The 53,188-nt window shown below is 38.3% G+C and overlaps 3 protein-coding genes across 14 annotated transcripts in view; all 3 read left to right on the top strand.

The window, feature by feature from the left end:
- ankrd12.S (ankyrin repeat domain 12 S homeolog) overlaps positions 1 to 10,844 on the top strand; it is a 57,721-nt gene extending 46,877 nt beyond the window's left edge. For 8 of the 10 annotated variants that reach the window (XM_018268760.2, XM_018268757.2, XM_018268758.2 and 5 more), the window contains 5 exons: positions 1 to 3,556; positions 5,447 to 5,545; positions 6,588 to 6,731; positions 7,314 to 7,409; positions 9,436 to 10,844. The exon at positions 1 to 3,556 is cut by the window's left edge and continues 1,000 nt beyond it. In XM_018268760.2, the coding sequence (XP_018124249.1) occupies positions 1 to 3,556; positions 5,447 to 5,545; positions 6,588 to 6,731; positions 7,314 to 7,409; positions 9,436 to 9,621 (4,081 nt within the window). In that variant the 3' untranslated portion in view covers positions 9,622 to 10,844. Of the gene's footprint in view, positions 3,622 to 3,684; positions 4,011 to 5,446; positions 5,546 to 6,587; positions 6,732 to 7,313; positions 7,410 to 9,435 lie in introns of those variants that run through there. The other 2 variants (XM_018268764.2, XR_005962288.1) reach the window with 2 other exon arrangements.
- Positions 10,845 to 15,809: 4,965 nt separating this feature from the next.
- Positions 15,810 to 36,824, top strand: twsg1.S (twisted gastrulation BMP signaling modulator 1 S homeolog). 3 transcript variants are annotated; one of them, XM_018268651.2, is made up of 6 exons: positions 15,810 to 15,987; positions 19,920 to 20,075; positions 22,290 to 22,447; positions 26,736 to 26,835; positions 30,793 to 31,038; positions 35,628 to 36,824. In XM_018268651.2, the coding sequence occupies exons 3-6, from the start codon at positions 22,325 to 22,327 to the stop codon at positions 35,807 to 35,809; spliced, it is 651 nt and encodes a 216-aa protein (XP_018124140.1). In that variant the 5' UTR covers positions 15,810 to 15,987; positions 19,920 to 20,075; positions 22,290 to 22,324; the 3' UTR covers positions 35,810 to 36,824.
- Positions 36,825 to 41,283: 4,459 nt separating this feature from the next.
- On the top strand, positions 41,284 to 52,692 carry ralbp1.S (ralA binding protein 1 S homeolog; the record flags this gene model as incomplete). Its single annotated transcript, NM_001096744.1, is given in 4 exon segments — positions 41,284 to 41,304; positions 48,959 to 49,260; positions 49,642 to 50,085; positions 51,452 to 52,692. Coding segments are annotated over 3 exon segments (1,086 nt in total). The 3' UTR covers positions 51,850 to 52,692.
- Between the last annotated feature and the right edge of the window lie 496 nt (positions 52,693 to 53,188).

Genomic DNA, 53,188 nt, shown 5'->3' with positions numbered 1-53,188 from the left:
AATAGTAAAAAAACACAAAATTAAACATAAAGAAAAGGAAAAAGAAAAGTCCAGAAAAGATCCAGATGAAAATGACAGAACCAAGCATACAGGAAACAATAGAAACATTCAAAGACAAATAGAATTTGACAGAGAATTCTGGAAAGAAAACTTTTTTAAAAGTGATGAAAATGATGAGGAGTTTTTAATTATGGATTCAAAGAACACCTTATCTGAGAAAAAAGTGAAACTGGAAAAATCACCAGCAAAGGAAGACCATTTAGACAGAGAGAATCACATCTTGCTAGAAAATGTTAAGGATGGAGAAGAGGAGCCATCAAAATTGGATCAAGAAAACACTCAAAAAGAAGAAAAGGGAAAAGATTGTAATAGTGATGCAAACGGTCTTCATTTGGTAAAAGAAAAAGAGACTAAATTTGTCCCATTAAATATATCTGTAAAAGAAGAGTCATTACAAATTGATAAAGAGACAGATGCAGAAAAAGCATTTAAGGAAGGGAAAGAAAAAAGTGAAAAACGATCTGCGCTAAAGGAGAGGGACTTAGAAAAGAAAAGCACTGATAAAGAGAAGAAGGCAAAATCAGATCACAAATCTGAAAGAGAAAAAGTAGAAATGCCAGAAAATACAGACAAATCTAAATCACACCTGCAATCCCCAGATAAGCTTCAAAAGGAAAGCGATAAAATTAGGACTTCAGCTGTCGGCAAAAAAAACGATGACAAATCCAAAGACAGAAAAGACCGGAATGAAAAGGACAAGCATCTTGGAGAGCACAAACTTTGCACAGATAGAAAACCCAAGCATGCTGAAAAAGATTCAGAATCAAGCAGAGCAGATAAAACTAAACGTAGAGAGAAGGAATTCAGAAAGAAATCAAGGGAAGTAGACTATTATGCTGGTGCAAGCGACAAGCATGTTCAAGAAGAGCGCAAACAAAGTGGTAACACTGATGGCAGTAAAATACTTCATGAAAAGCCTGCTGTAGTAAAGGAAAAGCTAAAAGAGGAGCAGCAAAAGGTTCCCGAACATAAAGAAAAGGACAGGAAAGACAAGGAAAAAGACATTGATCGATATAAAGAAAGGGACAAGCATAAAGACAAAACACAGACAAATATTCCAAAGTTGAAACCTAAAGATTCTGAAGCAGAAAAATGCAAATCTAAATTGCAGTCCTCAAAAGACACCAGGCCAAAAGAAAAAAGGCTGGTCAATGATGATCTCATGAAAACTAGTTTTGAAAGGATGCTAAGCCTCAAAGACCTTGAAATAGAACAGTGGCACAAGAAGCATAAAGAAAAAATAAAACAAAAGGAAAGACTAAGGCACCGGAATAGTGTAGAACTTACTAAAATAAAAGAAAAAATAAAACATTCACCAACTCCATCCAAAAATAAAGAGCTAACAAGATCAAAAAGTTCTGAACTATCCGATGTATACACAAAAGAGAAATCACTGAAAGAGGCCACAAGTTGCAGATCCAATTCAGTTGATGCAAAGAACTTGACCGCTTCAGGGAAGACCCTTTTAATTTTAGAAAATAGTAATATAACAAGGTCGCCTAGATCAGAGAGTGAAAAAACAGGCCTATGCTCGCGGTCTGTATCTATGATTTCTGTTGCTAGCTCGGAGGAATCTTGTCATGCATCTGTGACTACACCAAGGCCTACAACAGAATATGACTCGGACTTTGCTTTAGAAGGATCTGACTCCCAAATGGCCTTTTCACAGTCTCCATTTTTACCTACTGCCAAGTCACCAGCCACACATGACAGAGATTTAGACAGCATTGCAGAGTTGCCTGATCGAGTTAAACCACTTGTGACAAATAGACTTCTACCAGGTTATTTCAGGTCAGCGTCTGTAGAGGATGTAAAATTGGCGATCGGTGAATGCAGGCCAGTTGTAGAAGTACGGAGGTGCAGTATGCCCGCTGCCTTGGTTGATCAAGTAAAGCCCACACAAATGTTGGAAAATAATATACCAGAAGTGCCATCCTCTGTAAAAATGACACCAAATAGGTGTGTTTCTCCAAAACCAGAAGTATTGCCTGCATCGGAGAAGGACACACATAATAGCACTTATCTACCTGTAAGTTGTAAAAAATCTTTATCGTTTAGCAAACATGCTTTGGATGAAAGTTTCATTAGTCCATCAACACAGGCTTCTGAGGGAAGTTGTCTTCAAAGTGGGACTGAGTCACCTGTAACACAGATTGCCACCCCTGTTGCTTTTGAATGTGAACATGCAAAGTTGTCTTGCAGTGAAAATGATGCTCCAGTCCTTTCAGAAAACCAACCATGTCAAGAAATGTTAAGTTCCAGAGAAGAAAACACACCTCCTGTAATTCAGCAATGCCCTGTTTTGCCTCCACAAACACAAAGTAATTTTGTTGTAAATACCACAGTGTCAGACCCACTCTGCTTCTCAAACACCGACCCACCAATCCATTATAAACAAGTACACGCTAATGTAAAGGAAGAGCAAAGTCATTGTGCCAACTCTAGCTTTGTCAAGGCAGGTGAGACTGTATCTGAAGTTAAACTCATTCAAACAGAAGACAGATCTTTGTGTTCTTCAGAATCCAATGTAAATTCTCCGACAATTGAAAGCATAAAAATTGTACTGACGGATGCAAACGTAGGAGGCATACCAAGTGAGGGTGATGAGGCCATGCAGGTTAGCACAGAAATAAATACAGATATTTCTTTAAGTAACCCAGATTTTGAGGAGAGAACTGTACAGGATAATATAGCTGACAGTGAGTCCACACCAAAACAAGACAAATTCATTATAGAAAGTGCTCCTTCCTCCACATTAATTGATGTTAAAAGTGATGCTGATGTGGTTAAAGGTTGTGAAACTACAGAAATAACTAAAGATAGTCCAGACCAACAAGTCATTCCTCAAGAATGTTCTGTCCACACAAATGAATCTCCTAAAACTGAGCAACCACATTGTCTTTTGTCCATTATGGATAGTTTGCTCCCTCAGCAAGGTCAAGATGTGCAAAATTTTAGCCAGTCTGCCAAGATGGAGGCAGAGGAGAATGCTGAGGAAAAGGCAGAGCAGCAAGAAATTCCACAAAGAATTACAAGAAATCGAGCCAACATGTTGGCTAACCAGAATAAGCAGGTCCAGACAAATTATTTTCATTCCTCTGATAAGGAGACCGTTGAGTCTATGTCTTTGAGAGGGAGGATACGCCTGACAGAAGATGATGATGATGTGCAAGTGCATCATCCACGCAAAAGAAAGATGGCTCGTGCTTCTCAACCTGGACTTGCCAATTCCTCTGTAATGCAAGCAAAGGAAAAAACGCAGCAATCTCTGGCAGCTGTTGTTGACTCATTAAAACTGGATGACATTCAACCATACCAAACAGAAAGGGCAAATCCATATTTTGAGTATCTACATATAAGAAGGAAAGTAGAGGAAAGACGTAAAATGCTGTGTAGTGTTATTCCACAAGCACCGCAATTCTATGATGAATATGTGACCTTCAATGGGTCATACCTTTTGGATGGAAATCCTTTCAGCAAACTCTGTATTCCAACTGTAAGTTAAAATACTTTTTTTTAAAAATGTATTTCTGCTTTGACATTGTATTTCTTTGCCAAATAGCAGAACCCGAGGATTTATGTATATTTGTTCTTGAAATGGGTTCCCTATGGCATGTGTACTAGCCTAATTCTTTGAGATGGATGTGTATGTATATTTTTATTTATGTACACAGCTCTGTACAGCAGAACAATACATTAATAGAACAACCCGGTCATTACAATAATAAATACAAACTACAGTTAAATTAAATGTTAAGATGCAGGAGATCCCTGCCCCATAGAGCCAACACTCTAATTAAGAACTTTAATAGCTACAATACAACTGCTCTCCAATTTCCCATTTTTTCAGCCATTTTTCTGTATATTATGCATCAAAAAGCATCAGTCCCCTCTTCATTCCATGTGAAAAGCTCAATCTTCTAAATAAAACAGCAATGTTATCCCTTTAAAGGGGTTGTTCACCTTTAAATTAACCTTAAGTATGATGTAGATATTGATAGTCTGAGACAATTTGCAAATAGTTTCCATTTTTTATGTGTTTTTTGAGTTATTTCCCCTTTTTATTCAGCAGCTCTCCAGTTTGACATTTTAGCAGCTATCTGCTTGCTAGGGTCCAAATTACCCTAGCAACTTTGCCTTGATTTGAATAATAGACTGGAATATGAACAGAAGAGGGTCTGAATATAAAAAAATTGTTTTTTAGATGGGGTCAGTGACCCTCATTTGAAAAAAAAAACAGACCAATTGAAAAGTTGCTTGGAATTAGTAATTCTATAACATAGTGCAAGTTAACTATATATATATATATATATATATATATATATATATATATATATATATATATATATATATATATATATATATATATATATATATATATATATATATATATATAATATATATATATATATATTATATATATATATTATATATTATATATATATATTATATATATATATAATATATAGTATTGAGAACAGAGCTGACAATTGCATGTAATTGTAACCGTAATAACAGTATACTCAATCAAGTGATTCTTTATTTGGTAGCACTACATGTTTCGGATCTATCTGATCCTTCCTGAGGAAGGATCAGATAGATCCGAAACATGTAGTGCTACCAAATAAAGAATCACTTGATTGAGTATACTGGTTCTCCAGAGTGGTGATTTTGATTTATGAAGATAAGGAGAAGTGGCGGCTCCTATACTCTGTTGGAGGAACCAAACACAATAAGGATAAAAAGAGGACCTTTACCTACACCTGATTTAACAGTAATAACAGCTCTGGGGGTAACCAGCATCATTTATATTCACCAAAGACAGTTACCTCCTTTTGTGCTTCTGCAAGTGTTCCAATCACTGCATAGTTCCTGCTCTGCCCTTTTTCACTCAAAATATCTGTAGGTATTTTACGAGGTAGATTAGATTACAACTATACAGCTTCCTCTACTCACCCTTTGTTGTGACGGTTGTATCTATTTTTTGTTGCTTCTTGAGCTAAACCGGGAAACTAAAGCTACTCCATGTTTGGTCCTTGCAAGGTAGATTAGATTACAAGCATATATCTTCAGTCATTCGCCATTTGTTGTGACTGTTTTGTTAGCTGGAGTCCTTTATGCAAGGGGATTATCCATAAGGCCTTGTACATATCTGTGATTTTATTTGATAGTTGCTATGGCAGCATTCACATAAATTTGGATTCTATTGATCACAGGAGCACAAAGCACTTGAATCCCTAGACTTCAACTGAAATGGTGCAGAGCATTCCTTTGTTGAGGAAAGCAACTTTAGAATGCAGTTACAATACTCTGTGTGATTTTTATTAGCAACACTACTAATTTGGCTAGTTTAGTAATGATATGAATAAATTATGTTGGCTTTCAGATTACACCTCCTCCATCTCTCGCAGAACCACTGAAGGAGCTCTTTCGCCAGCAAGAGGTTGTTCGAATGAAACTTCGGTTACAGCACAGCATTGAAAGGGTAACAGCTGTGCACACTGCATCTTCTTTCATTCTATCAAAGTTGTAGTCCTTGTACTAACCAGTGGGATCCACTTGTTAACTGCAGACAGGCAGACGAGGAGAGAGATTGGGTTGATGTTAAATCTAAATGCTAATTAGGCATGCAGGCTGTGGATTCCATATGTGTTCAGTTTTAAATGGGTGAGGTGGCAACCCTATACTGGCCTTTAACTTACTGTAATGTCTCAAAGCACTGGGACAATAAAAGATAAAAATGATTTTGTGTGCGTGAATGAAAAAGTTGTGCAATTTAAATTCAGACATACCAGTCCTTCAGATGCAGATATTTCACCCTTCTAGAAAGAAACCTGATCGTTTGATGTTGTTGCATTAATCCTATATTAGGATAAAGTTCAGTTTACTTAAAGGGATATTGTCATGGGAAATGTATCAGATAATAGTGCTGCTCCAGCAGAATTCTGCACTAAAATTAGTTTCTCAAAAGAGCATTTTTTTTATATTTAATTTTGAAATCTGACATGGGGCTAGACATGTTGTCTGTTTCCCAGCTGCACCCAGTCTAGTAACTTGTACTTGGATAAACAGTCACTCTTTACTACAAGTTGGAGTGATATCACCCCTCCCCCCCACAGCAGCCTAACAACAGAACAATGGGAAGGTAACCAGATAGCAGCTCCCTAACACAAGATAACAGCTGCCTGGTAGATCTAAGAACAGCACTCAATAGTAAAATCCAGGTCCCACTGCAACGCATTCAGTTACATTGAGTTGGAGAAACAGCCTGCCAGAAAGCAATACCACCCTAAAGTGCTGACTCTTTCTGAAAGCACATGACCAGGCACAATTATCTGAGATAGCTGCCTACACACCAATGTTACAAGTAAAAAGAAAATACACTTGTTTGTTCAGGAATAAAATGGTATATTGTAGAGTGAATTATTTGCAGTGTAATTTAGAAATAAAACAACATCATAAAAATCATGACAGAATCCCTTTAACAACTTTTAACCATATGCTTTTTTTTGAACTTGTGCGATCAGGAGAAGCTCATTGTGTCTAACGAGCAAGAAGTTTTGCGTGTCCATTACAGAGCAGCAAGAACCCTGGCCAACCAGTCCCTTCCATTCAGTGCATGCACGGTGTTGCTGGATGCAGAGGTGTATAACGTTCCACAAGAGTCTCAGGTAAACCGGCTAAAGCTGCTAAAGAGACATGTTCTGAAATATTATATGGAATGTTTAAAGGCCATGTATAGAACATTACACTTTTTTTGTCCTTGTCGGCCATAACTTCCTGTAATTCTTTTGTGCACAGCCTCTAGGGCTAAACCCATATGAAAAGTTCCATGCGCTGCAAAATGTGTTTTTCAACTCACTCCCTTTGCTCCAAGGCAAATGGGGTGTTCTGGTCTACACAGTCATCGAGCAGAAAAAACGCTATAGTCCAAGCACCCCTGTTTGTCTCACTGTCACACGTATTTAAGGCAGTGCATTCCTCATTCATAAATATGGTGACGAATTCTGCCATTGGCTTTAGCATAAAGCTTCTGTTGTTGATTTCTGTTTTGTAGTAAGGCTTGAGCTTTCTTTTTCACAAAGCTTTTAAATATAAAATCATTTTATGGAGGCAAGTCAAAACACCCATTGACAAGTGATTTTTAATGATCAATGTTATTTTTGTCATTTTACCACTGGCCGCATTCTTTTATCTACTGCTCACTCGCATGTGTTGTTTCTAATATACTGGTTTTGTTTCTTTCCTTAAAGACAGAGGATGGTAAAGCATCCGTGCGAGATCGTTTTAACGCGAGGCAGTTCATGTCTTGGCTGCAAGATGTTGATGATAAATTTGATAAACTAAAAGTAAGTTTTTTTTGTGTGTGTGTGCTTTGTACCCTTGATATTTAAATTGTGTTTGTAATTCTAGTTCTAAATGTCAAAATGACATATTTCATCAGTGTTTTTTGTTTTTTAAAAAACATTCAATTGTTAAATATACATAATTGACAACTGAATCTCTGTAGGAAATTGCAAAATCAATTTATTAATAGTAGTACCCTTGATTAATTATAATTTAAAGTGCCAGGAGCAACACACTGTGCTGTGTTAATTTTTTTTAAAACTTGGTTAGAATAATGACTCTTCAGGTAGGTTACACCAAGGGTACTGCGCCATAGTATCCATTTTGCATTTGTCTACAGAGATTTGTTTTATATTGGAGAGTCCAGCAGAGTGAATCAGTGAAGGGCAGCTGCAATCAAGAACAACTAATACCAACTCAAGACTTCAGAGTATAAGCGCTGAATGTTTAATGTGGGTACATTTGGGGGAACATGCCAATCCACTGCCATTCGGCATCCACGCTGGAGGAGATCTAGTGTGGGTGATATTACTTTGCCCTTAGGGAGCTAGCACACGGGGAGATTTAGTCACCTGGCGACTAATCGCCTCTTCTGCGGGGCGACAATCTCCCCGAACTGCCTTCTGCCTGCTATAATGAGGAAACGCCAGCGCCAATGAACTCGAGGCACTTCGATTTAGAAAGTTGCCTCACGAGGAAACTTCAGGCGATTTCGGAAATCGAAGAGCTGCGAGTGCATTGGCGCTGGCATTTTCTCATTATAGCAGGGTGAAGGCAGTTGGGGGAGCTTGTCGCCCCGCAGAAGAGGCGATTAGTCGTCAGGCGACTAAATCTGCCTGTATGTTAGCTCCCTTAAAGGAACTATATACTCCCCCCCCATCCCTTTAAAACATAGGGCTTGTGCTGAACATATTTTTAACTCAGGATGCACCGAATATACTATTTTGGATTCACCCGAAACCCCCAAATCCTTTGCGAGAGGTTCAGCCTTATACTGTACGAATCTGAATCCTAATTTGCATATGCAAATTAGGGGTGAGAAGGGGAAACTATTTTTACTTCCTTGTTTTGTAACAAAAAGTCACACGATTTCCCTTCCCACCCCTAATTTACATATGCAAATTAGGATTTGGTTCTGCCCGGCAGAAGGATTCAGCCGAATCCTGCTGAAAATGGCAGAATCACGAACCTAATCCTGGATTCGGTGCATCCCTACTTTTAACCTTTATATAACGAAGAACCATCTATGGTGTTTGTGTTTGCACTAAACAAGGAAATAAAAACAGTTCAGCACTGTCTGTCTCTTCTGCCAAGTTAAGCTGGCCCCACACACTGGGCCAAATCAGGCTGATCTGGAGGAATCTAAACAGCCGCCCCAATCACTTTGAACAGTTTTACATTTATTCGCTCTTATTTTGGTTACATTTATATATGTCTCATGTATCTGATTTTTTGAGCACTAAGGTAGATGTTTGAGTGGGCCCTTGTGGGGAGGTTTTGTTTGTCTTATTTGGCCTCTTTACAGTAGTGAATTTTATTGCCTGTAAGATTTTTTTGGTATTAAATTAAGCTTTAGGAAAGTATTACGCTATAAAAGGGCACCATTTATTCTCTTTGTTTTTTATTTGTTCTTTTAATGGATAGTACTTCTGTGTAACTGGTGACGGATACGATTCTAATACAGGTATGGGATCCGGAAACCAGTTATCCAGGAAGGTCATCTCCCATAGACTCCATTTTATCCAAATAATCCAAATTTTTAAAAATGATTTCCTTTTTCTCTGTAGGAATAATAAGACAGTACCTTGTACTTAATCCAAACTAAAATGTATTTAATCCTTATTCTTTACATGATTTTCTATTTTCATATGAGGTATGACAATCCAAATTACAGAAAGATACGTTATCCGAATAACCCCAGGTCCCAAGCATTCTGGATAACAGCTCCCATACCAGTATGAAATAATAAAAAAAAAAAAGCATTCAGTACTTTTCCTGCCTTACTTACAAGTGCCATTGTTTTTGCAGACATGCCTTCTCATGAGACAGCAACACGAGGCGGCAGCACTAAACGCAGTTCAGAGATTGGAATGGCAACTCAAACTCCAGGAACTTGATCCCGCTGCATACAAATCTGTCAGCATATATGAAATCCAAGAATTTTATGTCCCTTTAGTGGAAGTCAATGATGATTTTGAATTGACACCTATATGACAATGTCACATTCTGCAGCTATTTAAAAGACTTCCTCAGTAAGCAAGGCTGCAGAAATTGGATCATGTACCGCAATTTAAGGCCATGCCTCTTCTAACATAAGAAATGTTTCTCTAAGGATGTCGGAAGGTCAAGAGCACACAGCCTTCAGCTCTTATGAAGCCAAACCCATGCATGTGCAAATGCGGGAATTTCTGGCATTTAAATAAGGCCATTTTTTAAACAAGGACAAAAATTGTGCTGGTAAGTTGCCCGGTCACCTTACATTGCACTTCTAGCTACTGTTGGTGGAAAGGGGATAATCTGCAGCGCAGGAATCTGCACCAGAAAAGCAGCCATGCTACAAATAGAATTAACTTTAAGATGCACAACACCGTTGCACTTCTCCCCCTGCTATTAGTGGTGCATGAAGTGCTTTGCACGCCAGTGTATGGCAGTTCAGTGCCACAGGAATCGGCAGAAGCGCAATGGATATTCTATCCCCGCTCTCCAACAAGGGTTACATGTTACATGATACTAGTGCTCTGAAAACTTTAAGTGCTCTAAATCCTTTGCAATGTAGGAAGATTCCGCGTGTAATTTGAACAGATGTAATATTGTCTTATTTTAAATAACTTATTTTATATATAAAATGTGCATTTGTAAATAGTATTGTAATTAAATGTTGAAATTGTACAAACCCTAGATATTTTATGTGTAAGCTGTTTTACGTCGGATGTTTTTTTTTTTTTTTTTGGACCAAAGTTGTCTTTTGTTTTTATTTGTAAAGTGATGTATGTGTCAATGTTGCAAGTAGAAGCATGATCAGGGCCTGAGACAGCCTGACTACAAGGTATTGCATGCTCCACTCTTTTACTACAGTGACTCTATTTACATTTGCTTTCATTAACCAGCTGAGTGCCACTAAGAGCATGCATCATGCTACAATGTCCAATGGCACCAGGAGGGTTAAAAACCCCAAAACAAATTTAATTTTAGCCTGCTGTCGATAAACTTTCATGCAGATAATGTTTTTTGTTTAAACCTTAGGGGAAAAAAACTTTAAAAAAAAAAATAAGGAAAGCTACTTGTCAAGACATTGGACTCAAGTTGGCCTATTTTTAAAAAGCCGCCTTTGAATGAAATTCTAAAATTGTAAATGTTCTATTTTAATATTTACTTAAAGTTTGTATATATTTCTGTAAATATGTTGTTTTAATAAATTTTATTGGTCCTGTTCAGAATGTATATGTGTTTTTGTTGTTTTCTTCTTGGCAAGCTTGATGTTGAATTTGCTGTCTTTCCCATCCGCTGCCTCAGTTTGAGGTTTGTATTTTACCATGTACAGAGAATGTTTACATTGAACAAACTGGGGACCATGATGATTTCTTCTTGTAGATACAGTCATTGTCACCATATGGTTTGCTGCTGCAGTCATGTCTCATTCACTAATGCAGGGTTATGTACATGACTGCAGCACTGGAGGTGAATCTTTTGCATCTGCCCAATCACCATGAAGTGCATCTGTGCAAAGAAGCAAGCACTTTGCATGCGACACATTTATTTTGTGCAAGTGCCAGAAATTTGACAATTTAATTCTGCAGCCACACAACAAGCTACAACAGTGCGCCCCATTTAAAATGATCCTCTGTTGCATTAAAAGCCAAGACGCTTTTTAATTATAAAAAAATCTGGATATAAAAACTGAAAAGCACAACTGCTCTGTGGAGGGTTAACGGAAAAAGTATGAGGAGTGAAACAAGGGCAATGACAAAAAACAGAGCAGGGGAAGAGAACGGTATAACCGCAGAGAATGGGAAAGAAGAGAGAACTGTGAAGGTGGCTGAGGAGAAAGCTGAAGGATAGAAAAGGGAGGAGGAGGGAGTAGAGAATCGAAAAGAAGGGATGAGCAGAAGGAATAGAGAGGGACATGGAACAGATGGAGAAATAGGTTATAAGGGGTTTAAGTTAGATGCAAAGGGAATAGGATAGTTGGGGTCACCAATTTTTTTTGTCCTGTGAGCTAAATTTAGATATCAAAGGAGTTGGGGAGCAATGCATGCATGCAAATTATCCTGGAGTGCTTAATAAGGGCTGCGATTGGCCATTTGGTAGCCCCTATGTGGCCTATCAATTTACAGGAGGCTCTGTTTGGCAGTACACCTGATTTCATGCAACAAAATCTTGCCTTCAAGCCAGGAATTCAAAAATAAGCTCCTGCTTTGAGGCCACTGGGAGCAACATCCAAGGGGTTGGAGAGCAACATGCTCCTCGCAAGCCACTGGTCGGGGGTCACTGGGCTAGAGAATTGTTCAGCGGAGTAGAGAAATGGGAAGGATCTGAGAGAAGGACAGTAGACTATAAAGGAGACCAAATGAAGTGGGTGCAACAGAAGATTATATTGCAGGTTGAGGGAGTAGGGTAAAAATTAAGGAAAAAACAGAAGGGGGAAAACAACAGAGAAATGGTTGGGTAAAGGATGTAAAGTGTCTGTTTATAGACTGGAAATTTGGTAAAAAAAAAAAAAAAGGGGGGGGGAGGAAAGGGGTAAAATATAAAGAGCAAAGATCTCTAATTGGGACTTAAAGGAATAGTTCAGTGTGAAAATAAAAACTAGGTAAATAGGCTGTGCAAAATAAAAAATGTTTCTAATATAGTTAGTTAGCCAAAAATGTAATGTATAAAGGCTGGAGTGAACAGATGTCTAATAAAACAGCCAGAATCCAACTTCCTGCTTTTCAGCTCTATAACTCTGAGTTAGTCAGCGACTTGAAGGGGGGCCACATGGTACATTTCTGTTCAGTGAGTTTGTAATTGATCCTCAGCATTCAGCTCAGATTCAAAAGCAACAGATATGACCCATGTGGCCCCCCCTCAAGTCTCTGATTGGTTACTGCCTGGTAACCAGGGTAACCAGTCAGTGTAAACCAAGAGAGCTGAAAAGCAGGTTCTGACTGACTTGTTATACATCAAATCACTCCAGCCTTTATACATTGCATTTTTGGCTAACTAACTATATTAGAAACATTTTTTATTATGCACAGGCTATCTATTTAGCCAGTTTTTATTTTTACACGGAACAATTCCTTTAACGTATGGTATATTATCATTCCTTCATTTCTCTAGAGCTCAGTCTTTCCCTTGCTGAGCCAACTTCATAACAATGCTCTAGATCACCTCACACTAAATGTTGTCAGTGCTCATCAGTACAGCAAACCTTTTCTTCTAGCTTCCTTCTCACTCACTATTACAAATGAAAGAAAGGAGTCGTTAACCTTTGTGTCCATCTTGCAGACAAGTGAACTATCCGGGATGCCCTAGAGCTTTGCTAATCACATGTTTGCCTAAATGAGCTCCTCCCAGTTGCCTGTTTTCTTGACCTTTAACCTCAGTTCTTCATTTGCACTTGAACGAACTTGGCCCTTCAAACTTGAGTGTTTTTTGTGAAACAGAGCAGCTAGGGGAATTCTGCAGCTGAATTTAATTGTACACGCATGTAATATACTATATAAGCAAAGGTTTTCTGCACATGGACCATATCTCCTAATATCCATGTTTATTCAGGGCAGCACGATGGATGGGACATGTAAGACTGCAAGCAAATCTACCCTCCGGCTGTCAGATTGTGAAGAATAATGGCAGAATGACTTGTCAATGCCTCTGGTCACCCCAGTCTGGCTGCAGTTTGTAATAAAGATACAGGGAATTGTAAAGAACTTTTTATTATCATTATTATTATTGTTATTATTAATAATCAAATGCATTTACAGTATATAGCAGCATATATTTGTCTTTACTTTAAAGGAGTGGTTCACTTGTAAGTATGTTATTGAAAGGTCAATTCTAAGCAACTTTTCAACTGGTCATCATTAATTTTTTTTTTATAGTTTTTTTCAATTATTTGCTTTTTCTTTCTGACTCTTTCCAGCTTTCAAATGGTTATCGCTGACCCCATCTAGAAACAAATACTCTGTAAGGCTACAAATATATTATTATTTCATATTATGCATCTTTGTATTCATATATTCGTATTCCAATCTCGTATTCAAATTAATGCATGGTTGCTAGGGGAATATGGGCCCTAGCAACGAGATTGCTGAAACTGCAAACTGGAGAGCTGCTGAATAAAAAGCGAAATAGTGTGGTCTTTCCTAGGCAGGTGTGCATTGGTTTGTAATGGGATTCTATTACTATATAGGGACCAAACAATTATTTGCCCAATTTAGCCTACTAGCTACTGCTGGTAAATAAACCTCTACCCATATTGTACAACTGACTGGTAAAGCAATACTATATTATTATCTGTAAATGTATTACAAGTGTAGGAGGGGTGTAATGACTAAATGTTGCCAGTGTAAGGGCTCTTACAGACGATCGTTTTTACCTGCGCTCCGTTTTTCTGCGTTAAGCCGCAGGAATAGACGCATTACATTTTTTTCAATGGGGCTGTACTCACACAGGCGCGTGTAGGCGCCGAACGCAGGAAAAATGCAGCATGTTGCGTCTCAACCTGCGTTCGGCGCCTACACGCGCCTGTGTGAGTACAGCCCCATTGGAAAAAATGTAATGCGTCTATTCCTGCGCTCCCCTGCGGTTGAACGCAGAAAAACGGAACGCAGGGGAGCGCAGGTAAAAACGCTCGTCTGTAAGAGCCCTAAAGAAGTAAAGCAGGCAATACACCCGCGATATAAACTACTGGCTTGGCCCCTCCACATTATTGGCCTGTGTATGAAGCCAGATCTCTAACTGGCAGATAAGAAGGACTGTATCGACCGATTGATTTCGTCCTCCTCTCACTATGGGGCAAATTTACTAAAGGGCGAAGTGACTAACGCTGGAGAAAATTTGCCAGCGTGATGTCATTTCGGGACTTCACCGATTTACTAATGGGCGCTGGCGTATCGCTACTTCGCACTTGTAATGCCATTTGAATTTTCTCTCTGGCGAATGGACATAACTACGCAAATTCACTAAGATGCAGATTTATCTGAACGTTACCTCTTGCGCCAGACTTGCCTTTGCCACCTCAGACCAGGTGAAGTGCAATAGAATAGATAGGACTTCCTCAAAAAAAATTTGAAGATTTTTCTAAGTTCCAAAAAAGCTGGCGACTTTTCAGTTTTTCAGGGTGATAGGCTGCAAACATTTTTTAGGGTACCTGGCTTCCCCCCTACATTTCCTAACATATGGCACATAAACTATACAGTGGGCTCATGTCTAGGGCAATATAACAACTTTATTTTATTTTATTAAGGTTCCCTGGGCTTGTGTAGTGTAAAGTATTGGCTGCAACATGTACGTCCATTGAAATTTAACTTCCCGCCGCATGCAAATTAGCCAACGCTAGCGCAACTTCGCTTTGCTTGCTGAATTAACACTAGCGAAACTTCGCCATTGTTCGGCGCCCTGGACAGTGGCGTAACTAGTTGTTACTGGGCCCCATAGCAAATTCAATTTAGGGCCCCAAAATATTTATAAGTTGGCCTATTTTACCAAGATATATTAAAATTGCTAATTAATTAGGGTCTCACTGGGCCCCCTACACTCCTGGGCCCCCCTGCAACCGCAGGGTCTGCTTCCTCTATAGTTACGCCCCTGGCCCTGGACGCAACTTCACATTCTAGTGAATTAGCGTTGTCCTGGCAAATTTTCAGTCTGGTGATGTGAGTGAAGCCGTCGCTGGCGCAATTTTGGAGGTAAGTTTGCCCCAATGAGTCTGCCCAGGCCACTATTATCATCTGATCGCTCACCCGCCAGATCATCACAATTTGTCCATCCACATGAGAAGCTAACTTGGCCAAAGATCTGCTCACTTGGGAACCTCACCTTTGAGTAGGGTTGCCACCTTTTCTGAAAAAAAATACTAGCCCTCCGATATTCTTGCCGTTTTTTCCTATTATTAACATTGGCATCAAGCATAATTTTTATTGGCCAGGTCGGTAAAATACCAGCCAGGTGGCAACCCTACCAATCCAAGCTTAAAGCACGGCAGTAGATGGGTAGAGTACACAGATATATTGATATTAAATATTGTACATGTGCAGTTTATCAGCAGTTTTTAACACTGTTTGTTAGGGACACAGCTAGGTGTATAGGGGAAGAGAAAAAAAACAGTTCTGATTCTCCAGGAGAATGGAAAAGAGAAGGGAGGGGCTGTGGAAACTGGCTGGAAGTTTTGTGTGAGAGCATATTGGGGGCTGGGATATCCCTGCTCCTCCTTCTCCTTCTCTTCCACACGCCATCAAGCTCTGGGAGTGATCACTGGGCTGTATAGCTGGGCTCCTGCTCTCAGGGAAGGACGTGTGGGACTCACAGAATAACAACAGCAGCAGCAGCAGCAGCAGCAGCAGCAGCAGCAGCAGCAGCAGCAGCTCTTTCCATTCACAGGTAAGCGCCAGACAGGGGATACCTCCAGGAGAGGGGGACCATCTCTACATTGGGCTTTTTAATGTCTTTTAGCTTTTTAGTTTGAGGGGAGCACAGACCATCATCATCATCTGATGCCTGTATAGTACCCTCCAGCTTATGTGCTATAAAGTCACCATTCACCAAAAAGTCATCCAAGCTTTGTGCTTTTAACCCACTCCATGCCATTGTATCTGCAACATGTTGCACCTTGTGCTCTCTCCCATTGGGATTTATGTGTGCAGCACAGGGATCTTTGGCACAAGATTTTTTACTTCTCTCCTCTGCTTAATACTCTGGATTAACCATGTTATGGTCACTGAAACCTTTTAACGCCTTTAGATTATGTTGTAATCAATCATATGCAATTTAGGGATGCACCAAATCCAGGATTGGGTTCGGGATTTGGGCAGGATTCCTTCTGCCCGGCCGAACCGAATCCTAATTTGCAGTGACTTTTTGTCACAAAACAAGGAAGTAAAAAATGCTTTCCCCTTCCCACCTATAATTTGCATATGCAAATTAAGATTTGTTTCGGTATTCGGTCTAACCTTTTGCTAAGGATTTGGGGTTCGGCCGAATCCAAAGTAGTGGATTCGGTGCGTCCCTAATGCAATCCCACCATTCTCATCCAGTACTTTATTAGCAAGAGGCCTTGGCTCCCCTTCTGCTTTGCTAAAGCTACAGTTTATTTTGGGACATTATAGTGACCAGTTACCAATTCTGAAAACAAATGTTGCAATGCTGCTCCTGTGCAAGGCAGACTTTCTCTCATGCCTCCATTATTCAAAGGCATTAATTAGAGACTTTACAGGTAACCCACAGTATGGGACTTGTAGGGACTGTGGAGATATTGGATTATTTGCTGATATGTTTCAAAGAGCATCTATGGGAAGTGATCCCTATTACAGTCAGGACATCTTCTCCTATTAGCAGTTAATATCTTGTCATCCACAGTCTTAAGCCTTCATTGCACTGATGTGTTTAGTGAGTTTAGGATCTATGTTTCATAGGTTACGGATATCCATTAAATCTACAAAAGGTTAGTAATGTCATACCCTGAAAATGTGTTTTTATTCATTATGTATAGCACTTTTTTTCAGTGGAAGAGGGGTGGCTTCAAAAAGACGTGACTACCAGATGGATAGAAATAGTGCAATGCTCATTCTTCTTTAAAGGAGGTTTTCACCTTTGAGTTCAGTTTTAGTATGTTGCAGGGGGTGATATTCTGAGACAATTTGCAATTGGTTTTCATTTTTTATAATTTGCGGGTTTTGAGTTATTTAGCTTATTTGGCAGCTCTCCATTTAGCAAATTCAGCTGGTTGCTAGGGTGCAAATTATGTTAGCAATCATGCAGTGATTTGTATAAGAGGCTGGGATAGAAATGGAAGAGGGTCTGAATAAAAAGTAACAATAAATTTGTAGCATTTGTTTTTAGATGGGGTCAGTGACCCCCATTTGAAAGCTGTAAAGAGTCAGGGGAAAAAGGCATATAATAAAAAAAAATATATAAATAATAAAGACCAATTAATGATTTACTCATAATTGGCCATTCTATAACGTACTAAAAGTTATAAAGGTGAACAACCCCTTTAAGTCCGACCCTAAAAAGGTTTTTAGCGCCATCAAAGAAAGTCTAATTCTAAGCATTCTTTTCTAATAAACATTAAGTGCATTGGCCATTAAAAGCTGTATATGTCTGGCTGCTCACATGTCCGATCTTTGGTTCTGACTATTAAAACATTGTAGGAAATGTTGGCTGAATTACAGTCCCGGGGGGGAGAACTGACTATTGCTATGAGAGTTAGAAAGGCACAGAGAGGAATAAACAAATAATAGCAATTAAAAACAACTAGAAATTATGTTACTGATTAATACTCCATATAGGAGCGTAGCTTAGAACGACATTATTTTTCACGATGCAAAAAACCTGTTATTTGTTGGAATTCCCATTCAAAACACTTACTGGCACCTCATGCTCTCCTTCCATTTTGTGATTAGCTGGCCCCAGGGCTGAATATTCAGACTGGCCAGCTTTGTATATGTCACCTTTATTGTTTCTGTACTATAGATTTGTACAGCTGGCTCACTAAATACAGGGAGTTACAAACACCTGACTTACATACAACTCACACTTACAGAGGCTATTACAGTAATTTACTGTGGTTTGCTTGGCCTTTATTAGCATTTAGCTTTAATAAACCACCTGCCCCTATCCCCTCTGGTGTGTGTAGTCTACTGCGGAGAACAGAAAGGTAAAAATAAATACTATGTTAAGACCCTAAGGAACAGACCCCATCTCATACGTACGTAACCAGGGACTGCCTGTATAACAAAATGACAGATTGCTACACTTCAGCCAGAACCCTACAAGTGCATGGTAGGGGATATAGTTCAACATACCAGGCTGCTTGATACTTTTGTGAACTCCCTAATGCCCCCCCCCAGGCTGCACATCTTTATTTCTATGCTAAATGGGCTTACCGCAGACAAGCAAATAAAGCCGAACTCGTTACCTTTTATTGACTAGTGTTGCCTTTAAAGAAAGTAAAAACAATCCTACTCCACCCAGTATGTTAAAGAGGTGGCTGTCGGGTTGAATATTCCATTTACTTATCTCATTGGTATTATTAGGGACTAAACCTGCCATAAATTGAGATTTGCTAAAATCTCCACGGGATAATGCTGGTTAATGAGATCCTTTCTTGCTGTAGAGGAGCCAAGTGACTGCACTCAGGCTGAAAGAGAGTGTCACCCCCAGCATGGCTGCTATATGTGCTACAGCTACAGGGCAGTGGGGTTAACATGCTTATGTTCAGCTTTTGAAGTTCATGCAGCGCATATTTATTTGCAAATGGTTGCCCATGCTTTTTCCTAAAAGCTAATAAATTGCAGTTCTCTGCCCGTTTTTATGTTTATTGTAAATTAATTTTCGCAAATGAGACTGGTGTTTCCGTGAGTACGCCCACTGTGCAAGGTTGTTGTTGATAGTACTTAACTTAAATTCGCCATTTGCAAATTGTTTCTCCGCCACCAAAGTTGTGGCGTAATTCAAAAAGCCGCCTCTTGTAACTTTAAGAGCCGAACTTCCGGGTTTTAACCCGGAAATTCGGCTTCGCTAGTGCAGAGAGCGCTATTACGCTTAATGCACTAGTGATCCTGCCCACTTAAACTCGCTCCGACGCAAATTTTTAAGCGTGGAGCGGGAGAGGAGGGGGCGGCATCTGGGCTGCTGCATCAGGCGGCAGCAGCCCCAGTATCGGTGCTATGTGCACATAAATGTTCGCAATTTGCGATTTTTGACATCTGAAAGGCTCTGATAGACATTTGAATTGCGAAAAAAATTAGCAATACTGTTTGCGCGCACTTATTCAGCTTTATAAATGTAACTATGCTCAGGGCAAATATATTCACTGTGCGAACCAATCTGCCCTGCACAAAGTTTATAAATGAGCCCCAGTGAGAAACCGCAATTGGTTAAAACGTATTTTTCCCTTTTAGGTTTTAGAGAAACATTAACATTTTAAGACACTGATATTTTATAAACCTAATAATGGTAGGCAGTGACTTTCTTTTCAGTGGCAGAAAAAAGGGTCATGTTGTCTTTATATGTAAATGCAGCAAAAGTAGGTTTGGGGTTCAAAATAGATGTCTTAATTGCGCTCTCTAAATATCTTGGCTGAGGTCAAACAAAATAGAAGCTTTCATATAACTTTTTGTTTATTTGTTTATGTTTGCTTTCTGTCTACAGTCGGATTGATGAACTGCTGAGTGAAATATAAAAATTAGGGCTATTGGTACCTGTATCGCCATGGTCAAAGACAAAAAGACACTTCCAATTTACCTTGCTGGCCAGAGAGCGGAATGGGGTATTGACTCCTCTTCACTTTTTTTGTGGTTCCATTTGTTTAGGTTGTTCTGCCAATGAAGGACAAAATAATGTAGCCATATGCTACAGAATATGGAGAAGACACATACTTGACCAGGGAGCCCCTATAATGTAAACTGGGTACAGAGCTAATGTGAAGGACAGGACCAGAGTTCCAGGAGAAGGAAGACCCAAGCAAGGTTGGGGGTTGGGACCCAAACTTACAGGGAAGAAAAATCTAGATATGGGATAACTCATCCATGATAACCTTCAGAAGTTGTAATTTAACCATGGATATCCATGATATAAAAGTCAACGGTATCAAATAATTGTTACATAATGGAATAATAGGGAAAGTGTGCTTTAACCAATAACATTTTCTAGGCAAGAGGAACTCAATCTCAATTAATGGATCACAATAGGGTTTATCAAAACCCATTGGATGAAAGGCAACTGCAACCATAGCCCAATGGAGTCCTTTCCTGACCAGATATTCACATCTGTCCTATGGCTATTGGTTGAGCAGGCATAAAGTATGTCCCATATAGACAGGCCAACATGCTACCAATTTGTTTTGTAGTGTTGGAGACAGCAGCTAATGTGGCTGGTTTGACAGGTATCTGTTGGTCTGTATTTTGGGTTAAAATGAAAATCTGGACACACCAGAATTTACATTCTGTCCCCAGCACAACCTGGAATAATGTTGTGGCTTTACTTACTCTGCAAAGTATAAACATTTCCTGATTATTTTCTAACCTTCTATTCTGCAAAAGCAAACGGATTAGCAAAGGAAAGTTATAGACTAAGTGCCACAATGGCCAAGCCTAGATGTTGTAACCTGTGGCTGCCAGATATGTGTCCCTGTAAGTCTGGGTTGTTCACCTTTAACCTTTAGTGAAATGTAGAGAATGATAAATTGGTTTTCATTTCTTATTATTTTTGTTTTTTGAATTATTTAGATATTTATTCAGCAGTTCTCTAGATTGCAAATTCAGCAATCTGGCTAGGGTCCAAATCACCCTAGCAACAACACATTGCTTTGAATAAGAGACTGGAATATGAATAAAGGAGGGTCTGAATAGAAAGATAAGTAATAAAAAATAACAATAAATTGGTAGCCTTACAGAGCCCCAGTTTATGACTCCCATTTGAAAGCTGGAAAGTATCGGAAGAAAAAGGCAAATAATTCAAAAACTATTAAAAAAAAAAAAAGGCCAATTGAAAAGTTGCTTAGAATGAATCATTCTGTACTATACTACAAGTTAACTTAAAGGTGAACCACCCCTATAAAATAAGAAGTTGTTACATATTGTTGTTCTGGGACTAGCACTGATACATTTGCACAGTAGTAGAATCTGTAGACTTGCCAGGGCATGAAGAGGTTGGTTGTTAAGTAAATGACAGATTTATGGACATGTAGAGAATATGAACATGCTGCCAGTGGAATTTAAAGGTGGAATCCTTCTGGTGGAAATCCTGTGTTTGCCTATGGAGATGAATAAACTTGTAATGTGATACATAACTGTGAGATTTCATATGGCAGAATAATGCCCTGTGTACTTCTGAAAAGTATAATTATGTTTAGCTCATTGTTTTATGTGCACTATACACAGGACTGTCTTCACTCGTGAAGGGGTCTGGGGTTACTGTATTTATATAAATCAGGAATGTCCAGCCTATGCTGCTTTGGCTGACAATGATATAAAAGGACCATTGCCACCCCTATGTCCTATTATTAGATATAAATGGAGCACTTATGCCTCAAACCAGGACTGGGACCAATAGCACAATGATAACACCAGGGCTACCTCCAGCTCAGAATATAAGGGAGTCCTACAGAACTAAAGCATAAGACACACGTGCTTCTTGCTGCTCTCATTTGCAGCACCATACCTGTTAGGAAAGGTTACTACCGTATATTATTAATTTTTATTTTATATTATTAATTTTTTATTATTATTATTTTTAAATTTACATTTTTGTGGGACACTTTGAAAACCACAAACTATATTTTCTTACTAGCTGACTTTGCCCTGCAGGTTGCAACCAAAGGTGCAATTTGTTTGCACAACAACAAAGCTTAGAAGGAACACTGGGTGCAGCTCTTTGCATTCCTTAAAGTTGAGATGTCAAATAACCAGGATTAGTACAGGTATTGGATCCAGAAAGCTCTGAATTATGGAAAGGCTGTCTCCTGTAGGTCTTATACCTGTACAATAGCTCTCTGGTTTACATTCCTCTTCTCTCTGACTGCAGCTTAATAACTGAGAGAGGATAAACTGCTGTGTACTTGATTAATACCTGGGACGAAAATGTTCTGGGTGCAAATTTGGTAATAATTCAGACCTCTAGGTTGTAATTGGATCCAGACATCTAGGTTGCACTCACTGACCTTTATTTCTTTTTAATTCTAGTGTTGCTGGGACAAATCACTGTTTAGTGGCCAAGTATGAAGCCCTCTTTCCTACATATTCCAGCAGCTGCACTGCTCCTTTGCTCTTTATGGATTTTGCCCATTTATTGCTGCAATAAGGCTCTCTGTGCTAGTGATGTCAGCAAATGCCTAATACAGGTAAGGTTTACACCACATATAGGGTGCCATTAAGAAGTGTAATATATAAAAATGTATTTTAAAGGGACCAGTTTTCACATGTCATTGTATAAGATATAGGGGAAATTTACTAAAGGGCGAAGTGACATTACACTGGCAAAAATTCGCCAGCGTGACATCATTTTGGTACTTTTCTGATTTACTAATGGGCGCAGGCGTGACTTGGCTAGCGAAGGAGATAGACACTACTGCAACTTTGCACTCTAATGCCAGGTGAATTCTAGATGTGGATTTTACTGAACGTTACCGCTTGCGCCAGACTTGCCTTACGTCAGCTCAGACCCGGCGAAGTGCAATGGAGTGTATAGGACTTCCTCAATTTTTTTGTTGAAAAAATAACATATGGAACATAAACTATACACTGGGTTCATGTATAGAGCATTATAACAACTTTATTTTATTTTATTAAGGTTCCCTGGGCTTGTGTAATGTATTTGCTGCAACATATACGTCCATTCAATTTTAACTTCCCGGCGTATGCAACTTCACTTTGATTGTAACGTTAGTGAAAATTTGCCAGCATTCGGCGCCCTGGACGCAACTTTGCATTTTAGTAAATTAGCATTGTCTGAGCAAATTTTCGCCTGGTGAGGTGTAGTGATGGGTGTGAAGCCGTCGCTGGTGAATTTTCGCTGCTTAGTAAATTTACCCCCCTGGTTTGTTAGTGAGCTGGACCGTTGCTCTCCAATAATCAACCATATGCATGAGGGCTATATTAAAATATGATTTTAGTATATTGTACAAAGAAGACTGGGGCCATAAAGAAGGACTTTAAAAAATAAATAAATGAACAATGACTTTAAGCTCTGCATCCATTATTACAGCCCAAGAGCTAGAATTTCACATTTCATACAAGATAATGGGCCAACTTAGACTTTAGACTCTGCAATATATGTAATATGTAACTAAAGAGCAGCAAGAACGAACACTTTGTTTGTTATAGTAGCAAGGCTACAGCAACGGAAGGGAAGGGGTTGTTTATGCAGAGGAATTTTAAGTGTGAACCAAACCAACCATAACAGGCAACGTTAAGAATAACTACTGGCATTAAAAATACAGGATTGATCTCAACTTGACATCTTCGCCTCAGAAGGCTTTTTGCCAGGAAGTTCAAGAACCAAATGTCCTCTTATGCAACAGGAAGTTCTGCTTAGAGGATATAGTGTTCTGTATACCAGCAATCTCTCTTCACCCAGGTCCAAGTAGATGGACAGCTTAAGAGGGAGGAAGGGAATGGTACTAACATTGCTCTCATATATCTGGCAGCACACTGATAAAGATAATAGGCTGAATGCATTTATACCACTAGCCCTATTTATTGGGCACGCCATGTTGAAAATTTTAAGACTCAAATCTCTTATTACATTATGTCCCCCCAGAATTTTAACTTTAAACAGGTAGATTTTTACATTTATTAATGTAACAGCAGGTGATAAACACACAGTAAACAAATATGCAATTTATGTATGTGATATTATTTTTATATCCTAATAGAACTTGAGGAATCTGCTGTTTTTATCTGAATGCACATATTTTTATAGGATTAGACCATGTCCATCTAGGATGAGACGTGCAACAGCAAGCATCTGCTTAATGTGGATATTCTGGTAAAAATGCAAAACCCCTTTCATTATGGGTCGATGCTGCCTGTACTGGCGGAGCCACGAGACACACACAGGTTTGCAACATGACTGTGTTCACTGGCTGGAAAATCTGATGTATGTGTGGAGAGATTTCATTCTGATTCCTGTTCCATGAAGGGGGGAAAAAGGAATGTTTGGACCTGGTGATCCAGCTGTTTGCCAGTCATGTGTGAGTGTGTGACTTTCACACCAATTGTATTTGATCCTGCAGCCATATTTCCCCAAGCCCTTCTATTGTCTGCAGGTAATTTGTACATGTGTAAACAGCAGCCTAATAGCGCTTAATGACTTCTCTTTTACTTGTCAGTCAGACCGACAGACTGCGGACCAGGTGTCTGTGGGTGTTGCAATGCGCATTGCCATCTTTGTAGAAAAATAGTTACTAAGAAAAACAAAACAAAGTCATAAAAGCCGGATTCCAGAACGCTCCTTTCCTTGATCAAACATCCCTGAGTCCTTGTTGAGCCTTAAGGCTTGAATGTAAATGTTTAGCTTTTATAGTGTATACAGTAAAAACGCTCAAGTACGTTTGCTTTCATTTCATGATTGAAGGCCTATTATCTCTGTTTAGCAGAGCTTTATACAAGGGATTTATCTATATTATTAAAGACAGATGTGATTTTTTTTTTTTTTTTAAATCTTGTATAAAAATCGTTAATGTTCCAAGCTCCCAGTCTGGGAGGTTAGAATACATTTTCTCTGTAGCAGAATCAAACAACCTCCCCATCCCCAGTCAGCTAACAGTCTGTGTATTCCACTTTATACCAAATGGTAAATGGCCTTGTAAAACCAGAAATGGATCATTATCTTTTTAATGACTTGAGCTAAGCAGATATAACAGTTCTGGCTATTTTAAGAGACATAATATTGACTATGGATATTTGAAGGGGAACTCCACCCAATTACTGTAATGAAAATAACAATACAATCTACATTAACTACACATTTGCAATGGCTGTAAACATATTTGGACACGTAAGGGCCATTGACAGCAGTGCGTCTGTCTAAAGTCTTAATTTTCTCTGTTCTAAGTCTACTGCCACAGAATCCTCTTCTGTGTTCACGTCTGAAGCCTTGTGTCCGCTACAGACCAAACACACTCAGCGTTTTTCGGCTCAAAATGCAAAGTCTCTTGTTTCTTCGCTGAAATCCTCCGAGTGTGTTTGTGCTGAAGCCGCCAGAAGCCGCAGACTGATATCAGCCTCGCCTGGCCCTAGCCGAATGGCTCTCACCCCTGCATCAATGAAGCAGTTGAGAAGGACTACTGCTGCATTGTTGCAAATGTTAGAACCAGAGCACAGAAAGGGAATAATCAAATACAGCTTTCAGTTGCAATTGCTTTTACAAATAACTTTTTAATATAAACATTTCCTAGGTTTTAATGTTTATTAGAATGTTACATTTTATTTCATTATGCTAGAAAAGGTATGTGTTCTTTGGCTTTCCTTGCTGAGTAAGCAATAGCCAGGCCCATGTCTGAGAAGGGATATATATTAAAGTACCCAAACTAGCATAAAAAGAAAACTTTACCCCCAAAATAAATATTTAATAAACAGTTTATATCATATTAAGTGGTATATTAAAAAATCTTACCAAACTGGTGTATATATTTAAAGTGATACTGTCATGGGAAAACATTTTTTTTCGAAACGCATCAGTTAACAGTGCTGCTCCAGGAGAATTCTGCACTGAAATCCATTTATCAAAAGAGCAAACAGATTTTTTTTTTATATATTTAATTTTGAAATCTGACATGGGGCTAGACATATTGTCAGTTTCCCAGCTGCCCCAAATCATGTGACTTGTGCTCTGATAAACTTCAGTCACTCTTTACTGCTGTACTGCAAGTTGGAGTGATATCACGCCCCTCCCTTCCCCCTCCAGCAGCCTAACAACAGAACAATGGGAAAGTAACCCGATAACAGCTCCCTAACACAAGATAACAGCTCCTGGAACTGCACTCAATAGAAAAAGCCAGGTCCCACTGCAACACATTGTTACATCGAGTAGCAGGAAGAGTAGCCTGCCAGAAAGCAGTTCCATCCTAAAGTACTTGCTCTTTCTGAAAGCACATGACCAGGCAAAATGACCTGAGATGGCTGCCTACACACCAATATTACAACTAAAAAAAAAACCACTTTCTGGTTCAGGAATGAAACTGCTTTCTGGCAGGATATTGTTTCTCCTACTCAATGTAACTGAATGTGTCACATGACTGGGGGAACCTGGGAAATTGACAATATGCCCAGCCAGATCTGTCAGATTTCAAAATTAAACAAAAAAAAAAAATCTGTTTGCTGTTTTGAGAAATGGATTTCAATGCAGAATTCTGCTGGGGCAGCACTATTAACTGATGTGTTTTGAAAAAAACATGTTTTCCCATGCTAGTGTCCCTTTAATAATAGAGAACATGTTCTCTTTAAATAGGAAATTGTCCCGTTGCACCTGTAAGCAGATTAAAAAAGAAATGGCATTCAAAAGGTACATGTTGTCTCTGCAGCTGAAGTATATAAAGCAGTGAATGGCCTTTTCAGGGCAGCCAGCCATGTTACAATGTCAGTGTGTTTCCTTGAACCAAAGCCATAAAATGAACTGTGTTTTACCAGGAGCTGTGCCAGTGTCGGCCCACAGATGGAAACTGCTCCTGCTGTAAGGAGTGTATGCTGTGTCTGGGCACACTCTGGGACGAGTGCTGCGACTGCGTTGGTAAGTATCTCCTCCATGTACAAAAGACGTCTACAGAACACCCAATTATCCAACTACTGTACATCAAAAGGATATATATATATATATATATATATATATAATATTATATTTAGGCAGCCATTCAAGGTGACATTGGAACTATACTGTCAGAGCAAAATCATGTTGTTGTACAGTGGCATTTTTTAGGAAAGGTCAGGATCAGCTTCCAAATAAATGGCAAATGTATCAAACATCAAAAAATATAGAATTATTTACTTGCTATTTAGGATGTACTCACTTTGGGGCAAATTCACTAAAGGGCGAAGTGACTAACGCTGGCGAATTGTCATTTCGCAACTTCGGAAAATTACTATCAGTCACCCTGGCAAAAATTCGCCAGTGATGATGATAGCCTAGCGCAAATTCACACCCTAACGCTGGCGAAGTTGCACTCTGACGAAGGGGGCGAAAATACGGAAATTTACTAACATTGGTCTTTTTCTGAATGTGACCTCCTTCGGCAGAGTTTACTTTGCCACGTTAGAGCAGGCTAAGTGCAATAGAGTAGATAGGAGTTTTAAAAAAAAAAGTTGAAAAATGTTCTATGTCCCAAAATATTTGAAATTTTTTCTAAGTCCAAAAAACGCTGGCGTCTTTTCCTTTTTTAAGGGTGATATGCTGAAAAAAATCATAAATTTTTTTTTTTGGGGGCACCCTCCTTCCCCCCTACATTTCCTAACATATGGCACCTAAACTATACAGTGGGCACATGTATAGCACAAAATAACAACTCTATTTTATTTTATGAAGCTTTCCCAGGCTTGTGTAGTGTAATGTATTTGCTGCTACATATACGTTCATTTTGAATAAAATACACCTGGCCAAGTGTGGCGAAGCCTGCGCTAGCGCAACTTCGGATCTTAGTGAATTTGCCCCTTTGGCTGAACCAGTTTAGAAGATTGTATAAAAACCAACCAGAATTGTTCCAAAAGAAAGAATAGCAGTAAAACCCATCACTTCCTTAAATTATCATATTTGATTGGGAATAAATATAAAGTGCTTCTGTGTTCTAAAGGTGCTTAGTGCCAATATAATCACATGCAACAACTTCCAATCAATTCTGCGCCTGTGCAGAATTCATTGACAACAAGTTCAAAAATGTACTGTGCAAATTAATTCATTAAATAAAGTGCTTGTGCAATGCACTTTATATTTATTCCGAATCAAATATGAAAATTTAAGGAAGTGAGGGGTTTTACTGCTATTCTTTCTTTTGAAACAAATGTATCAAACATGTCAAGTCTGAGTAATTAAAAGGAATTTCAACCCCAACACAGTTTTTCCAATATACGTTCATTTAAAAATTTCTGTGGTTTTAAAGTTATCCGTAAATATAATTGCTACTGAAAGAAGTCTCTCTGGATGTTTATATTCTCTGCTTGACTGGAACAGTGTAGCAGAAGTCGGCGGATTAACAGACCTGGAGGAGAATTAACTTGTGCTACATACAGCAAAAACTTGATTTTTAAGTACCACGATGTTTTCCAGCATGTTAAATTTTTTTATTTGTGGTCCCACAATTTCTAATGGATTTCAGCTGTTGCATTTCCCTGATTTTAAGTAATCTTTTCCTGGATTTTACATAAAAATGTTGTCCGTATGTTCCCAAAAAATGCTGTGTGTCCTCTGTGAATGTTATTATTAGTGAAATAAAGAGGTTTACAATACTAACCAGATAAATATTTTGTCATGGTTTTGCCTGTAAATGGTCAGTTCCAATTAGTCTGCCCCTTATACAGTCCTGCACCAATCACTTATTGCTTTAGGTTGTGTATGTGACAGAGAGGCCTTGCCTATGCCCCCAATAGTGTAACATTAACACTGCAATGCTTATCCCTTGTTATTAACACAGTAAATATTGTATCTCAAAGTAAAATTGACTCGGGCTTATGTCCTTTCAGTACTTGAAGAAAAAGTTGCTTTAAAGGGGTGGTTCACCTTTAAGGTAACTTTTATTATGTTATAGAACAACCAATTCTAAGCAACTTTTCAATTGGTTTTTATTATTTATTTTTTATAGTTATTCGCCTTTTTCTTCTGACTCTTTGCAGCTTTCAAATGGGCGTCGCTGACTCCCTTCTAAAAAACAAATGCTCTGTAAGGCTACAAATGTATTATTTTTTATTACTGATCCTTCTATTCAGGCCCTCCCCTATTCATATTCCAGTCTCTTATTCAAATCAATGCATGGTTGCTAGGGTAATTTGGACCCTATTTACCAGATTGGTTAAGATGCAAATTGAAAAGCTGCTGAATAAAAAGCTAAATAACTCAAAAACCTTCAATAATAAAAAAATGAAAATAACTTGCAAAAAATAGAAAATAGCCCTAGTTATTCTTTAAATCCAACACCACCAATTTGGTTCCCTGTGTGATTGTCCCAAGGCACACAGATTTGGCTTCGTAGCAGATCCCTCTTGGTGTTTATTAGAATGTGTCATTCTGCTGGGATACTGGGAGTGACATGCACAGACTGAGTGCCAGAATAGCATTTACCTCCCATGGTCTTTAACTGGCTGTCCAGGCACATCTCCAGATGTTCAGTGGTATGAGGTTGACATCACTTAAAAAAATACAGATGCGAGATGAAATTTCCATTAATATTTCCATGAAAAAGTGTCCCTCAGAAAGAAAAGCCAGAATGAAACAAGGCCCTGTTGTATGACTGATGTGAAGATATAACAACATTTCCCAAATCTGCCCTGTGAGCACTAACAGGTGGATAATTTGCCTATGATTGCTTACTTACTGAACAGGTGCTGATTTCTACTCCTTACGTGTGACATAAGCTCATCCATTTCAAATCTCTTTTGACTTGCCTTGGTTACCTATGTACAAAATATCGTTTGTGTAATGCGCTTCACAGTAGCTTTAGCCACATTTAAAACTTTTCTTTATACTTGCCACATTTATCGACGTTTCTGCACACACCATCTTATTTATTATTCTTTTATGTTATAGATTTGGCTGATTATGTTGCATAATGCTGCACTTTTGTTCATTAATAGTGTTTACATGTAAAACTGTAATTGTCCAGTGTCCTTTAATCAAGTAATGGATATTAATTTGGGTAATGTGATTGAAAATGAAGGACTGCTTGGGAAATTAGAATGCGAGAAACAAAATGTAGTGACTGCAGGGAGTATTTTAGCTACTGGTGTATGTATGTGTATATATATATATATATCTATATATATTGATGTGGGGTAGTTTGTAATGCTCCAATAAAAGATATACCTTTTTCACTACAACCGTGAGTGCTCCTGATTGTACCTATCTATATATATTTATATATATATATATATATCTATATATATATATATATATATATATATATATATATATCTATATATATATATATATATATAAAATCATGTATTTGACGGTAGTGTTGTACATCATGAAAGCACTGGCACATACAAAGCTGTAATATGGAGCATACAGAAAACATATGCTCTAATGGGATTTTCATAAAAAAAACACTAAATTTAGTAAAGCTTTACAATTTGCAGTAAAAAAAAACATTGTTTTCCGGGGTAAATTTAGTGTTGGTGACCTCTTGTGCTGTGCAGTATGTTTTTTTATGGTGCAAAGCTTTGAGAATTTGGTAGTGTAGGTTTGTAGATTTATTCAAATGAATCATCTAATTTATAATAACTATAGTGCTGACTGTGTTTACATCTTGGAATTCACTGCTTACATAAATAAATACACACGTACAGCTGTACAAGTCAGGAATTTCCTCAAATCTATACATATGGCAGTGAACTGTCTAAAAAAACATTAGTATCCCTTATAAATATATATAAAAATATATAAATTTAGACCAGCAGTTAGTGCATGTCTTGTAAACGCTAAACATCCCATTTGGGACAACTCATTGAGATTTTTTAAAAGCATGTTTTGTGTATCTTAAAGGTATGTGCAAACCAAGAAATTACAGTGATACACCCCCAACCTCCAAAAGTACAGTAGAGGAACTTCATGAACCCATTCCATCCCTGTTCCGGGCTCTAACTGAGGGAGACACCCAACTTAATTGGAATATTGTAACCTTTCCTGTAGTGGAGGAACTTTCCCATCATGAGAACCTGGTCTCCTTCCTGGAAAATGTGAACCAACCACAAAATGTATCAGTCCAAGTGTCTCACAGCAATGAAAAAGGTATGAATACAGGTGCTTTATTGTGTTTTTGTCATTTGTCTCTTTTTTTTTTTTAAAGGGCATCTTTACCCAAACTATTTTGCATTATGAAAGAATAATTGTGATCAACTTCCTAATACACATTATTTAAACATTTCCCCCAGGTCTCTTGATTGCTGGCTTCTGTTACAGATACAGCAATATCAATCACATCCACAGACAAATAGATATAATAAATGTTTATTGAAAAGTATCTTTCAAATTAATTTCTTTTATTAGGCAAAATCACTCCATTTAAGGGACACTGTATATATTGCTAAAGACAGGACAATTATGTTGTTTTCATAGAGATTTAGGGTATGTTTACATACGGGATATAGGAAAACTTAAGGGGGGTTTCTTACTAGAAGTATCTCAAGAGTTAACGGAAAAAAAGTGGCTCTAGGGAATACGTGTACCAGCTAGAGGTAGAGCCCTGCAGCAGGTACCTGCGGGTTACCCGCAAAAACCTGCGGTACCCTGCGGGTTAAGGGTGGAAGTTCCGGGTGCGGGTATAGACACGGGTTGGGCCGCGTTTCTTCTCAATAGCGATTTATACTCCTTTTTTCTGATCACACCTACTTATGATGATGTCACTTCTGGTTTACAATGACAGCACTTCCTGATTCTTGATGGTCAGTGGGTCCGGGTTGCGGATAAGGTACGGACGGGTCGGGTAACGGGTCCAAGGGGGTAAGAATGCGGGTCTGGGTTGCGGATTGCAGGTTGCGGGTACGGGTCGGGTATGGGTTCCAAAAAATGGACCTGCGCAGGACTCTAGCTAGGGATATAAGCAGATGAAACTTTCATTTCTGACAGACCAACTGCAGTATAATAAGCTAGGACTGTACTTCCCTCTCTCTTAAAGGGGTCTTGTTGTGACTTTTACATATTTATCACTAAATGACACTGTGCATTGCAAATAATCTACAATTTAAAAATGTATTATTGAACCAATAAATGTAATTTTTTTTTAGTTGTAATATTGGTGTGTATACAGCCATCTCAGATCATTTTGCCTGGTCATGTACTCATTCCTCCTAACATTATGAAAATAAAAAGAGGGACAAAAAAGTTGCCGTGCGTAGTGCCCATTTTTTTGGCCACACCCCCTAATTACCATGTTCATTTTACAAAATTTCACAGCTTATAAAAGTTTGAACATATTTGTGTTTTTTTTCAAGTTATTACAGTTTTGCTAATGAAGGTGAATTGCCCTTTAAGCTGTGAGTCTAACTTTTCCCAAGGCACCAGTTATTTTATATTGTTACAATTACTTATTTGCTTATCTAGATTGCTCATCTAGATACATTTGAATTGTTACAAATGTATATTATCTTCTGTTGTGGCTGTTCTGGGCTCTCTGCCAAAAGCCAATTAAGTTAGAAACTTTGTTTCTTTTTCTGGCTGTTCAGTGCAGAGAAAAATGGGACTTTCCAGTACAAACAAGGGACTGCAGGTTGAGCTGTCAAAGAGGGACTGTCCCTCTGAAAATGGGACAGTTGGGAGGTATGTAGTGCTTTCAGAAAGTGCCAGCACTTTAGGATGGAGCTGTTTTCTTGCAGGCTGTTGTTTCTCCTACTAAATGTAACTGAAGGAGTGGCAGTTGGGCTTGGAAGTTTTACTATGGAGTTCTATTCTCATATCTACCACTAAGTGGGGCATGGTAACATTATTAGCAATGCAGGTGTTTTCTTCTTACTTTCTTATTATTCTGTTGAAAGGCTGCTGGGGGGGGGGGACATGGGGGAGATAGAAGGGTGACTCCCATTCCCAATTTGCAGTGCAGCAGTAAAGAGTGACTGAAGTTTATCAGAGCATTATATAACTGAGGACACTAGAGAAAGTAAGAATATATCCAGCTCCACATCAAATTGTAAAATGTAACATTTAAAAAAAAAAAACTGTTTGCTCTTTAAAAAAAGGATTTAAATGCAGGATTCTGCTGGAGGAGTGCTATTAACTGATGTATTTTGCAAAAAAAAAAAAAGTGTTCCCACGACAACATCCCTTTAAGTGCAATGTAAACAATTTGGTATATTGCATACTTGTAGAATTCTTTTCTGTGTGTGGTTAGTTTTACCTTAGAAAACTACTGGGAAGAGTTTTGTGTATTAGAAAATATATACTTGTATCTTTCTTGCAAAACTTACTAATGGAAACCACATTTATTGGACTTCTGAAGACACATCCTAATACCGCACAGCAGGTTTTTGTGGTTTTATTATACAAAAAAGCCATACCGTATATTTACTCTCTAATGTCCTAATATAACCCCATTGCCTCGAAGTGACTAAGAAGTGATGCACGTTTCAAATAAACATTTAATGAAAGTTTCGGAAGAGAACTTCCTGCTGCAGGGTTGTTGGTGAGGGCAAAATAAACATGGACTAAATAAAAGGAAAATTCTAAAAAATACACACCCAATTTTTTTTCCTTTACATGGAGCCTTAATAGAGCTGTAAGCAACATTTTATTAGTGTTTGAAAGCCACCCACAGTATTCTGGTTTGGCCAACTCTCTGCTTGGGGCGGGCAATTTCTTTCCAGCAGTAAAATTGTTTAATTTTAATAGACTTATTTTTCTTTATGTCATCTTAACATCATCCATTATACCTGAAAGTATGTAATGCAAAGCAGGCAGAGCTAAATACAATTTATTAACCTCCAACATACATAGAAGAAGCCTTTTTATAACACTGTTGAGTTTGCTATTAAACACAGATGTTATTAACATTTTTAAGACTGCTGATGTTCTCTTTGAAGAGGCAATTTACCTAAAATATTAACTTTTATTATGATGCTGACAGTGGTATCCTGGGTTCTAATTAAAGGGATACTGTCATGGGAAAAAACATTTTTTTCAAAATGAATCAGTTAATAGTGCTGCTCCAGCAGAATTCTGCACTGAAATCCATTTCTCAAAAGAGCAAACAGATTTTTTTATATTCAATTTTGAAATCTGACATGGGGTTAGACATTTTGTTAATTTCCCAGCTGCCCCAAGTCATGTGACTTGTGCTCTGATAAACTTCAATCACTCTTTACTGCTGTACTGCAAGTTGGAGTGATATCACCCCCTCCCTTTCCCCCCCCCCAGCAGCCAAACAAAAGAACAATGGGAAGGTAACCAGATAACAGCTCCCTAACACAAGATAACAGCTGCCTGGTAGATCTAAGAACAACACTCAATAGTAAAAACCCATGTCCCACTGAGACACATTCAGTTACATTGAGAAGGAAAAACAGCAGCCTGCCAGAAAGCATTTCTCTCCTAAAGTGCAGGCACAAGTCACATGACTGGGGGCAGCTGGGAAATTGAAAATATGTCTAGCCCCATGTCAGATTTCAAAATTTAATTTAAAAAAATATTTTTGCTCTTTTGAGAAATGGATTTCAGTGCAGAATTCTGCTGGAGTAGCACTATTAACTGATGTGTTTTGAAAAAAAGTTTCCCGATGACAGGATCCCTTTAATGACCGTCCCTCCATAACTCTCCCCTCCTTTGCACGCATGTGCACACTCATGTAGGGGGGCGGGGCTTGCCTAGGGCCCGGCCCCGAGTGTACCTGCCCCAAAATGCCTTCTTTTGTATTTTCACACAGTAACACAATACAACTGGTTTAGACTCCAAGATTGCAGGGACTGCCAATATAAAAAGTATTTCTTAAGGTGTAAGTGAACCAGGAACTGACCTTTATGGGATTTGTAAAGCAAAGGACATGCACTCTGTTCTTGAACCACATTTATGGTCTTACTGCCACAATGGTGCCTGTACCTTGTTTTCAGTCAGTAATGCATCAGATAAGACCTTTTGGCACAATCTAACAAAAGTATAATTTACTATGTTCATAGCCTAGAATGGGGCCCCCAACTTTTTACCCATGAGCCACATACAAATGTAAAAAGAACTGGGGAGTAAGGCAAGCATCCAAAACGTTCCTGGGGTATCAAATAAGGGCTGTAACTGCCTATTTGGCAGATTCTATGTGGACTGGCAGCCTACATGAGTCAGTTTGGCAGTACACCTATATTTTTTATGCAACCAAAACTTTCTTTAAAGCCAGGAATTCAAAAATAAACACCTGCTTTGAGGCAACTGGGAGCAACATGCAAGGGGTTGGTGAGCAACATGTTGCTTACAAGCCTCTGGTTGAGGATCACCAGCCTAGATATTAGCTGATACTATGAAGGAATAGCTTGTAGTAGGGGCTCTCCAAATGTTTTTCAATTGTGACAGAGAATGTAGGACTAGCTTTTATAAAATATTACCTGCCAAGGTAAACAGATTCAACTTTCTCCTGAAAAAAATATGGAGAATCTTAATGAAGAATGATACCATTTAGGGAATTGTTCAGTTTATCAAAATAAGTGAAGAAAATAGGAAACTGGAATATCTTGGTAAGACGTAAAGTTTTTATTCTGCTGACATAGCTAAAGAATTCCATGAAGTCACTTTCTTATGTTTTTCTGTTTTTATTCAGTTCCTCATTTCTGCAATATTTTTGCAATATTTTTGCTCTCGTCTGCTTTTATTTTCCACTAACAAGATCTGTAACTTCTTCTCCGCAGAGCACATGTGTACAGTGGTCTATTTTGATGACTGTATGTCAATCCATCAGTGCAAGGTTTCCTGTGAGTCCATGGGAGCGTCAAAGTACCGTTGGTTCCACAACGCTTGCTGTGAATGTGTGGGGCCGGAGTGTATTGACTACGGAAGCAAAACGGTCAAGTGCGTGAACTGTATGGTTTAAGTCATATCTCCATGGAGAAGAAATGAATCCACTCTGTACTGCATATTACTCCCTCTACTGCCACTGAGGCAAGCTATTTTTGGGCAAATTATATCCGACACTCCATTTGGAGTGAAAAGGGATGAAGGAAGAAAAAGAAGGTTCATTCTGGAACAAAACTCAATTACATATATTTACCAAATATGCAGATTTGGTGAAATATGTAAAAAAAGATAAAATTTTTGTTGAATATGTATATTTTTTTATGTTTTTATAGTTTTCAATATTTTAGATTTATATTATATTTTGTAACTAAATGATGTAAATTTGCAGGTATCATGTTTTTTTTTAAAGACTTTCTCGTCTTTCCAACCCACTGCTATAGGAAGAGTAAAGTCCATTCTATAAATGTATATGATTGTACTGAGTAGACTGCCCCAATACAAAGTAGGATGGAATTTGGATTTGGATTGGTTCTTCACATTACTGCAATCTTCCTTTACTTCCCATTGGCCATTGCTGGAATGCAGAGTGCAGTGGAGAAACACCTGCTATTTAATGGCAAATAATAAAGAACAATTGAAGCCTGATTAACAGAGGGGGTGACATGGTCAGCATTCTCTACGTGTGTGTCATTCTAAGCAAACAGTAAAAATCTGCTAATTCATTTTACTATTTCCTTGTACTTTGGGTGTCTGTATGCCTCAAACTTGGATGGTGTTTGTACTTGTGCTCATCTGAATGACATAAAACATAAATATTGGTTCCCAACATTCTCAGCAAGGTGTTGTGGAATTTAAATTTGGCTGGAAAAGTCAGTATAACTGACTATAATATATTTATATATTGGAAGGTACTCCAATATTTCCTGATGAAAATATTGGTTGTTTAATCATATACCTGATGAGAAAGAACTAACAGTAACAGTAAAACAAATAATCTGAGTCTGACTGTATTTTATAACATATACTACTGCTTTGTCACATATATATATGTGGTATTTTTTTTTTAAGGAAATTAGAATGTCTAAACAATACTTGCCTGCGTGTTTTTATTGTATATTGTAAATATATATATATATATACATATATAAGTCTGTCATTACATTGCTTTGAAAGGTAAGGAAAGTCAGAAATGACAAAGGCTTAATAAATGTACATGTGAATGATATTCATGCCACAGAACAGATTAGTTTAAGAACAGCTTTAAGTTACAAATAACATATTTTTAACGCAGGTTTATCATTCTTGTGGGGAAATAAACTAGGTCAGGTTCTGAGAATCATGTAACAGGTATTACTCTGGGACAGAATATTTTTAATTACTCAAAGAATATATATACATGTTGGATAACAGGTGATTACAAGGAAGACAAACATGTTGATGAGGCTATTAGACAATTCTAGGGATGGATGAGCAGATCAGTCACATAGGAGTTCACCTCTGGTTGGGGTCCATGGATAGGTGTGAAGGCGTGTGGCATGGCAAAAAAAAATACTGGACTCTCTCCCTTTCTGGAAGTTTGAAGTCTCCGGGTGTCCCTACTGAGAATGTTATGAATGGGGAAAATCCCCAGCAGCCAAGTAAATATATTCAATATTACTAGTTTGGAATACATAGTTACATAGTTAAATCAGCTTGAAAAAAGACAAAGTCCATCAAGTTCAAACCCTCCAAATGAAAACCCAACATCCATACACACACCCCTCCCTACTTTCACATAAATGATATATACCCATATCTATACTAACTATAGAGTTTAGTATCACAATAGCCTTTAATATTAGGTCTGTCCAAGAAATCACTCTTAAAGACATAAACAGTATCAGCCATCACAACATCACCTGGCAGTGCATTCCACAACCTCACTGTCCTCACTGTGAAGAACCACCTACGTTGCTTCAAATGAAAGCTCTTTTCTTCTAGTCTGAAGAGGTGGCCTCTGGTACGGTGATCCACTTTATGGGTAAAAAGGTCCCCTGATATTTGTCTATAATGTCCTTTAATGTACTTGTAAAGTGTAATCATGTCCCCTCGCAAGCGCCTTTTTTTCCAGACAAAACCACCCCAACTCTGCACTCTCTCCAGCTCATTTATATCCCTCTTAAGGACTGGAGTCCAAAACTGCACTGCATACTCCAGATGAGGCCTTACCAGGGACCTATAAAGAGGCATAATGATGTTTTCATCCCTTGAGTTAATGCCCTTTTTTATGCCAGAACTTTATTTGCTTTAGTAGCCACAGAATGACACTGCCCAGAATTAGACAACTTGTTATCTACAAAAACCCCTAGTTCCTTCTCATTTAAGGAAACTTCCAACACACTTCCATTTAGTGTATTACTTGAATTTATATTATTTTTGCCAAAGTGCATAACCTTGCATTGATCAACATTGAACCTCATTTTCCAGTTTGCTGCCCAGTTTCCCAACTTAGACAAAGTGGCAGCATCCTGAATGGAACCTATAGTTCTGCACAATTTAGTATCATCTGCAAAAATAGAAACAGTACTTTCAATGCCCCACTCCAGGTCATTAATAAACAAGTTGAAAAGCAAGGGACCTAGTTCAGAGCCATGCAGTACTCTACTAACAACACTGGTCCAATTAGAAAATGTTCCATTTACCACCACTCTTTGTAATCTACCGTATATACTCGAGTATAAGCTGACCCGAGTATAAGCCGAGGTACCTAATTTTACCTACGAAAACTGGGAAAACTTATTGACTCGAGTATAAGCCTAGACACAACTACAGCCCTGTCTCCCAGCAGCGCACATTCCACAAAGCGACCCCCCCAGCGATCAACCGGACTTCTTTGCAAAGTTGATGGTGACAGAGAATTGCCAAACTGATTACTGTGTGCATTGTCCCACTGTCATGTGCAGAGGGTGCTGTGTGATATTGCCATCACTGTTAATCTTTCGTATAACCAACAGAGGGTGCTGTGTGATATTGCAGTCACTGTTATTCTTTCATATAACCAACAGAGAGCGCTGTGTGATATTGCAGTCACTGTTATTCTTTCATATAACCAACAGAGGGCGCTGTGTGATATTGCAGTCTCTCCCCAAGCGAACTGTTGGTATAGGAATGATTAAAATGATTAAAAGTGACTGCAATCTCAGCTACTGCCCACTGACTCGAGTATAAGCCGAGGTAGACTTTTTCAGCACATTTTGGATGCTGAAAAACTCAGCTTATACTCGAGGATATATGGTATCTTTTAGCCAGTTCTCTGTGCAGATACAAATACTATGTTCCTGGCCAACATTCCTTAATTTAACCAGTAATGATTTTACCATTTTTATGAATCCATCCCTATAACTGTTTTATTCACACAATGCTTTTCATCCACCCTACTTTACTACAGGAGTCGCCTTTGATTACCAAACAAGTGAATCTTTGCATAACTTGATCACCACAAGGGTGAGCCAAAATGGAGTGTTTGGCCCCTGGGTCGAAAATTAGATCATGCAGGGGAACCATCAGGTCTAATGAAGGCCTCATCCAATAGAATTTTCTAGCATAGCCAGAATGCCCAACAGATATCCTAAGTTTTAAGATGTTGTACCATGTTAGCGATTGAAAACAATGCAGAAAATGTAAAGTTTGGCTAACTGAATAAGTAAAAATTGCAAGTTTTCGGAGCACCCAGGCCCCCGATACATATTTTGTCTGACGAATAGGCCTGGATGTTCCCAAAGCTTGCAATTTTTACTTATTCAGTTAGCCAATAACATTTTCAACAGATATCCAACAAAGCCATGATCATATATCAGTCAGGAATTTTTTTGCTCTATACTCAGGCCATTAAGCTACTGACCTGCTCAAAGTACAATAGAGGGCCTGTAGTTCAGAGATTTTCCACAATGAACTTGGTAGAGCTGATGAATATCTTGTGGATAACTGTGATGAACATGCTAGTTGCTCACATTCTCTTCACCCTGTGCACATGGAATGCTAATGAGATTTGACAACATTTTTGTTTATTTTCTTTGCATGACTGCATTTCTTTGTCTGTTTTTCTATGCACTTGCCTTATGTGGAGTTCATTCTGTAAAAGTCTTTTTTACAGACCCAGGTGTGTGATTCTTTATATAAATGTATTTATTTACAAGCATAACTGCCTCTATGCACAGAAAAGTATTTCTAATTGCATGTCCTCTTTGTAAGTAGGGATTAGGTTACATTTATTTTGCTATTAAGAAAGTAAAGGAGGTTGACGTAGAATATTGGATGCACAAAAAGTGACGCCACATTCCTCTTCTGCAGGATCTTTGTGGCTGATTATATGTAGATGCAGGGGGGCATGGGTTGGTTTATTTTGCTTGTATCCATAATGAAGTTTATTTATTTATGTGCAGTTCATTGGGATGGCCTTTCTCCTAACAGATGCCATTCTCCTAATGAGGTAAAGTAGGGATGAGCAAACTTTTTCTCCTGGTGCGCTGTGAAATCTGCAGTTTCTTAAGCAGTGATTTTGTTACCATGTGTTAGGATTAGCACAAGCAACAAGATCACACATGCAATGTATCTGTGTCAAGATTGAAAAGTCTTACATCCCTGTGTCAAGATGGGCACGGCAGAGGCATAGTGTTGTCATTCCAAGAAGTGTCAATGGGAGGGATCAGAAGCATGCACAAAAGCATGTGCTCCATGTGACCAGACAGACAAAAACATCTTAACCTTAAATGGGTGGGTCGCCTTTAAGTTAACTTTTAGTATGTTATAGATTGGCCAATTCTATGCAACTTTTCAATTGGTCTTTATTATTTGTTTTACAGTTTTTTAATTATTTGCCTTCTGATACTTTACAGCTTTCCAATGGGAATCACTGATCCCATCTAAAAACAAATGCTCTGTAAGGCAAGACATGTATTGTTATTGCTACTTTTTATTACTCATCTTTCTATTCAGGCCTCTCCTATTAACATTCCAGTCTCTTATTCAAATCAATGCATGGTTGCTAGGGTAATTTAGACCCTAGCAATGGAAACAAATCACTCACTGAAGTCCTCTGTATAAACAAACCCCATCCATCCCCTCGCTTTAGCCTGTTAGGTGTTCCTATAAGGACCAACTCATTATACAGAGGGAATATTACAGGAAGCGGAATGTGACTTTATTTTCAGATATTTCTTAATCACAATAATAAAAAAAAACAAAAATTCTGTTCAATACACTCCCTAGTCATTGCACCAGAGTTGACAAAGGATGGATACTGCCACTTTCAGACGATGCTTATTGCTATGTAAGTAAAATAAGATGCGTGAGCTGTACTAAGAAGGCAGTGGCACGTTTTCCTTTCTCAAGCTAAACTCTCTGGCTCCGATATATTAAAAATTACAAAAAGAAACTTGGTACATTCCAAACAATTTCAACGCAATATCCTTTTACACTTTTGCCAACCACAAGATGGCCGACTAGAGAACGTCATTCTGCTGTTTCCTACCCCGCAATGAGCTGAGGAGGAAGAGGAAGCGAGGCGCATAGTGACAGAGGGGATGGACACAGGTGAGCGGAGATGTGCTTTGACTGTACAGCAATAGTGCTGTGTGTGTGCGTATGCTTTATAGCTGTATAGAGTTGCTGGAAATGCCTGTTCCCTTTATGGCCACGTAGGTTACCGCTTTCACCACACAGGCAAAGAATCAAGTGTAAATGTATTCTCACGTGTCACTGTCTTAGCTGCCGCTGTGCTTCCATTTGTTTGCTAGTTCCCCAGCTGGAAGAGTCTGCGGTGAATCACAGTCATACTACAGAGTGTTGATGTTTGCGCTTTGCACGCAAACTGGATTTTGATGGCATTTTCTTGTTGCTCTGAATCTGAGAGATATGGCACAGAGAATCGCCTTCAGTATTTGTGGAGGTGCTGCTGACCTGCACCACGTACTCTGTCTCACAGCCGGGAATGAGCTCAGGTAAAGCTGATATTAGGCTCTAAAATGGCCACTTACAATGTTGCACACAGACTATTTGCTACTAATTTCAAAGCTCCCTAGGGATGGGATGCACCCAATCCGCTATTTTGGATTTGGCCGAACCCCGTATCCTTTGCGAAAGATATATTGGGTCGAATATTGACCCGAATCCTAATTTGCATATGCAAATTAGGGGTTGGAAGGGGAAAACATTTTTTACTTCCTCGTTTTGTGACAAAAAGTCACGTGATTTCCCTCTCCGGATTTGGATTCGGTTCAGCCGTGCAGAAAGATTCGGCCGAATCCAAATCCTGGATTCGGTGCATCCCTACTAGAGAGGCTGCGTCAGTTGGTAATATTTACATTTGGTTGGTAGGAGAGGTAATGGATTTGCCTTAAAGGGGTTATTCAACTTTAAATTAATATGATGTAGAACAGGGGTCTCCAACCGCCGGGCTGCGGGCCAGAACCGGGCCACAGACAGTCCTGAACTGGGCCACCGAACAATTAACGAGGCGCCCCAAATTGGACGCCAACCCCCTCCGACCACTAACCCGACCCCCCTCGCTCCTTGAAAAAAAATTTGGCTCTTTTTTGGTTCCCGGCCAAAAATGGTTGGGGACCCCTGATGTAGAGAGTGATATTTTGAGATCATTTGAAATCGCTTTTATTTTTTTATTATTTGTGGTTGGTTATTTAGTTTTTTATTCAGCAGCTCCCCAGTTTGCAGTTTCAGCAATCTGGTTGCTAGGGCCCAAATTACCCTAGTAACTGTGCATCAATTTAAATGCAAGTCTGGAATATTTATAGGAATTGAAAGACAAGGAACAAAACGTAGCAAAAACAATAAATGTGTGGCCTTATAGAGCATTTGTTTTTAGTTTTAGTCCGTGACCCCGCTGCAAAGAGTCGTAAAAAGAAGGCAAATAATTCAAAAACACGAAAACCAATTGAAAAGTTGCTTAGAATTAGCCATTCTATAACATAGTAAAAGTTATCTTAAAGTTGAAGCAGCCCTTTAATCCTGCTTACTAATGTCATGCAATTATATACATTGTAACGTTACAATATGGTTTTATTTACCTTTACTCAGATTTAATTCAGATTAAATGTACCAGTAGTATCTGAAAAAAAAGCTTTTAAATTATGGTATTTGGGTTATACATAAATGATGGATTTGATTCAGCCCTCGTTATTACCAGCTATGTCTCCCTTCCGCCTCTACTTGAGCTGAGTTAAGAAAAGTCAAGGTTTGAAAATTTAGGATCCATAAGACAGAGTTCTGATTTATAGATAATGATAAAGAAAACGTGTTTTGTTTTGTCCTCGTTTCCTTCCCTTGATGTTCACTGACCACAGGTCTGAGGTTATGTTTAGGCATCGACACTAAATTTTTTTAGGTGTGTCTCTGTCCTGCATAATGGACTCCTACTAACAAAACAACTAGTAATCTAATTATCTACCACCCAAGGACCAAACATGGAGTAGTTTCAGTCTTCCTGTTTGCCCTCTTTAGCACAAGAAATAATAAAACAGATTATGATTGAAGCAATAGGCAAAAACTTTCCCCATCAGCCTTATTAGTTGCACTTATGTTGAATAGAGGTTTGTACTGCCAATTTATTCCCCCGCCCATATATATATATATATATATATATATATATATATAATTTTTTTTTTTATAAAATGTTCACCAGCTGTGTGGCTGTGAATACCATTATAACCTATACCCAAGATTTTTGTAAATTTGCTGGTCTAGTATCTAGTGCTTCTCCCACTATTTTACCTTTTGAAACTTTATTTTGAGTACTTTTTCCTTAAAAGATTCTTACTGCTATTATAGTTTGGCGAGAGGAAATTGTGATTTTGTCCATATATCTATATGATGGTTCATTCAGTAGTTGCTAAGATCAACATGTTTCATATTATTTCTAAAACATTTTGTGGTTTTCATTTCCTCTCCCAAAGGTGCAGAAAAATAAGGGGATACATTAAAGGTTAACTCGGGCTTCAAAACCAACATTTGATAAAGAGGGCCACTGTACCAGAGTATTACCTGTACTTTCTTTTGTATTTCTATATTACCAGTTGCCATTAGAAAATGGTTTCTTTATAGGACAATACTGTTTGTGTTGTGCATAATCTTGCAACAAATGTTTCTTTTTCAACAATTTTCTTTATGTGTTATAAGGCTTATAACCGAGGGCTGAGAGAATGTTATTTGGTAACCTTTGAAATAGAGCTGTAGTTTAAGGTCCTGAATACTTGGTTGTCTCTGGGGGGAATGTCTTAACCAAAAACGAATGAAGTTATTCAGAGTGTTTTGAGACCATCTATTTATTTTAATAATCTGTTTCTAGTTGTTTCTGAGAAATGAACATCAGGCTTGCTGCTTAGCTGTATGCTGGGACCATAGTGTTATTTGACTCTATGGGCGGTGTTTCCAGAAAATACCACTCTGATACTGTTCTTTCCATGTCTGATTTAGATAACACTGTGTAGATAGTAATAGCTGGGAACAAGTAGCCCCTGTGCTTGCTGTCAGCACAATAGTATAATGCTCTGCTCAACTTGGCTACGCTCAGTTATTGCAAATCAGTCGGAGCCACCATCATTTTTAGCATAATCCACAGAGAAGCTGGAACACATGAGGGGCGATGCAGGCTATATACACTACATTGAGATCACATAGTACAGGTATGGGATCCGTTATCCAGAAAGCTCAGAATTACGGAAGGGCCATTTCCCATAGACTCCATTTTATTCAAATAATAAAAATAATTTCCTTTTTCTCTGTAACAATAAAACAGTACCTTGTACTTGATCCAAACTAAGATATAATTAATCCTTATTGGAAGCAAAACCAGACTATTGGGTTTATTTAATGCTTACATCATTTTCTACTAGACTTAAGGTATGAAGATCCCAGTATAAGAAAGATCCATTATCCGGAAAGCCCCAGGTCCTGAGCATTCTGGATAACCGGTCCCATACCTGTAGTACACCTGGGGCATGTCTTGTTTATGTAAATACATAGATAGCGGAGTTGCAATGTCTAACAACATCTTTGGAATTTTTGCAAATCATCTAGGTATACATTTGGGATAAATATTGCAGCAGTATATAAAAAGGAAGCATACTTGTAAGATTTTTTTTTTTTGTGAACTACAGCTTCCATGCATGCTCCCTGTGCTGAGAATGCTATTTTCATTTGTGCAGACATATGGCTGGATGTTTAATATTGTTTGTCTTAACCATAAAATAATTTCCTGTGCCTTTGGAAAATAAAGGATCCATTAAATCGGCACCAGTGTTTGTTAGTGGATTATATATAATGTATAAGAAAATGCCACAGGCGTGTCAGGCAGCTCCTCAGTAGTTGGAAATCCAGCCTTTCCAATTCATTTTGGTATATGGAAACTAGTCCTATTCAGGCAGGCTGAACATGATGTTGACTACCTTTGGGGCCACTATCGGCTCAGCTGCAGAGAATATGCTTTCAAGTCTATCCATACAAAAACTTTCAGAATTATGTTTTACACAAATGTTTCAGATGAAAACCTGCAGCATTTTGCATTGCATAAAATATTTAGAAAAATTATGAGCAGACTCAAAATTGACAAGTGGAATTCATTCAGACAAATGCACAGGCAATTGTGAGGCCAGTTATCTGTCTCTGTGGCCACTTGGCAAAAGGTTGTTCACCTTTAAATTAACCTTTATTATGATGTTAAGAGTGATATTGTAACAACCCAGGATTTCACTGCAAACTCTGCAATTATCAACCAAAAGAGGGGTGCTGGTGGCACCAAACCCCTATACAGTGGTGTGAAAAACTATTTGCCCCCTTCCTGATTTCTTATTCTTTTGCATGTTTGTCACACTTAAATGTTTCTGCTCATCAAAAACCGTTAACTATTAGTCAAAGATAACATAATTGAACACAAAATGCAGTTTTTAAATGAAGGTTTACGTTATTAAGGGAGAAAAAAAACTCCAAATCTACATGGGCCTGTGTGAAAAAGTGATTGCCCCCTTTGTTAAAAAATAACACACCTGAGTTCAATTTCAAAAGTTATAAAACCATTTCTAAAGCTTTGGGACTCCAGCGAAACCACAGTGAGAGCCATTATCCACAAATGGCAAAAACATGGAACAGTGGTGAACCTTCCCAGGAGTGGCCGGCCGACCAAAATGACCCCAAGAGCGCAGAGACAACTCATCCGAGAGGCCACAAAAGACCCCAGGACAACATCTAAAGAACTGCAGGCCTCACTTGCCTCAATTAAGGTCAGTGTTCACGACTCCACCATAAGAAAGAGACTGGGCAAAAACGGCCTGCATGGCAGATTTCCAAGGCGCAAACCACTTGTAAGCAAAAAGAACATTAAGGCTCGTCTCAATTTTGCTAAAAAACATCTCAATGATTGGCAAGATTTTTGGGAAAATACCTTGTGGACCGACGAGACAAAAGTTGAACTTTTTGGAAGGTGCGCGTCCCGTTACATCTGGCGTAAAAGTAACACAGCATTTCAGAAAAAGAACATCATACCAACAGTAAAATATGGTGGTGGTAGTGTGATGGTCTGGGGTTGTTTTGCTGCTTCAGGACCTGGAAGACTTGCTGTGATAGATGGAACCATGAATTCTACTGTCTACCAAAAAATCCTGAAGGAGAATGTCCGGCCATCTGTTTGTCAACTCAAGCTGAAGCGATCTTGGGTGCTGCAGCAGGACAATGACCCAAAACACACCAGCAAATCCACCTCTGAATGGCTGAAGAAAAACAAAATGAAGACTTTGGAGTGGCCTAGTCAAAGTCCTGACCTGAATCCTATTGAGATGTTGTGGCATGACCTTAAAAAGGCGGTTCATGCTAGAAAACCCTCAAATAAAGCTGAATTACAACAATTCTGCAAAGATGAGTGGGCCAAAATTCCTCCAGAGCGCTGTAAAAGACTCGTTGCAAGTTATCGCAAACGCTTGATTGCAGTTATTGCTGCTAAGGGTGGCCCAACCAGTTATTAGGTTCAGGGGGCAATTACTTTTTCACACAGGTTTGGATTTCTTTTCTCCCTAAATAATAAAAACCCTCATTTAAAAACTGCATTTTGTGTTTACTTGTGTTATCTTTGACTAATAGTTAAATGTGTTTGATGATCAGAAACATTTTGTGTGACAAACATGCAAAAGAATAAGAAATCAGGAAGGGGGCAAATAGTTTTTCACACCACTGTATGAATTAATTAGTAGCACAACTTGTAGTGGCCTGGAGGTAGACCTCGCTGACCAAGGTGGCCACTCTGCTTGAAACGAAAATTTTGGGATCTCTAGAAGAGCTTAAAAATCTCTTACACAGGAGCACAGCCTACACAAAAAAGGCTACCCCGCTAATGAAAACCATAGTCAGGGCATGGAAAAGGCAGTTAAGCAATTCCCAAAACCCAAACCACAGTGTTCACAATATACTCTCTTGTGGTGCAACCCAAACCTCACACAACTGAAAACAATTCCAGATCCTGTGGGCACATTACAATGACAAATATATCTCAGATATCATGTCAAGGGGCACATTATTAATCTATTAACCTTTCTGGAGCTGTCATTTTCCCTCCCCAATAAAATGTTCTTCAGATATATGCAGCTGCGGCAAGCAATGGGGACCCAGTTTAAAGCCCAAAACGTAGACACATCCTGAGAACAATTGAAACTCTTGTACACACTGAGGATCTTAAAGGAGAAGGAAAGCTCCAAGACCGTTTATTGCCAACAGATTAGCCACAAAAGTTCAAGATAGAACTCTATATTTATTCTGCAGAATGCTTTGCCATACCTGAATAAACAGCTCTAGACACTGTCTCTGTTTGTTTAGGATAGAAGCTGCCATATAAGCTTGGTGTGACATCACTTCCAGCCTGAGTCTCTCCCTGCTCACTTACAGCTCTGAGCTCAGATTACAGCGAGGAGGGAGGGAGAGAGGAGCAAACTGAGCATGCTCGAGCCCTGCCCTGGAGGTTTAAGATGAAAACAGAAAGTCTGATACAGAAGCCCATGTGTACACAATAAAAGGAAAAAAAAGTGATGTTTCTTTTGACAGAGGACTCAAAACAGCACTACTTTGAGGGTTTACTGGTGTATTTATATAGACCTTTCTGATAAAGCTTACTTAGTTTTAGCCTTTCCTTCTCCTTTAAGAAACCCCTCTCTGTGTTTTACACCGGAATGTTGCTACTAGGAAGCACAACTAAAATACCTCCATCGCATATATTTCACACCCCATAGGCTACATAAAATGAACCCTGAAATTGAACAGGAGTGCCCCAGATGCCATCACTCCCCAGCTGACTTTTTCCACTTAGTGTGGAACTGTACCAGGGCACAATGTTTTTCGGGAAAAGTAGCAGAAAATAAACAAGACAAAACTGGCTTGGTTCTCCCACTAGACCCCACCTTAATTTTACTCAACCAGGTTGAAGATCTCTCACCCAGGAAAGCCCAAAGGACTCTGATCACTTTATTGTGTATGTATGCCAAAAAAACAATCACAGTACATGGGAAATCTGCCAGAGGTCCAAAGATCACAACATGGGAGGCCATGATTGACAAAGCCACCCCCCTCTATAAGCTCACATACATGAGGAGAGGCTGCCTGCAAAAATTTGATAAAATATGGCCAACATGGACAGATCTTGAATCCTCCCAGGACCCCTAACAATATTATAAACCTGGAGATAAAACTACCATTATTCTCCTAGATATGTTCCCCCAGCAAAATGGCTTTAATAGTATATGTACTCAAGAACTTAGCCCTAAGATGGCATGTTAAGGAAGGACAGACAGCAACTGTACACAAGTTTGAGATAAATGACACCACAATGTTGTTTTTATTTATAGTTAATATTTATTTTATGTTTAACTTACTGTACAATAAGCAAACAATAACCTGTTATACACTGTAACCATACGTACATACTTTTTTTAAATTTTTTTTAAAAAAGAGTGATATTCTGAGACAATTTGCAGGCCCAATTCAAAAGTTGTTTAGAAATGGTCAATCTATATTATACTAAAAGTTAACTTAAAGGTGAACCAACCTTTTAATCAATACACATAGAGCATGTCTGTATCTTCTGATATAGTATAAACAAGGGCTTTCAGTGACCATGTAACAGTAAATATTTGGAAATGTTGTAGTTTGCAAATGCTATAGAATATATTATTAACTTAATAATCTTGTGTTTTTTCAGATGCCATGGACAGGTAACAGAGACTTGGGCTTAGTAACTAAGAAAGGGTGTCAGCAGAATGACAGAGTGTTTCCTTCCCCCAGCCAGTAGCCCAAGTGAACATCGTCGGGCTGAGCATGGTGGTGGTTTGGCTAGAACCCCCAGTTCAGAGGAGATCAGCCCCACCAAGTTCCCTGGCTTGTACCGCACTGGTGAGCCCTTGCCTCCTCATGACATCCTTCATGAGCCCCCAGACATTGTATCTGAAGATGAGAAAGACCATGGCAAGAAGAAAGGAAAGTTCAAGAAAAAGGAAAAGAGGAGTGAGTACATAGAGGCACATTTATCAAAGGCCGAATTCCTATCTCATGTGAGTTTTTAATAACTCTCCTAAACTCCCATACATTCGACCAATTGGAATTTATTAATAAACTCAAATTTTTAAAACTCGAATGAATTGAATCGAATCGATTAGAATTTTAAAAACGCAATTCGAGTCTTTTTCTCAGAGTATGATAAATCTCAAAAATCGAATTTGAATAACTCCCTAGTCGAATTTGACAGTTTTGACCATAAAAAAATAGAAAATTCGAATTTCGAACCTCTGCCAGCCGAAACATATCAAGTATTTGGTCTACTTTATTTTTTGGGTTCTACTTCCTATTTTATGTATTATTTGTAATGTTCTTTCTTCTGGTTTTCAGCGGAGGGCTATGCTGCCTTTCAAGAGGACAGTTCTGGGGATGAAGCTGAAAGCCCGTCCAAAATTAAGAGGTCTAAAGGAATCCATGTTTTCAAAAAGCCCAGTTTTTCCAAGAAGAAGGAGAAAGATTTCAAAATAAAGGAGAAACCAAAAGAAGAAAAGCACAAGGAAGACAAGCACAAAGAAAAAAAGTCCAAGGACCTGACTGCAGCAGATGTAGTCAAACAGTGGAAGGAGAAAAAGAAAAAAAAGAAGCCAACTCCAGAGCCTGAGTCCCTCCCAGTGGATATCCCCAGGCTGAGGCCTGTGTTTGGTATTCCACTGATTGAAGCAGCAGAGCGCACCATGATATATGATGGTATAAGGTTACCACTAGTATTTAGGGAATGCATTGACTTCATAGAGCAGCATGGCATGAAATGTGAAGGCATCTACAGAGTGTCTGGTAAGTCTGAAAAATATTGTAAAAAATATGTAAAAAAGTATCAACTTGCATAAGTATTTTAACACCGCAGCGCTATTTACTTTCGTTAATAAGTTACATTTATACATGTGAGTAAGTTTAGTTGACATCTTACAATTCATATAAAATGAATCAATGGGTTATTAAATTTGAAGTAAAAATGGTTTAAGATGGGGGAACAATTAAAAACCAGCTCACATAAATCTTTTACTTTAGTACATTCGTTTATACTTTTTGTGTTTGTATTGCTATATACTTACATTTGCAACGTATGTATGTATAACTTTATTTGTAAGGCGCTGTTAAGGATCCACAATATATAAAAGTACAATATATAAAAGTACTCAAAGGGAGGACAAGTAACAATAAATATACAAAGAGACATATAAGGACACGGAACATAAGTGCTATGTAGTAAGAGACACAGTGAGAAGGAGGTCCCTGCTCCTTAGAGCTTACAGACTAATAATACCTGTCATTTTATGGTTCATTGATATTGTGTAACAAAAATGAAAACAAAATAAATAAAAAAAAAAATATATATATATATATATATATATATATATATATATATATATATATATATATATATATATATATATATATATATATATATATATATATAAAAAGCAGCAGGTATGGGCCGCACACCCTGAAAGAAGGACGAGACCTGGGTGCCCATGCGTCAGAGATTCGTATAGGATATAAGGTGATGGCACTCACAGGATTTGATTAAACAACAACTGGATAAAAAAGAAAAAAAGTTTATTGATCCAACGTTTCGGTCCCACACAAGGACCTTTTTCAAGGAAACCCTTATAAACACCTTATATCCTATATATATATATATATATATATATATATATATATATATATATATATATATATATATATATATATATATATATATATATTGGTAGAGAACAACACTCCATCTTCTATGTTAACCCAGATGCATGGTAAAGGAATTCATAGACAAAAGAAGACCAGCAACACTGGGATTTTTCGTGAAAAAAAAAAAAAGAAAATTATTGTATGCGTAACCTTTCTCAAGGCCATTTGGGACATATATATATATATATATATATATATATATATATATATATATATATATATATATATTTTCCGATGAGTATCCGCACTCCAAAACTGCTGTCAAGGATCCTTGAAAAAGGTCCAAGTGTGCACCGAAACGTGTGTATATATATATATAATAGTTTTACCAGGGGGCTATATGTTGGAGTGCTGGGGTTAAATTTTGTAATTTGTTTATCAAGCCTGACCCATATGCATGGGATATATATATATATATATATATAATGAAAAACACTTTTTTTTGCATTCCCAGGAATAAAATCAAAGGTAGATGAGCTAAAGGCAGCTTATGACAGAGAAGAGTCTCCAAACCTGGAGGATTATGAGCCATACACAGTGGCCAGTTTATTAAAGCAATACCTGCGAGAGCTTCCAGAAAATGTGCTGACCAAAGATCTAATGCCACGGTTTGAGGAGGCGTGTGGCAAGACTACAGAAGGGGAGAGGCTGCAGGAGTGTCAGCGCTTATTGAAGGAACTACCAGAATGCAATTTTTGCCTGACGTCATGGCTAGTAGTGCACATGGACCATGTTATAGAGCAGGAACTTGAAACAAAAATGAACATACAGAACATTTCTATTGTGCTGAGCCCTACTGTTCAGGTACAGAAGAAACACCTGCCAGAGCTTGGCATGGGGTTTTGGTTTTAATCATGTTTTCTGTGTGAGTGAGTTAGTGAGTGAGTGATCTCCTTGTGTGAATGGGCAGCATGTGGGCAATTGATTTAATCACTTTTGCTTTACTACTAACAACAGTAACCATGTGCAATCTGAGAACTGGGTAATGCATTATATATTTACAAGAAAATGTTAGATGCATTATAATCCGGTTACCGAATTCTGAGACAGTTTGCAATTGGTCATCATTTTTTTAGTTGTATTGGATTTTGCAATATTTAGCATTTTGTTCGGCAGCTGCTGACCCTAGAAAATAGATAGCAGCCATCTCATTGCTAGGGTCCAATTTACCCTAGCAACCAAGCAGTGGCATGAATGAGAGACTTCAATATGAATAGTAGGGTGCCTGAATAGAAAGATAAGTAATAAAAAGTATCCATAACAATACATTTGTATTCTTGCAATAGTGTATTGTAAAACAATTCAGAAACTATGCAAACTGAGAACTGGTTAAAATTTGCTAAGAACTGGCAATTTTACAACATACTAAAAGTAAATGTAAATGTGAGCTATGCCTTTAAGCAAACAAGGAAATGGGTGGTTAATGATTTACCTTAAAAATAGCTTTTAGAGCACTGTAGATGCAGTTGCATCCATAATGGGCTCCTCCTTCGCATTAAATAATATTGAACTTGCCTTTCCTTCCTTCTGTAATCCCTGTGGAAAACAGAAAATAGCTGATGGGTTTCATGAGCTCTTGCCTGAGAGAAATCAAACAACAAATGCTGATATAGTTACAGTTACAGGTTTAGTATCTGCCGGTGACATTTTAAGCATTACATGTTTTAAAATGATTAAACTGTAATTGAACAGTGATCCATTTGTAGATTATCATTTTTGTTTGCCATAAAATCACATTTAAGATGTACAAAGTAAAGTTCCAGGATAGTTCCACCACGTTTTATAAATACATTTGCCTTAAAGGGGTTGTTCATCTTTGAATTAACTTTTAATATGATGTAGAGAGTGATATTCTGAGACAATTTGCCATTGGTTTTCATTGTTTATTAGTGTTTTTTTTATTTATTTAACTTTTTATTCAGCAGCTCTCCAGTTTGCAATTTCATCAGTCTGATCGATTACCATAGTAACCATGCACTGATTTGAATAAGAGACTGGAATCGTAAAAAGTAGAGGGCCTGGATAGAAAGATGTGAAATAAAAAGTAGCAATAACAATACATGTGTAGCTTTACACAGAGCATTTGTTTTTTTAGACAGGGTCAGTGACCCCCATTTAAAAGCTGGAAAGAGCCAGAAGAAAAAGGCTAATAATTTAAAAACTATTAAAAAGGAGACTAACGGGTTATTTA

This window comes from Xenopus laevis, chromosome 6S, assembly GCF_017654675.1.
Source record: "Xenopus laevis strain J_2021 chromosome 6S, Xenopus_laevis_v10.1, whole genome shotgun sequence".
NCBI classification, from domain to species: domain Eukaryota; kingdom Metazoa; phylum Chordata; class Amphibia; order Anura; family Pipidae; genus Xenopus; species Xenopus laevis.
Note: the sequence above shows the minus strand (reverse complement) of the source record. Positions and strands in the feature narration are given on the sequence as shown.

Bases quoted from the DNA above. Each gene is read 5' to 3' on its own strand.
- twsg1.S (XM_018268651.2), top strand. From the start codon at position 22,325: ATGAAGCCCTCTTTCCTACATATTCCAGCAGCTGCACTGCTCCTTTGC. The intron at 26,836-30,792 runs GTAAGTATCTCC...TGTATCTTAAAG, and splicing joins CGAGTGCTGCGACTGCGTTG to GTATGTGCAAACCAAGAAAT. The intron at 31,039-35,627 runs GTATGAATACAG...TCTTCTCCGCAG, and splicing joins GTCTCACAGCAATGAAAAAG to AGCACATGTGTACAGTGGTC.